The 72,089-nt window shown below is 36.8% G+C and overlaps 1 protein-coding gene, 1 long non-coding RNA gene and 1 other non-coding gene across 3 annotated transcripts; 2 read left to right on the top strand and 1 right to left on the bottom strand.

Moving 5' to 3' along the window:
* Positions 1-15,754: 15,754 nt before the first annotated feature.
* On the bottom strand, positions 15,755-18,297 carry LOC113274818 (bifunctional dTDP-4-dehydrorhamnose 3,5-epimerase/dTDP-4-dehydrorhamnose reductase). The gene is made up of 2 exons (XM_026524215.1): positions 17,762-18,297; positions 15,755-16,360 (listed from the first exon to the last, which is right to left on the bottom strand). Exons 1-2 carry the CDS (start codon positions 18,203-18,205, stop codon positions 15,908-15,910), a joined length of 897 nt encoding a protein of 298 aa, XP_026380000.1. The 5' UTR covers positions 18,206-18,297; the 3' UTR covers positions 15,755-15,907.
* A 745-nt stretch (positions 18,298-19,042) lies between these two features.
* On the top strand, positions 19,043-20,403 carry LOC113274819. Its single transcript, XR_003323275.1, has 2 exons — positions 19,043-19,430; positions 19,637-20,403. It is a non-coding gene; the product is annotated as an uncharacterized LOC113274819 (long non-coding RNA).
* Positions 20,404-56,483: 36,080 nt separating this feature from the next.
* On the top strand, positions 56,484-56,556 carry TRNAK-CUU. The gene has a single exon. It is a non-coding gene; the product is annotated as a tRNA-Lys (tRNA).
* Positions 56,557-72,089: the final 15,533 nt, after the last annotated feature.

Below are 72,089 nucleotides of genomic sequence, written 5' to 3'. Positions count from 1 at the left end.
AGACTCCTGATCACAACCGTGCAGTCCGAGTATTGAGACAGCAGAGGGCAGCGGGATGGAGTCTTGATGAAGAGGTTCCTGAGGTGATTGCTTACGTACAACGCAGTGCTTTATGGCCTATCATCAATTATAGACATAAGGAATATGATAGTGTGTCGGCCTCTGCCTTTACTGAGAGATTCTGTCAAGAAACTTACACATTTCAATTACCTTTTGGAGAGATGGCAATCACTCTTTATGAGGCTAGTAAGATTACAGGCCTTAAAGAAAGGGTTAGAAGTGTGGATGCTGATTTTTATGACATGAGTTGGGATGAACTCTACAATTTGTACCCGGAATGCCTTGGTTGGGGTTCACACAAAACTGAGTTGGAGTTTTGTCGATCAGTTAAAGATGTCGATACCGTTTGCATACTAGGTGGCAGAAATAAGAAGATCAAGTTGACTAACTTGAAAAAGGAGTTTGAGAACACAAAGGAAAGAGTAACACAAGGTTTGTTGATAATGGATCCCGTCAAAGTGAAGCAAACCGGAACTGCCTACTTGCTTTATACTCTTGGTAGAGACATCTTTCCCGACACTACCGGAAACAAGGTAAATGCTAATTATCTCCAATTGGTAAAGAATATTGAAACTTGTAATAAGTTTTCTTGGGGAACGGCTACGCTCGCTTACCTACTAGACCAACTTGGCACCGCGTCTAGGTTGACAAGTACAAACATCAGAGGGAACTTCACTTTTCTCCATGTAACTTTTGGGAGTTCAGAGTATGGTTCAGCTTATAACCATAAAATCTTTTAAGCCGAACTTTTTACTTACTTGGTTCGGTTTATAATACTTTCCCCCTATAATCCGAACAGTTCTCTGAGTTTGCAAACTTTATTCTTACTTTGATGTTTCCAAGTAAAACTTATTTCTGTCAATTCAATTCCTTTGATTTTTTAATGTGGTTCTTTGGATGTAGGTGTGGATATATGACCATTTCCCAATTTTGAAATTGGCCAACGTATTTGAGAAAGATGTCGATTATATTGATACAGAGCCAACTGCAGGACGGTACGCGTACGAGGACTCCAAGAAAAGGAACAAAAAGAAGTTGGTGGCAAGTTTGAGAGAGACGTTAGACCGTCTTAGTGTTAATGATGTCACTTTTCAACCATATGAGAAGAAAGATGAAGAAGATGAAGTTGTTGAAGATGAGGATATGCCGGTAGGTATGTATCATGGGCTATTGTGGTATCCGGTAATTATGTTATATACGATCCTAGGCGAGTACTCTGTCAATTAGGATGCGTCCAAAAGGTTCCTTTGTTTGATGAGAAATTCAGGTTGTTACCAAAGAGTGGTAAGGGAACTAAAAGCACCACTTCATCTTGGGAACCAAAGTATGATCCTGATCCCACCGTTGAGTTTTGGAATAATTTAGACAATCACACATTAGATGCGTCCAAGTTAACACCTTTACTTGATGATCCATGTGAATAGGATCCGGGCTATATGGATTGGTATAACCAAATTTCTCATCCCTTCATTATCAATAAGAAAAGGCAAAAGATAGCTGATAAGGGGAAGGCGAAGCCAATCAAGATCACCAACAAGTCTACTTCCGAAGATGTAGTCAAGGCTTTCAAGATTATGGTAAGAATGACTTCACTTTATACTATTTTCATATATTAGTTATGGTAAAAATGTCTTCAACCTCACGGTTATAATTTGTTGACAAATGAAAAAATAGGTTGTCGCGGATAGGGAGATGTTGAGCCTTAAAAATCATTATTGGTGTAATTTTAGTTATAAGTCGAGCCTTAAAAATCATTATTGGTGTAATACAGTATATAGTTCGGCTTAAATCTCACCAATATGGTGAGCCGAATCTGTAAAAAATTTCCAAATTTAAAAAAAAAATGTCCGTTACTTATATAGGTTCGGCTTATGTTCTAAAATTTATATAAGCCGAACTTTTACTTTTTTTTTCACGAAAATCTAGGAACGACTATTTTTTTAGAAAAATATAACCGTTATAAAACTATATTCTATAATACCTACATGTTTTTTCATATTCTCAACCACATATGCTCAAAAAATGGCACCCCCAACTCCTAAGTTTACTCTAGAAGAAGATTTATCTTTTTGCACTAATTATGTAGCATACTATCCAAAGAAGGATGAAGAAAGACAAGTAAATGGTCTGATGATGAGTATATACTACTTGGTTAGAACTCATGAAGCCTTCAGCACGGAAACAGGTAATCCTCACAACCGGGATAATGCGTCCTTGTTTTGCCGAATTAAAAGTATTAAGAAAAAAGTCACAGACTTCATAGCTTTAGTTCAGATTGTGAGTCGATATCGACTCAAAGGTGAAACAAACTCTGAGATTGAAGTTCGAGCTCTAGAGGAATGTCGACGATGGAAGGGAAAGAATTTAAAATACAAAGATCACTACCACATTCTTAGAAGGTTTCTCATTACCCGTTTAGGATATTAGAAATTAATTGCAAGCCTACTATGTAGCAGGGATGTAGTCCACAATTTCTATGAATTTGAAAAGTCTATTTGGAATGATATAATAATTCTTGTGTTCATGAATCATGCAAGGTTCGGCTTTCTTTAAAAATATACTACAAGCCGAACCTAGCAAAGTAATTCTGCTTTTTTAAAGTTTTTAGGTTCGGATTGCAGTGAAATAATATTATAAGCCGAACCTGACAAAAACTCTGGTATTTTTTTGTTGATAGGCCTCATATACTTACCGAACTTATCTCTTTTGGGTCCTCTCATCCTACCAATTTCATGTACGGTCCTTTTCTCCTTTATCTTAGTTTGTGAAGGATACATCTTAGCCTTCCCCTTGACATCCTCTTTACTATCCTTTGCTTGTGACGGACAATCATTATCATTCACCTCTTTGTTACTTGTTTCCGATTTTTTGAATACTCGGACGACCTCGTTTTTTTGGAACTTTGACTTCTTCCTCCTTCATCAACTTCTCAATTTCTTTCTTTGCCTTTTCAAACATTGCATCATGGTAGTCAACGCCGGATGGATTCCTTTTATTATCCAATAGTTCCTTGTTGGCTTGTCTAGTTTGAAAATTATTCATTTTCTTACTCTTCCTACCGTTCGGGTCACTCTTCTCCGGTTCCAAAATATTTTCTTGGGTGAAAGGATACATGACCGGCATCATGTTGTCCCATAGGAATTTATTTTGAGGTCGGGACATATTCCTATACATCTCCGCCAATTTTTTCCCATTTTTCGTATCCCATATCTCTAGATCATCCTCGTCGTCTTCGGTTGGGAGAGGATCGAAGCTTAATTTTTTCCAAAAATGATCAATATCCTCAAATGGTATGATACCATTCTTGTACCGAATTAGGTCTTGGCGGCATGGAAGTCCCATAGATTTCTTCATTCTACAAACACACTCTTTCTCCAAGGTGACGCCTAATGTCTTAATCAAATCCACTTCTTTCATCAACAAGTCTATGCATAGATGGGAGACTCTATAAGTTAATTCCCGTAGCCAATTAGTACCGTAATTCTTGTGTCTAAACATAAGGTCATGCTCGAACGCGGCTTTAATTCTCACAACACCACTTTTGAAATATTCATCAATTGCATCAAAAACCGTGACAAAAGTGTCAACACAACCAAAAAGGTTCTTCTTCAACCGATAATGAGCCGACTCTACCATACTTGTGGCTTGGTTGTCGAAGTGTTTGTGCCGATTTGTGAAACAACTCACTAACCTTTCTTTATTAGGTTCCAACACATCTTTGACCAAGTAACTAATGACATCGGGGTAGGCGGTCTTCCAATGCTTAATAAGCATTTTAAAATTTTCTTCATAGACATCCTTGGTGATTGACCATATCAAAGCTTCCCATTCGCCTTGTAAAGAAGCCCACAACATCTCACTATGTTCATATGCTTTCAAGAATTCCTTCTTTTTTTTTACTCGTGTCTCCAACGGTAGTTGATAGACACATTTTTGTGTCTAAATTGTCCTCAATTTTCTGTATTGTTGGCACTCGATTTGTACTTATTATGGTGTTTTATGTGTTTGTAGGCATTTTTGGGAAATAAACATTCGTGGAAAATTCGGCTTGAAAAGTTGATTTTTGGCACCCGGAGGACACGTGTTATCCGGACTCCCAATTTTGGTTCAGGGACACCTGAATTACTAAGGGGCGCCCAGCTTCTAAGGGGAACCCAATTTGCTATTTACACTCCAGTGCTATCAACACCCCGTAAAGGATAAGGGACGCTCCATCTTCCTCACGTACAAAAGAGAATTTTTGGCGGGAAAAACCACCTTCAACTGCGTATCTCTGGATTGAATTGTTGGAGAGATTTTTTCTGGGATTTTTCGTTGCTATGGTTTGGGATACACCTGTTTAAGTCAAACAGGATTGGTAATAGTCATCGAAACATAAAAGGAGAAGATCTTTATGGGGTTGCAACAAAACAGTGAGAGAATACTTACGGAGAAAGAACTACTCGGGAGCTTCTATCTGGAGTGTGTCATTAGTTTGTTTCCCCTCCTTCTGATCGTGTTTGAATGATTCCCAGCTTACAGACGCGTAACCAAGACAAAGATGGAAATAATTCTCAAAACAGAGAAGCATGTGCACGGAAAGAGATGTTCCCGGGATTTCATGGAATTTTCTTGGGTCGGCGTGTGTTTGAATATTCCATCAATGGATATTCAGCTTGTTTGAAGGATGCAGGCGCGTGTAACTGATAAAGTTTCCTTCCCTTCAACAAACAGGGTAGTTAGAGCTTCGGATATGCATCGGATATTCTTTCTTGTATTTGGAGGATATGCTTTGATTGGGGAATATTTTGTCGGAGGATTTCATTATTTGACAGTGGAGATACAATTGACAACTCATCCAACAGCAGAGAAAATCTCCTGTAGCTGGCAGTTAACGCATACAGAGGAAGATAATGGAAATATTCACGTGAAATAATATTTTCTTAACTGTGAGATTTTTGTGAGTTATTACGAGAGATTTTGGGGAGTTGTTGAGTATAAATAAGGTGCTAGGATGTCAGAGAGGGGGAATGTAGAGTAAGGGGTGAGAACAGAGTGTAGGAATTAGAGTTGGAGAGAGTTGTTGTTGCTTCCATGAGAGAAGAACACGAAGAACAATAGACTGCAAAAAGCAGTCGTTTTCTAGTGTCGAAAAAACCGTTACGTTTTCTTCCAGATAAGACTGTTGTTTTGCGACAGTTTTGAGCTATAGTTTTCTTGTAACAGCTACTTTGTAACAAATCATTTGTAACAGTAGGTTTTGTAACAATTATAACTGTTACAAACACACTGCTTTATATCTTTTCTTCAATAAAACACCTTTTTGAGCTATGGAAAATTTTTTTGAGCGTGTTTTGAGTATGAGGAGCTAGACCCCATCGCTGGGACGACGGAGGAAGCAACTTTTCATGATTGTGGTAAATGAATTAATTATTTTATTGACTTTTTACATAGATTTAATTGCTTTATGATTTCTATTAATTATTTGTTATTTTGTTAGATGCCGCATGCTTAGTTCTAAATAATTTAGATGCGTCATGCTTTTAACTTACAAATAATATATTACGAAATCTATTTTTGGCAAAGAACTAGAGTCACAACTTGTTTTGTTTGAGCTATATTGTCTAGAGTTAATGACTGAACCATAACAATATGAAAAGTAGTGGAATCCCTCGTCTCAGCATCTCTTCATCTTGTGACAAATTGTGTATATATATTTTTCCTTATTTTCTTTATTAGGTCTAAAAACAAATTCTCAACAAATCTGAGTGAACGAATCATCTTACTACAACATCATTGAAGAAAAAAAACCATCAATTTTTGGCGCCGCCGACGTGGATTTTTTTATAAATTTGTTTTTAGGTTTTCTTTTTATTATTTTTGTTCTTTTTTATGCGTTTTGGTATTTCTTATTTTCTTTCAGGTTTGGAGATAAGCTAAAGAAAAAGGAAAAGTTTTGAAAAGAAAAGCGAAGCTAAAGAAGGAAACAAAGAAGGGATCCAAAAGAAGTAAAGAAGAAGATTTTGTATATAGTTAATTTATTTTTATTTTATTTTTAGAAACTGTATATAGAATTTTGTTTTTGTAATTCTTATTTTTATTTTTGGACTTTTAAATTTTTGGACATTTTTATTTTTTGGAGATTATTTTTTTTAAAACCCTACAGAAGGGTAGTTTTAAATAAACTGCACAGAGAAGGACAGTGATTACGATATCACCTCGGCCCCTCAGGTTCGTACACAACACTGGAGTTGTGGCCCGAGTCGACTTCAACGGTTCATCCCCCGTCTGGAACGGTAGGTAAGAATTTTAAACACCCGCGAATCTCCTGTCAGCGAGTTTACTGGATGATTTTGTATGCATATATGTTGAGGAATCGAATGCGGCTGTTTTAATTTCCTAGTAAAGGGAAAGGCCTGGCCATACAAGATAAGGGTTCGGATTTCATCACTGTTCTCTTCTTGCCCGCCTTAGGAAAACGAAACCAAACGCGAATCTAAGCCTAAAATTTTGACTAGAACGAGACCGATAGGGTACTTAATAGGAAAGTCATTCGAGAAATATTGGTTACTCTTTTAAGCATACTTCGAAGTTCATGATGGTTTATGTGAGTTGAATGCGTGACTGCGCCGCCTTGTAATAGCGGTGAGGCCTTGGGTATCAAAGTCCCACTGAGCTTCCTTCGCCCCTATTCAACTTGCTTTGACTCGGATTGATTCCAGAGGGGTTTGCTTAAATTGTAACGAATTCCCTTTCAAAGGATTAGAAGCTGGTCTAGAAACAATCTAAGTGGAGCCATCATGCTTTTTGTTTGCTAGATAAAATAGGCTTGTTGTGGTCGAGTCAGCCTTCTTTGTGCTTGTTTAGAATTCCCCTGCAGTTAGGATGTCGAACTGGTATTATAATAGCCAATACAATGAGTATCCGACTGAGCAACTTGGACATTATCCTTTTTATGACCATAGTGTGAATAGTGATTGGGAACGCGAAACTTTTGAAGGTTACGGGTAATACCATGGTGAGCCCAATTACTATCCACATGCGCACCGGTCATACGAGCAATAAGACTATAGAACTAGTTCCTCGTCTTTGGAGGATGCAATGAAACTATTGAAAAGTAGTCCTTTTTATGATCCTTCTGATAATTCCTCTTTACTAGAGTCAACACGTAAGTTAACAGAAATGAATAACTTAGTTTTTGACGAAAGAGAACTTTCTATAGAGGAATCCCTCAAGTTGATGGCTGAGACGAACGAAAGACTTGCTCGAAATAATCTTACTTTCCAATATAGTGTTTCCAATAATACCCTTAAAAATGAGGATAGTTATTTGCATAATCAAGATGACGAGGTTAGAATTGGTAACACTACTTGTTTTGATGAGGTTCGATCATTTTCATGTTATTATAATGATGATTATGATGAGGATAGTATCGATGAAGAACATGAAATATGTAGGCATAGTGATCAGGAATTTGTTACACCGATTGAGCTTTATAATGATAGTACTGTTTCTAGTACAAATCCAAATAATTTTACTAATTATTCACTTATTCAAAAGGACGAGGATTTGACTAGAGATACCCCCGTTTTAGATGATGTGGTATTTCCTGTCTACGAAGCCGATGATAGTTTTGAGGAACGAGTTTATTCGGAGAATATTGTTTTAGAGTCTAGAAATTTAGAAACATTAGACTTAGAAAAAGAAAATGAACTCGTAGAAATGAGTGAGGATGAACCCGACTTAGAAGAATCAATTGACCATTTTCAGGAATTCGATGACCTAGAAATTAGGGAAGTTGTGATTAGTCTTTCTAGAGACACAGAAAACTCTAAGTTTGGGGGTGATTATCAGTCTCCGTGTGCTTTAACTCTTAGAAAGTTCCCTCGTGTAGGACATGACATTTGTGCCTCAACCATCTTACAAGATTATCTTCGTACACTTTTTCCTGAACCTAATGATGTCCAGAGAGAAGCTCAGTTGTTAGAAACCCATCCTCTGGTTGATGTGGTTAACCCAGGATATGATACCAAGATTGACTTTGTTTTCCCACCAAATACTTTTCTTCCAAATGTGGGAACATTTGATTTTAAGATGTGTCGGTTATTAAGTTTTGAGACTAAACCTAATTACTTTAGGAGAATATGGTTGACACATTTGCTTAAGGAAGACCAACTCTTTCGTTGTGGTCAGTTTTGTGAGTCAAGTCTAATTGACTTTAAGGATCCGCAGTTGTTCAGGTTATTGTTATATGCTTCTAAGTTCTTGCTTGAGTATTTCCAGACTCTACAACCTGATCTTAAGAATCCTTCTATTGAGGAAGTCCTGCCTATGAAAACATTTTATTTAGACCCTTTTATAGAGCCTGAACCTGAGCCACAACTAGAGATAGTTGTCTTAAACAAAAAGTTAAATAAGGGTATGTTCGGTATCTTCTTGGTCTGTTGCAGTTTCCTCTTCTTGTGGTTAGCACTTTTTGATCCAAATGACCCACAATTATTTCGGCTACTTCTATATGATTCTATGAGGTGACTAATTCCTTCCGATGTCTGGCTGAAGACTTTAAACTTAGCACTTCTTGGGAGGTAACCCAATCTCATGCAACATGGTAATATCTTTCCTTAACTCTTTTGCTTCAAATGGTAAAAGTTCCTCCTTGTTCATATGCTTTTAAATTTATCTTTAGAACATTGAGGACAATGTTAGATTTAAGTTTGGGGGTATGGGAGAAACTTTTTAGTTGCACTTTTGAAACTTCTAGCGTCACATGGTACCCGGTTAGCTAAGTTTACATACTGTTTCTCACCGAAAAGATAGAAATTGGAATGCTAGGGATAACAACCTTTTGAGACATTAGAGAAAAAGACATTGAGATCTTTGAAATTCAGGAGAGAACTTGTTTCTTTTAGAGGGTAACCGTGATGGACCTAACCATCCATGATGGAAAGGCAAGTAGGTCAGGAAATGCCAGAAAGACAAAGCAACCTCACAAAGTAATCATAGTTACTGGATTACGACTCTCTCTCAGTAGAAACTTATCATCATCAACAGACAGAGCGACATCAAAATCTATGAAGAAAGTTGAAGAGGTTTAAGGTTTAGAAGCAACAATAGAAAAGAATAATTCAAAAATCAAAGTTGAAGACTTAGTTACAACAAGTTATAAGAGAAAATGATATAAGTTGTTAGAATCCATGATACCAAGACATCACAAGTTGCGAAGATCCAAGTTTTGAAAGTCCTTCTCTCATGGCCATGTAAAAAAAAATGAAAAAAAAATGAAAAATGAAAAAAATCATCGTTACGTTTTGTTCAATAAGGCCAAAGGGAAGTAGAAATTTATAAGTCAAGAAAGAAATCGAAGAGAAGAGTTAATTGTCAAGGTTCTATGAGGTTCGATAGTTTATCATCAACAGTTGAAGACCGAAGAAGACGTTGTTTCTACCGAGCACTATGAGAGAGTCGAAGAAAGATACATTTGGTTGCTTTGTTAGTCCGCTTTCAATCTGGCACAAGATCTTTCTAGCACTGGTTTAACTCATCACACGTAATTAGTCCAGCTGTGTAGCAGATGTACCTCTCATCTTTATCTCTCTCCTAATCTTATCCAGCTGTAAAGCAGCGGACGCATCTTACAATGTTTATATAACTGTGTAGCAGATATCTCTTTATCTAGCAGTGTTGCGGATGTGTCTCCCCTTTTCTTCAATCAGCTTTAGAGCTGACACTTTTAATTTCTATGGCATTCTAGTTACTTGGCAATAGGTTGAGAATACGTATGTCCGCATAGATCTTTGGATACTTGTGACCAATTAGAAGTCTTGGTTTTGTGGGTACACCTCTGGTAAACCCTCCCAAGATTAACTCGGTTTTATTTTTTTTTAGTTTTGCTCGAGGACTAGCAAATAATAAGTTTGGGGGTATTTGATAGACACATTTTTGTGTCTAAGTTGTCCTCAATTTTCTGTATTGTTGGCACTCGATTTGTACTTATTATGGTGTTTTATGTGTTTGTAGGCATTTTTGGGAAATAAACATTCGTGGAAAATTCGGCTTGAAAAGTTGATTTTTGGCACCCGGAGGACACGTGTTATCCGGACTCCCAATTTTGGTTAAGGGACACCTGAATTACTAAGGGGCGGCCAACTTCTAAGGGGCACCCAATTTGCTATTTACACTCCAGTGCTATCAACACCCGCAGAGGATAAGGGATGCTCCATCTTCCTCACGTACAAAAGAGAATTTTTGGCGGGAAAAACCACCTTCAACTGCGTATCTCTGGATTGAATTGTTTAAGAGATTTTTTCTGGGATTTTTCGTTGCTATGGTTTGGAATACACCTGTTTAAGTCAAACAGGATAGGTAATAGTCATCGAAACATAAAAGGAGAAGATCTTTATGGGGTTGCAACAAAACAGGGAGAGAATACTTACGGAGAAAGAACTACTCGGGAGCTTCTATCTGGAGTGTGTCATTAGTTTGTTTCCCCTCCTTCTGATCGTGTTTGAATGATTCACAGCTTACAGACGCGTAACCAAGACAAAGATGGAAATAATTCTCAAAACAGAGAAGCATGTGCACGGAAAGAGATGTTCCCGGGATTTCATGGAATTTTATTGGGCCGGCATGTGTTTGAATATTGCAGCAATGGATATTCAGCTTGTTTGAAGGATGCAGGCGCGTGTAACTGATAAATTTTCCTTCCCTTCAACAAACATGGTAGTTAGAGCTTCGGATATGCATCGGATATTCTTTCTTGTATTTAGAGGATACGCTTTGATTGGGGAATATTTTGTCGGAGGATTTCATTATTTGACAGTGGAGATACAATTGACAACTCATCCAACAGCAGAGAAAATCTCCCGCAGCTGGCAGTTAACGCATGCAGAGGAAGATAATGGAAATATTCACGTGAAATAATATTTTCTTAACTGTGAGATTTTTGTGAGTTATTACGAGAGATTTTGGGGAGTTGTTGAGTATAAATAAGGTGCTAGGATGTCAGAGAAGGGGAATGAAGAGTAAGGGGTGAGAACAGAGTGTATGAATTAGAGTTGGAGAGAGTTGATGTTGCTGCCATGAGAGAAGAACACGAAGAACAATAGACTGCAAAAAGCAGTCGTTTTCTAGTGTCGAAAAAACCGTTACGTTTTCTTCCAGATAAGACTGTTGTTTTGCGACAGTTTTGAGTTATAGTTTTCTTGTAATAGCTACTTTGTAGCAACTCGTTTGTAACAGTAGGTAACAATTATAACTGTTACAAACACACTGCTTTATATCTTTTCTTCAATAAAACACCTTTTTGAGCTATGGAAAATTATTTTGAGCGTGTTTTGAGTATGAGGAGCTAGACCCATCGCTGAGACGACGGAGGAAGCAACTTTTCATGATTGTGGTAAATGAATTAATTCTTTTATTGACTTTTTGCATAGATTTAATTGCTTTATGATTTCTATTAATTATTTGTTATTTTGTTAGATGCCGCATGCTTAGTTCTAAATACTTTAGATGCGTCATGCTTTTAACTTACAAATAATATATTACGAAATCTATTTTTGGCAAAGAACTAGAGTCACAACTTCTTTTGTTTGAGCTATATTGTCTAGAGTTAATGACTGAACCATAACAATATGAAAAGTAGTGGAATCCCGCGTCTCAGCATCTCTTCATCTTGTGACAAATTGTGTGTATATATTTTTACTTATTTTCTTTGTTAAGTCTTAAAACAAATTCTCAACAAATCTGAGTGAACGATCATCTTACTACAGCATCATTGAAAAAAAAAAACATCACTAGTTTAGCAATATTCTCTAATTCTTTCAACTTAAGTGGTTGAATTATTGGTTGGCATTTTTTCTTCACATTGCACCATATGTGAAACGTACAAAGAAAATTGAATGCATCCGAAAATACCTTCTTAATAGCATACATCAACGATGAATCTTGATCGGAAACGAACACGTTAGGAAGAGCACCCTCCCGGAAGATTAACTTCAATTGTTCTAACCCCCAAACATAACTCTCTTTCTTCTCGTTTTTCATGAAACAAAAAGCCACGGTGAACGGTGCCTTTCTCGAAGTATGCCCCACAATGTTCATCAACGAAATCTCATATTTATTAGTCTTGTACGTGCAACCCAATATAATAACTTGTGGGAAGCATAGAGCCAATTGGGCGCATTCCGGGTGGGCAAGGAAAAGGTGTGTGACTTGACCGAAGTCATCCAACTTCTTTTGGAAAGCGTAGTTATTCTTCACCCCTAACCACATTACTTGTTGCATCACCATCCTACCTCGCAAATTGAGTCTTCTAATATTTTTTCTTGCATTTGTAGATAGTTTGCATAGTCGACTTGTTATTCTTGTTGTACGCCTTCAATTTTCTAAGAATCTTAGAAGGTGGCAAACGTGCTCGTGTCATTTTATCCACTTCTAGCATCTCGTCGGGTTTGAGTCGCGCTACTTTCGCATGTCCATGAAGGTCTTTGGGACGTGGGTGGTTATGACGACAATCCATATCTTTATTTATTATCCAATATTGATCTTCTTTCTTCATGGTCTTATTCTTGAGGTTGAAAACGATCTTGAAAGGGCAATTTCTTTTCTTCGTCTTCGTCCTATTCTTTCTCCCGATCTTCCCAACATATACGGTACCCTTTTTAACCTTGCTAGCGCAGGCTCCACTATGCTCACAAATCATTTCAAACCGATCCCATCGGCTTTGTTGTCCTTTAACTAGTACACAATTTACCTTCATCGCATGTTCCTCAAACCAATCAAGAACTTCGGGTTTAGTTTTCCATGTCTACGTTCATTCCAAAACAAATAATTTGTAAGAAAAACTTTGGAATATTCCGACAACATGGATTTGGCTCAAAAAGTTCTTAAATACCAAATCATTTTGAAAGTGATCCTTGGTATCCTCGTGAATCATGTCTACTGGATCAGGTTGATTTTCCATGGGTCCAACCACGATCTACAAAGAATATCACAAGGTTAAATACTAGAAAAGAATTATAATAGCAAGGTTCGGCTCATTCGACAATCATATTATGTGTCGAATCATGAACATTTACAGGTTTCGACTTATACGATATTCTAAATATGTGCCGAACCACGCTCAATATTTTAACCCAAAAATTAACAAATTTATGTTCAGCTCATACGATAATGAAATTATGTGCCGAACCTTAAACATTTAGAGGTTTCAGCTTATACGCTATTATCAATATAAGACGAACCATTAATTTTCTTATTCCGGGCTATGCAGGATGTTGTTCGGCTTACTATGAAACTTTCATATAAGCCGAACTAGTGTGTAACAAAAGGATGAGAATTGAAAATTATAGGTTCGGCGCATGCTGTAAACAGATTCAGTGAGCCGAACCGTTCATCATTTGGTTGATTCGGCTCATAGATGTCAGCCGAACCATGAAGCAAAAATCCAAACTTTTGATAATTTGTAGCTACAGAAGTGAGATTGAGCATAAGATAGAAGTGTACTTGTGTATTAGAAGCATTGGGTTCCTCATATATGTGCTCATCATCTGGATTTGGCTCATAAAAATCATCATCTTGAGTTTGTGTTTGAGCTTGAGTTTGTGTAAAATCATTCTCATAATCTAAGAAATCAGCCATTTGGAAATCATTGTTGTAGTTGATATGTATTTTCCTAGGTTTTTTATATGAATTATGACCCTCCTCATCCTCCATTGAATCAAGAATAAAATTTGGGGTAATTTGCGTTACCTCCCCTGTAAAGATTGGTAATTTGCATTACCTCCCCTACAAAATTTAAATTAGCAAAACCTCCTCTCGTCAATAATTCTGTTTATTCCAAGTTAGCTGACTCGACACTAACTTATACGTGGTTTTTATTTTTTTTGGAGTAATTTGCGTTACCTCCCCTGTAAAGATTGGTAATTTGCATTACCTCCCCTACAAAAAATCACGTGTAAGTTTGTGCTGAGTCAGCTAACTTGGAATAGACAGAATTATTGAGGAGAGGAGGTTTTGCTAATTTTATTTTTGTAGGGGAGGTAATGCAAATTATCAATCTTTACAGGGGAGGTAACGCAAATTACCTCATAAAATTTTCTCACTTTCTCCTTCTCTTTCTCTCCTTCTTAACCAAAATTTTGATTTTTTTTCCCACAAATTTTTTCATCTAAACAACCTTTATAATTCTGAAAACATCTTAATCACTAACCAAAATATTTAATCACTAATCCAGATTACTAACACTAATACGTAAAGGGTAGATTTGCCATTTAAAAAAATTTGGGTTAAGGGGATATCTGATTTTGCTATTTCACAACCCTTTTTGTCTTTATTGAGTATGCCTTGAAAGATTTTGGTATGCCCAAAATCAACGTCCAAGAAGAAAAACCCCCAAGCTGCAAACCTTAGTTGGAGGAGATGCCGAAGGAAGCCCTGATGCTGTTGCTGCTTCCATTTGTTTGCTGATTTGCTCTGAAAGAGAAGACGACATGTTCCGAATTCCTTGGTGCGAATGATCACAACCCATAGTTGCTCCAGCAGATACAAATCCAAGCAGAACAAATAAAAAACAAACAATACAACCAGGTCCAAAAGAAAACCGAAAAGATAACTAAAACCTAATTAGCAAATCACAATAACGAGATCAAGAGAAAGTAGAGGGATTGGTAATGATTGATCTGATCAGATCCGCTCCTTTCAAGCAGTTGAATTGGTAATGATTGATCTGCCGATCTAAAGAGTCGTTGAGAGGAAAAAGTTTGGAGAGAGGAAAGAGTTTCCGATTAACCTTTTGATTTGAGTTGTGTACTTTTCTATCAGTCCAAGACTTTCCCTTAACTCTTTCTTAATCAAATCAATACATCCAAATTTTTTTACTAATTTCCATAGCTTACCACATGAATCAGACATGAGCGAAGTACCCAAACGCTAATACAATTTGCATTACACGCAAGACCATTTTCTCGATCCATACTATTTCATACGCAAAATTCGAAATATTCTTAGTTAAACAGATCCTAATCTTCACATGAAGATCGAAAATTCCCAGTTCAGCAGATCCTAATCTCCACAGCTCAATTACTTAAATCCTATACCAATTCCATACTAATCACACTATGTTGGATCACAAATACTATCACAATTAGTCAAAGTGATCCAGACCAGACCAAGCCCCGACGTTTATATCAGTACATGGTTCTTAAAGTAGCAAATATATGTTCAAGGCAGTCTTGTATGCTCAAAACATGGGGGGGATATCTGCATGACAATGTTCTGAAGCAAGGAGTATGTCTAAGAGAATGTACCCAGAACATTAGTATGTAGTTGAAAACCCAGAAGTAAAAGATGGAGAAGGAAATACCTTTGAGTGTAAATATGGCTTAAGGCAGCTCTTCAAGAAGTCTTGAACACCCCTTAACACTAGATTGGGTAGCTTTTGAATGAATCAATCAATCTTGAGCAGAATGGGAAAGCCTTAACCCCAAATCGCAATGAGTTAATCTGATCAATATTTGTTGATCAAAAGATTCGAATCAAAACCCTCAAAAGCGAAGAGATATATAGAATGTGAAAAACTTGCACAAACTTGTTTAAACCTGGGCCAAACCACATTGGGCTTAGTTTTCTCCTACCCATTATGGGAAAACTGTAACTTTCACTTTCACCGCCTCTGGTGAAATTTCGTTTTATGACTCTGAGAGAACTTGAGAGACTAGCACAATAATCTAATCAACCAATTTATTACTCATTTGAGTTGCAATAAAAATTACATCAAATTCAAATAACATACTTGTTCATAACCCAATCGCATGAACCAAAGAAAACAAAATAAGATAAGATAAATCCAGAGAACAAAAACGTACTAGTTTCAAGCTACTGGGGTCTTCTGATTTGGCTTGAACACGTAGTGCAGAAGTGATTCCTTAATGGACATGAGTTCTGGGAATTCCGTCTTCAGTTTGGAGGCATCTAGCTCGTTGTTACTCCTTGGGGCAACAATCACCTTAGCTTGCTCTTCCAGGTTGAAGTTCTTCCATGTGTAGCTAGGGTCAATGTAATCCTTGTACATCTGCAAGATCTCGTTGTGGCTTACCACTCCTGGGTTGGTGAAGTTCCAGATACCGGTAAGGTTCCTCTTTGCCATCTCAATGGATATTGGGAGAAGCTCATCCAAAATTGTCATCGAGTTTGGAATATCAACTACTTTGTCGTAACGAGAAATCTTCGTGATGAAGTTGCGGGGGTTGTTTAGATCAGATGAGATGGGCATCCTCACACGCAGGGTGCAAACATTCTCGTAGTTCTTGAGCAGTTCCTCTACCTGAAAAGATTCAGATGAAAAATGGATCAGAGAAAGACTTGAGATACATCCAATTTCATGCAACAAAGAATGCACAGAATTTCCACTTATGCACACTTTGATATAAACATATGAAAAACTCCAATTGTTCAAATAACAGTAACTGGAAAGGAAGCACGGCCAAGTTTCAAAAATAGTAGAGCTCAACTACAAACAGAGAGGCAAAAATGTTTTAACTGATCGCTTTGAAGTAAACTATACAGTGACACAATGTTTCCTGCTACCTAAGCTTAGTAAAAGCAACAAGTCCAGATATTTGGACAATGAAAAACTATACTGTGACACAGTGTTTCCTGCAACCTAAACTTAGTATTCGCAACAAGTCCAGATATATCCACTTTGGAGTCCATAACTTCCTCAGCTATTCATATATTACAGATCATTTGCACCATAAACGCAACCAGAGAAAGATCTGAACAGCATTAACCAATTGAGCCCTTTAATAAGTCAACATGAAAGCACATGATTCAACTACCATATAACAAAAAGCATCATTCAAAAATAGCATTCTTAGTGTTTTCCTTACTCCTCCCAAACAAATCGAAGAATCTTATAGTTTACTAATTCCAATAAACTACCCAACTAATGATACAACTTGCATTACACGTCGAGACATTTTATCCATCATGTCGTGCGTGTAAGACTTTTTGTTAACTCTTTCTTAATCAAATCAATACATCTAATTCTTTACTAATTTCAATAGCTTACCACATGAATCGTACATGAATAAATTACCCCAAACACTAATACAATTTGCACATGACACGCAAGACCATTTTCTCGATTCATACTATTTCCTACGCAAAGCTCAAAATATTTGCAATATCTCACCAAATGAATCATACATGAATAAACAACACAAAACACTAGTACAATTTGCATACGACACGCAAGACCATTTTCTCGATTCATACTATTTCTTACCCAAAACTCGAAGTATTTGCAATAGCTCACTAAATAAATCATACATGAATAAACAATACAAACACTAATACAATTTGCATTACACACAAGACCGATTTCTCGATCCATACTATTTCCTATGTGAAACTCGAAATATTCTTAGTTCAACAGATCCTAATTTTCACATGAAGCTCAACTACTTGAACCTACACCAATTGCATACTAATCACACTGTCGGATCACAAATACTATCACAATTAGTCAAAATTAACAGATCTACAGTGAGAAATTAGCAAAGAAGAAAAAATGAATCAAACAAACAAAAATAGAAATCTCAAATCACAATTAATGAACTTAAAATCAAACACCCCAGAATTAGCAAACAACCCAAATTGACAAAAAAAACTTTTAAAAATAAAACAAACAAAAGTAAAAGGTATGAAATCATTGACTACTCACCATAGCTTTAGTCTTGGAATAGAAAGATCCAATAAAATTAGGAGTATCTTCCTCTTTAAATCCAACCCCCGATCCAAGAGTATGCTTGTCATCATACTCAAAAATACAACCAGTAGCATAATTAATCAAAACCAACCCTTTGTCTCTGCAAAGATCAGCTAATGTCAATGTACCAACAACATTAGTTCTGATAGTCTCAACTTTATGTGATTCACACCAATCAACATTAGGTCTACCAGTAACACCAGCAGCATTGAAAACATGAGTTGGTTTCACATTCTCCAAATCAGATGCTAATGAATTCCTATCTTCAAGTCTTCCTGAACCATAAACATACTCAATTCCTTGTGATTCACAGATTTTCCCAAGTAATCCACCTATCCATCCTGTTTTACCATAGATCAAAAACTTGTATTTCTGATCACCTGATGCTGGAAAACCCATTGTGAATTTATGATTCAGGGTTCAGAAATGAAATGAAGAATGAGATTGAGAGATTGTTTGAGATTGGATCTGTGGTGGTGGGTTTTGGACAGTGATTTTTATAGTGGAGTAAACGACCGACTTGTATGGCTGATTGTTGCTGTTCTATGTGTGAGGAGGAAATGCTAACGTGTCTCTCGGGAGTATTTGGGAAAGTGATACGCAGCCCGATTAGATACTAGACAGGTCACATCTTTGTAGGTCCGTAAGGTAGGATGATTTTATTTTATTTTTTTTTGTGAAGTAATTGAGACCCAATTTTGTAGGACGTGCCATGTGGTGATGTTGATGTCTCCACAATCGTAGGATTGCACGCACATATAGCGCACCTCTCCTTCCAAATACCGCTGACCGTGATCCACAGTTTCATAGAATATAAAAATTGTTTTGATCGGTGTAATAATTTTTGCACAAAAATCGGTGGAAATTTCTAAGATTGTTAAAGGCGGATACTAGTATTAGCGGGCTGGTACCGTTTCATCATGTTGGTATCGCCTTTAGCAACCGTGGAAATTTCGTGGCATATCACATATCTCGCTATTGATTTTGGAATTGGTGCTCGGTAATTTACAGTTGTTTGCCTAAACAGGCAAGGCTAGATAGTGTTGATGGTCGCCAACTTTGGAGTATATGTCGCCGTTAACGGAAGTTGATGAATTTTGGTGGATAATGGTTGGTGTGCAGGGTGTTAAGCGAAAATTGATTGGTAAAAATATATGCAAGCGAAATGCTAGTTTCATGGTATGTTATTACTTATTTTTCATATTCTCTTGCACATTCCGAATCTAGTGTCTACAAACTACAATCATGTGGAATCTTTCAGATTTTTCTCTGAAGAATTCGTTGTTGATATTAGCTTTCCATTTACTCAGCTTTCGTTTTTCATTATAATAAATATGAAATTTTCTTCAAAAATATATCTGAAATAGAGTTTTTTATCAAGTCTTTGTCTGGAATTGATATGGATTCTAATAAATTCGTAGATACTATTTTTTTACATAATGAATTTAGTTTCCTCCAAAATCTCATCAAGAAAGTTTTGACTTTAACAACACTCATCGTGCATTTAAGGAAGCACGAGGAGAGTCGGGTCTTTCTTTTATATCGAGCATTCTTTGTGAAATGGAAATGGCCATTAACCATCTTAAGGGGTGCATTCTTTGTGAGTTGCTATAAGGCATGTCAGGTATGATCCTCCAATGCAAAATACTTGGGTAACATAAAACATAAATATGATTAAAGAAATGAATTTGATGCACTAATTTATGGGACTTGCATTTAGGCATGTTGGAAAGTGAATGGTTGATTTTCTAGCTGTGCGGGCTCTAGGTGGGCCTTCTTTGGATCCCGTTTTTGGTCGTAATTTTTTAAGGAGTTTTGTGCATGTAGCAGGAAGGACTGTCGGTGGTGGAGCCTCCCTTTTAAAGCACCTTATAGTCAAATACGTGGAAGCAAAAGAAAAATTTTGAAGCATACGTGGAAGCACCAAAATATTGATCTGGAAAAGTGACATCGCTTGTGCTCGATCAATATTACTAGTAGAATATTCATGAATGTTTCTTTTTCACTCAACCCAGGGTTGCAAGGTTATCAGCTTCCACCATAAGCGCGATCGGAAGCTAGCAAAGTTCTCAGCCAATAGCGTGGCCGAAAAAAAAAAGTGTCTCTTGTGTATTTAATACTTATGTGTATACTTTTAAGATTCAAAGGTAAGCGTCGCAAAGCAATCATCGTCCAAAACAATGACAGGAATTGGTATGAAATTTGGTATAAAATGCAAAGGCATAAGTGTGTATCCTAATGGTACCCTTTCAGGTTTAAAAAAGAAAGAGATTCCTAATTCTAAAGCTCCTAGCAATGTCTCGGCTGATAAGCTCTTGGAGTTTGGTTCTTCATGGGGCTTGGAGTTTTCATCTCAAAAGGTTAATCGTAAAAAAATATTTAACGATCTTGTAAAAAATCACGATGATTTAATTATAAAAGATGTTGAGGAGTATGTTAATTGACAATGGTCACCCATTGTTGTCTGCAAGTTGCTCCTGATTTGTTAGATATCACAAGTTGTTAGTTTTCACAAATTGTGTCTTCTTTTGTTGGTACTCTTTGTATTCTTAGAAACTTCTTTGATTTAGTTGTTTTTTGTTGTTCTGGGCTTTTCACTCTTTGTCAGTTATATCTGCCCGCACACGATTTGTGTGCTTTTTTAATCTATTCTCTTAGATTGATCAAAAAAATAAAATATGTGTATGCTTTTGGGAATGATTTGCCTAAAGCATGCCCAAGTGAATATTTAAATGTTCACTTGGGCTTGGCATGACATTCATTTTAGCTGCCCATACGGTTGGTACACAAGATTTTAGCTCCAAGATTTTTATTATTCTACTTGGTTAATAACTTGAAATGACTGTACCTAATTTTTTTTCGATATACAGAGATCGAAACATATTGCGAAATATTGAGATCGTTCGTACAGTACTTGTTCAATGGTCGTAATTTTTATTTTGTTTTTCCTTCAATAGCAGTTTTCCTCTAAAATGTACTTGCTATTTTGACCAAACCACATAGTAATATCTTGTGCAAATACAAAATCCAAATCAAACATAGAAATTTTCGTAAATCTGTATAGTATTAACATTTGGGTAAAAAGTGTTTGCCGATTTGAACAGGCTTGTTGCTTAATTGTGAGTGTTTTTTTCCAAACATGTGCTATGAGTAGATACATTTTCATAAGTTGGAACATGCGGGAGCCAATTCTTTTATATGATTTGAATCAATTCGGAGAATCCAGCGCGGAACCAGTTATCATAGGTGGTTTTATTAATAATTAACTCAATTTCGTCCAACGTTTTAGCGTAAAAGCACATTTTCTGATAATATTTTAATGGTTGGTTTCTGACATTTTAAACTATCAAGCACTCGTGTTTCGAATAAGGTGTTTATCTAAAGACTTAAAGGCGTATACAAATAAAAATAAAGCTTCCACGTCGAATGGTGAGGAAACCCTCAATTCTAATTGGTCGAAATAGACTTTTTTTTAGTTTTGTGAAACGAGTCTTTTGGCGAGGACATTTGGAACATATAATTGGTTTTAAAAGAATAGGAAAAATATTAAACAATGGAAACCAAATTTAATTTGGAATTCATGAAGTGACAATATTTAGATGAGGACGCAACGTATGATTGGTTTAAAACTTACACACTTAAAAAGAAAACCTAACTTACCGTGTTTAGAATTTCTTAAAAGTCCAAATTCAATTTGGAAATCGTGTAATTACTATATTAAGTATATTTTCCAAATTAATATATAATAGGAAAAGAATCGATATATTTTCTGCGAAAATAAACGGAAAAAATATGTAAAATTTGCACATATCTCCACCTATTTAATGTACTTGCCCCGCCACACCGAATCAAAAATATATCTCCACGCGGCTAGGCGGGGTGGACTCCGCTCACACCAAGTTAAAAGGAAAAAAATAAATGAAATCTGCACATATTTTCCACATATTTAATGTATTCCCTGCCACACCAAATCAAAAATACAACTGCATGGGGCCGGCAAAGCCCCGCGCTCACCAAATGAAAAATGCATCGCCACAGGGTGGGTGAAGTCTCGCGCACACCAAGTTAAAAGGAAAAAAATAAATAAAATCTGCACAAAACTTTCCACTTATTTAATGTATTTCCCCACCACAACAAATCAAAAATACATCTACATGGGGCGAGGCGGGACAGGGCCCCGCGCACGCCAAATTAAAAATGCATCGCTAAGAGGCGAACCAAGCCCCTTGCTTAGGGCTGAACATGGTGTCGGTTAACCGTTGGAAACCGACCGAACCAGGCCAATAAGCAAGAAACCGAACCAGACCATTTAGATTTGGATTGGTTTGGTAAAAAAAGTTGAAAAACCGACATTACTGGTTTGGTTTTGGTTTGACCTGAAAACCGAACCAAAAACCATTGAAAAACCGATAAATATAGACCGTTGATTAATATCAGATAGATTCAATCCACACCCTTCGTATTTCTTAAGTTATAACCCAAGTATACATTTATTTCGTCGACCTAATTTTCACTTCACATCTCTAATCTCTTCGCCTCCTTCTTCAGTTCATAGAACAGAAACTAAAGTTAGGAGAAATCGAAAATCAAATCATGAATCTCTAAACTCTAGTAGAATCTAATCATCCCCTCATTCTTCTTCTTCTCCTCCTCCTTCTTTTCAGGAGAAATCTGTTCATATGAGTTTGTAACCTGTCAGTGTTAGCTAGGGTTTACTAGTAGAAGGTATCATCTTCATTCTTCAGACGAAATAAACAAGTGAACATCTAATTTCTTTTAATAGGTATCATGTTTATGTAACTTGGGTTACTTGATTTACATGATTTATATTTAATCTAGGGTTTACTAAAATGATTTGATTTTGCTTGTTTTGTTTTTTTGTAGGATTAAGTTGATTTCTTTGATTCAACTATGGAGGAATCAGGATCAACACCAGTAAGCTATTTTTCCTCAAGAATTAGAAAAATAGGATTCTAAAATTTGCAGTCTTCTTTTACTAATTCGTTCAAGTGATTGGTACCAGTGTGTCAATTCGTTCTTTTACCAATTTTTTACTAAAATCCAGCTCTTTTTTGCGCACCCAACTTCAATATTATAACACTTGATAATGATGATGTTGATTTAGCAGTGAACTGATATTCACAATATTTAGTTAAACATATTGATTTATTAAGTATTATGACCTGATTTACATAGGCTTGTTCATAGTTGTGAGTGTCAAACAATGACAGAGTAGTATTTGGTTAAATGCACTTTACTTATCTTTTTAATAAGTAGTATTTGAATGCACTTTGATATGCTTTTTTTTACATGTTATCTGATTTGAATTTCTGCCTTGTTTATATTCAGGCTTCCGTTAACTCAAATGCATTGTTGCCACCACTACATCCTCCTCCAAGATCTTCTAACGCCTCTACAGAAGTTAGTTCAGTTGGAAAAGTACCAACTACTGGTGAAGCTCCATCTGCACCAGATGCCAATGTTTCCGATGCTGGTAACATCATTGTCACTGCACCAGATTCTAAGAAGCGGAAGAAAACTTCATGGGTATGGGATCACGTTGATATGGACCCTCCTCCTTCGATAATGGTAACTTGCAAGAAATGTAAACAGAGAATGAAAGCTGACTCTTCTACACATGGGACCGGCTCCTTGAATAACCATTTAAGAAAGTGTCTGAATCTTATTCCTAAGGATTCTGGTCAGTCGACTCTTTCTTTTGAACCTGCTAGGATGGGAGAAGATGAAAAGTTAGTTGCTGTAACTTTTTGTCAGGATTCGTGTAGAAAAGCATTGATTATATTCATCATAGTGGATGAGCAACCTTTTAGAATAGTTGAGGGGGAAGGTTTCCGAGAATTTTGCAGGGTACTTGAGAGTAGATTTAAGATACCATCTCGTATCACTGTACGGAGAGATGAGTACGAGAAAGTGAGATTGAAGAATTATTTCAAGGTTAATAAAGTCAGAGTTTGCCTCACCACTGACACATGGAGCTCACTTCAGAAGTTGGGATATATGGTTATTACAGCATATTGGATAGATGCTAACTGGAAGTTGCACAAGAAGATCATTAGTTTCATCCAAATTGTAGGTCATAGCGGTGAGACTATTGGTAGGATGATAGGAACATGCTTGTTAGATTGGGAGATCCAAAATGTGTTTACTATAACTTTAGATAACGTTTTTTCCAACGATGTAGCTATAACATATCTGCAAAACCAAGTGCTCAGAAAGAATTCAGATTTAGTGAAGGGTTTCTTACAAGTGAGATGCGCTGCTCACGTCCTTGCCCTTGTTGTAAAGCATGGAATGAAGGAGTATGACATCTCAATTAAGAGAATAAGGGCAGTAGTGAAGTATTGTATGAGTTCTCCTGCAAGATTAAAAAAATTTATGGACTGTGTAGATTGAATGCAAGAAGGGTTTGGTCCTAGATGTAGACACCCGTTGGAATTCGACATTTATTATGTTAGACTCAGCTGAGAAGTATCAGCCAGCTTTTGAGAGGCTAGAGTATGAGGACAAGGCATTCAAGAAGAAGTTCTGTTTTGTTGAAAGTCAAATTCCTTTAGTTTCTTCTACTTCTAGTACTTCCACCGTTGATAACCAACCTGACTGGGATGTGGATGAAAACCAAGATGCAGACTTAAGTTCTGATGAAGAAGTTATTGCTACTGCAAAGAGAGGAAAGAAACGCAAGAGAACAAGTTCTGATAAGGCCCCATCAGCACCTCCTTTGCACGCGCCATACCCATCAGATTGGTGGTATGCTAGATCCTTCGCGAAGTTTGTGAAGGTATTTTTTGATTTTACTGTCAAGTTCTCCGCTTCTACTCATGTTACTGCACACGAATTCTTGTTTCATGTGAGTGTTATTCATCGAACTTTAAACACATGGGCAAATCACAAAGATACATTTCTTTCTAGCATGGGTCTTAAAATGCAAAGTAAATATAACGAGTATTGGGGACGTTATGAAAAGATGAACAATCTTATGTTTATTGTTGTATTATTGAATCCACAAGATAAATAATTAGGATTGAAGTTTCTTCTTGGCCAGTTAGGAATTGGTGGTGGTTATTTGAGAACAGAACTAATGGATCTTGTAATGAGGGACTTTAAGGCACTTTTTGAAGAATACTGGGATGTCCAAATGAGTGCTGGAAACTCAACAGTTGTAACAGATAGTAGTGGTGGTAATACTGTTGGCGCTGAACCAGATGATGAAGGAGATTGTGCTGCAGCCGCCCTTATGGCAGAGAGAGCAAGAGAAGAAGAGGAAAGTTTTGATGATGAAGGAAAAAATGAGCTGGAGACTTATTTGAGAGAGAAACGAGAACCGCGGAAAGATAAAGTTTTTTTTGATATCTTAGGTTGGTGGAAGACGAACTCGACTAGGTATCCTACTTTGGCACTAATCGCAAGAGATATATTGGCTATACCCATCTCTTCAGTGGCATCCGAATATGCCTTTAGCACTGGGAGGCGTATTCTCGATCCATATCGAAGTTCTTTACTTCCCACAACAGTTGAGGCATTGATTTGTGCTCAAAATTGGTTGAAGACGCCGATTGATCTTGATATTTCTTCCTTGGGACCAGAAGAGGAAGTTAGTTCAGGTATTATTTCATTTGTTAATTTGTTTGTAGAATTTTTGAACACTCACTGTATACTACTGATCGTGCATTTTTTCATTGCAGAATTTTTGGAATCTCTCTCTAAATCCATGTTCGTAAACATAACAGATGATGATGTTGAGGACTAAGGAGTACCAAGGTAATTCATCTCACCAATTGGATTAGTTTAAGTTGGTAAATATTTTTGGAAGCATGTTTAGAATGACTGGTTCAGCTATTACTTTAAGATGCCAGTACCAAAAGTGAATGTTAAAACACAAGCACGACAAAATCCAGATCCCGATTAACCAAAATTTACTTTAAGATGCTTAATGTACGTGTTAGCCATCTAGTTTCAGGAAATCAGAAGGATAGATTGTCCTCCTGATAGTTGGATTAATCATGTTCAGTTAGCAAAGAATGATAGATTCCGAAGTTCGAAACCAAAATCAAATATAATCCCAGAAGGTTTAATTTAGTGGATACATTGTCCTCCTGATGGTGTATTTACATGTCACGTCTTTTCACTTTTAGCATTTTCATGTATTGCTTGCCATCATGATTAGTGGAAATATACGTGAATTAGATTCTAACTACCAGTTGCTTGCCATTTTCATATACATGCAGTCAACAACCCTGGAAAGTCTGAAGCTATCAGTTGATTTTGTGGATGCATAGCTGGAAAGTGTCGATGTTGTTTAGATGTTATGGAGACTGTGGATGTTTAGGTAGTTAGGTGGCACTTGCTTAGTTTATTTTTTTTATATGAGTTTTGGTGAAACTGAAAGAAGATGTAATCTACTAATCTTTATCTTTTGAATTGTGTTTAAGAATGTTATGAATTTGGATTGTGTATGGAATATTGGAATGTGAATGTCTGTACTCTGTAGACTGTAGGTAGGTTTGAAAATGTTTGAACTATGTTTTTTTTTTCTTGGATTTGAACTGTCAGTTTCCTGAAACTGACATAGCAGCCGGTTAACCGATATCCGCTGGAATAAACCGAAACCGGGTAGAACCATTAAGAAACCGAACCAATGGTTAATGGATTGGTTTGGTTCATATTTTAAGAAACCGATAGTATTGGTTTCGGTTTTGGTTTGGCTAGAAACCGAACCAAAACCGACCATGAACAGCCCTACCCTTGCTCAACAAATTAAAAGAAAACGCACGGGCACAAATCTAATATACTGAAACAATTGTTACGAAAATGGAAATATGACGAGGCTTGTTGTTTAATTGTAAATATTGGTACATGATGATTATGCCAATGTGAGATTCTCAACAGACAAAACTACCATACACAGGTCGTTAAATCAATTTGCGTGAGTTTGTGCATTTTCTTTGACCATGAAGTAGTAAAGAAAGCTTTGGTCTCCCATTTTCATAACATGTCTAGGAAAGACTCGAACACAACTCCATTGAATCTCAATATTTCAGTTTCTAATTATTAGTGATTTTCTTCTGTTGTGGTTAAAAACTGAATCAAACTCTCTTCCTAGAGCTTCTGGTCCCACCAAAGAATATTTTGACCAATAGAAATCTCCGGTTGTTTCAAACCGCCAATATTTCGTCCGGAAATACCACCAAACTTTATTTTACTATTTACGAGTTTTACTCCAGTCCAGGCCGGTCAAAAGACAAAGAAACAAAAAGATTTGCAAAACCCTAAATCTTTAATTCTGCCGCATCTCTGCTCTCTCTCTTTCCTTTTTCTCTCTTTCAGTCTTCAAATCGCGTTTGCTTATTTTGTCTGCACCTTCTTTTGCTGAATAAAGCTCTATGGTAAATTTCACTTGATATGTAGTTTTTGGTTCTTGAACCATTTTTTTCATTGTTGATTATCTTTTTCATTGCTGGTTATCAATTATTGATTTTTGATGTATCTCGCTGCGTTTTGAATTTGCTGGGAGGGTTAGTCTCCGTGTACCAAATAACAACAATAGGTAGATTCTGTTAATCCGTGTGTTTTTGAAGATACAAAACCCTAATCTTCTTTTTCACTGCTCTAATTATCATTCACGTTTTTCCCTGTTTCTTTTCTACCTCTCCATTTTCTCTAATCGTACCTTCTGCTTCTTTTAGGTCTTTGATTTATGATCCATGATTTATCTTAATTTTGGCACTTGGAGATTTAATCCGTAGTATCGGAGAGAGATAGAAGATGAGAGGCTTTTAGTTTGGAATTTACCAACCCTAAGGTCAGTTAAGTTCTCTTTTTTTCACAATTAGCTTTATGATTTTTCATGTTGTTCTCTTGATTGTTTATTTTCATGATTCTGTAATATCCTAGTTAGCAATTCGCGATTCGGCAAACATACGGAACGACAAACGTACGAGTATTATACGTGTGAGTTATTTAAAGAAAAAATAAATAATTAGTATTTATAAAATCATAGACTAATTTTTATCCATACGTGTGAGTTATTTAAAGAAAAAATAAACTTAATATGATGATATTAATAATATATACAACATTCCTCATCAAAGATGACGTGGTATAGTGGTTTAGATCTCTCTCACCTTCACCTTCAAATTTCTTCTGTCATTTTTGTTTCATAAAAATTACAACAACGTCTAATATTGGGCCGTGTATGTTTGGGAGGCAGTAAAGCCCAAAAAATAGGACCTTTGAAAATATAAAAGCTAAAAAATTTCTGGTGAATTAAGCGGACGTATCATTCGGGATACGTAAAGTTCGTGAACAATTCACGAATAATCCGAAAATGCCACAAAATACGCGTCTTGGGTTCGGAGTTGCAAACGTACGCGAATAAAACGGTAAAATTCGCTATACGGGGAAATTCGCGAACTTACTAACTAGGTTGTGTATTCTAAAATGAGTATCTATACAGTCACCTTTAGAAACCACTTAAGGACTAATCGAAATCATCAATTTTATATACTTGCAGCAGTCTTTTGGGGTGGTTAAATTGCAGTGTTGGCATCAATTTCTTGCTGAGTTAAGCAGTTGAAGTTTTCAAACTTTCTTTCAGTTATATAGAGAAGTTAAAATTAACAAAGGAACCATTTGTGCGTATTTTTAGTTTTAGTTCTGGTATGAATGGAAACGGTTGAGTTAAACAAATGAAATTGTAGTTGTGTTCATTATGCAATTAAATTAAACAAAGTTGTGGTTGTGCGTATTTCTAATCAGTGGGTATTTTGAGAACAAGAATTTGTTGTACAATGGGTGGAATGCTCATTCTAGAATGGTCTGATAGTACGCTAAATGTATTAAATGTGATTTCAGGTGATTATGGTTTTTTCATTGGATCGAGAACATGAATCCGTCGTTCTTACTGTTTCCATACTAAACCTAGGTGTGGTTAATGCGAGCAACATGATACCTACATATATTGGTTATAAGTAAAGCTGAAAACACACCACCACATTAAGAGGTAAGTATTCCTTCTTTGAACGGAACCCATACACATTTTGGATAGACGATATTCCATCAGTACCTTCTTTATGTTGTTCTCCACTATCATCAACGGTGCAACTACACCGATCAGTAAATAGTTTTCGATCTTTACGAAAAACCATAAGTTTTGTCACTTCATCCCAAAAGAATTAGAAACAAATTCATCTGAATAATGAATTTCATGGTTCATTTAACCCAAAACAAGGTTTTATATTCAAATTGATTAGGCAAGTAGAAATCGACTATAGGGGTCTGCTTACGCAATCGAGATCATGATCAACTGCATGGGTGTAAGATAAATGAGTATATGTATTTTTTCGTTATAATTGCGTTAGGATTTACTTTTAAGTACAGTAAACGGGTGTTATTTATCGATGTGAATGGTCAAGTAATTGTTTTCATCACAGTATACTATTTAGGTTTCATAAGAGTGTTTTGTCATGAACGATAGACAAGGGACTAATTTGATACTAAATTATTCGATTGATTGGTTCTCAGTTACTTCTTATGACAATGCAGTAGGTAGAGTTGTTCAAAGAAAATTATGGTCATCGTTATTGTTTGGTTCTCCAAGTATTTGAAGATGGAAAATTTACGGATTCCCAGGTATGATTATTCTTAATGTTCAATGTACTATCTACACACCAAAAAAGAAATTTGGAACATATGTATTATTTCTTGGTTGTCTTTATAGGGAAGCAGAGTATCATTCAAGCACGTACTGATTGGCATGATAATAATTTTGGTGGATATTGGTTTCTCCGAAATTTGGTTGATATAGAATAAATTTAGTTTTCTCCAAAATCACACATAAGGTAGTTTTTCCTTTGACATTGCTAGTGATGTCATGTATAATATATATTGCAGGAAGGGCGAGAGACCGGCCATGTTTTTATAGCCAAATGTCATGAAAAATATACATAAAATTGGTTAAAAAGATCAAAATCAACAATTCCTGGACGAAATGGACAGTTAGATTTTGATACTGTTTAAATGGACAAAAGTGTAAAAATAAACAGGATGTAACCAATTTCATCGTGCTCATTTTCAAATATTTTTTTCTTATTTTTAATTTATACGGTATGTATCCAGTTTCGTCCTTGCTATTTTTTAAATTTAAGTTAGGATGAAATCAGTTTCATCCTTACTATTTTTTTTGACCATTTCACTCAAACTATTTTTTACTCGTCCATTTGAATCGTGATTTAAACATATTTGGACAAATGACCCATTTTCCGAAAAATATAATGGTCAGGCAACTCTAAGGTACAATAATTGTCTGTAAATAGTTATGTGCATGTAAGGTGTGAGAGATTTCGATGCAAATACGTGGTTAAAAGGTGGGGCCCTGTTTGGATCCGTTTTGGTGCACATGGTAGCCTGGCCTGTGTCGGTTGTGCAGATTCCTTCTAATATAACCAGTAAAATATGTGCAAAGAAATGTATTCCACTGAGTGAAAATTATTGTGAGACCCATTTTTTCACTTTTCCCCACTCTCAAACCCACCAACGGAGAAATTCATGCGCGCACCCATTTTTCATACAAAAATTCTCACAGGCCCATTTTTTCGAAAAAATGTATTTTTATCGGTGATGTTATTTTTTCTTCATGGCCGAACTATTCTTTTCTTCCGTGAGAAACGAAGATGTTGGTTTTCTTTTGACCGAGTAGCTGAGGTTTTTCCAGGTTTCATCGATTTGAACACTTGATTCTTATCCATCTTACTCTTTTTCATTTTTCATTTTGTTCGACTTGATTTTGCGTTTTAGGTTTTAGATGTCAATTATCAATTGGAGAAGTTTTAATGAAGAAGCAACAAAGAATTAATTATACATTCTTCTAAGAATATAATGATTTCTCAATCATTTAATACCCATGGGTTGCTGTTAACTTGGCCATTTTCGTTTGGATTTTTTTTAGTTCGAGAAAGCCCTAATTTGATGCTTGAGCTAAAACTCGTATTATAGTTTTAGCACTAAATGTCTGATTCAAATAGTTTAAGAACCAGCAACAAAGTGTACCCTCTTTCTAACAAAGGTGTGATTTTTCTTCTTTCTTCAATAATCAAAACCCATAATTTTGAATCATTTCTTTTTTTTACGATATCCCGCAATTTTAATTTTAGTGCATCCCTACGCAAGTTGCAGTTTTAGCTTCTCTATCTGATGGAGTGTACTTGAAGAATTTGGAGTTTCAATAGATCATACTGATAAAACTACAGAGAATGTCCGTACTAAATTGAAACTATTTTTGATTTTCCTTCCGTTTGCTGAGATTTGAACTTAAAGAGTTAATTGGTGCGAAAAAAAAGTGGGATTTTTTAAAAACTTGAATCATAATCTATGTTTTTATAAGGTAATTTAGTGTGTTGAACTATGAATTTGTGAGAAAGGTATTGGCTGGGTCTTGAAAATTGGGATAATAATATGTGAAACCATTGTATTTTTTTGAAGGTTCTGAAGTGGGGTGGTCCAGCGAGAATCTCATATCACGCATAAGATGATCACACTAACATGCCTTGGGAAAACTAGGCGTTATGATAATCAATCCGAAAGCCACAAGGCAACATTAATTGATGAAGTAAGCGTAATGAGCTCACTTTGGTATAGTTTGAGACGCATGAATATTAATTTTCAGAGATTCTAATGGGAAGTATTTATTGTCATGGTAATGCTCATCCCTGTTAGGTCTTGTTCAGTGCGAACAAGTTGAACTCTGATAACAATAAGTTAAGATGGATAGGCAAGATATGATACTATATTGACTAATTTAGTTTGTTGACGGGATGGTCCAGCTTATGTCATCTTATGTCTATGGGTGATTCAAGAGGAGGAATTGCTGATATTGGTGAAGAATCAATGGAGAGGAAGAACAAGAAATTGGTGATGTTCAAGGATTCTCGAAATAGGTCTTGTGGTGGATCTGAAATGGAAGAATTTGTGCTGCTGTTAATATGAGAAGGGGATCTGAGGTGGTGATGCAGTGTGCAACTGGTGTTGGTTGGATGGATTGTGTGCAGTATTGCGAAAATGGAGGTGTGAATAGTGATGCATAACAGGTTATGCATCTACAAAATTTCTTGCATAACTTGTTATGCATTCTCGGAATTGGTTGCATAACACGTTCTTGCATAACTTGCATAATAGTGATGCAGTTTTTTTTTCTTTTCTTTTTGCATAATCTGTTATGCAGTCCAGAAAACGGTTGCATAACACGTTATGCAGCTAACGGTTGCATAACATGTTATGCAGTCATAAAAATGGATGCATAACCTGTTATCCATCCGAAAATATAACTGCATGATGCATTATGCATCGAGAAAATTGTTGCACAATCTTTTATGCATCGAGAAAATAGATGCATAACCTGATATGCATCCTTAAATATTGGATGCATACTGCATTATGCATCAATTTTTTTATGGACGCACTAAAATCAACCAAAACAATGGTTACATAAGTTGTTATAGATGCATAACTTTGATATCCAAATGCATAATTTGTTATGCAGTGGAGAAAATGGTTGCATAATTCGTTATGCGTCTGCAGAATGTGTTATGCATCTTTTTTGGTGGCTGCATAATAGTTATGTATCAAGTTTTCGAAAATTTTGCCTAAAATGATGATCACCTCCGATTTTTTCGTGAAAAACTAAAATTTGATATTCTTGTTTGTACTCGTTGCGCAACTTTCTTAAAAAGATTTCCAACGATATAAAATTTGTAAAATTCCAAGGCACGGATTTTTAGATATGCTATATCCAAGTTGCGTTGCCAATTATACCCCTCATGCATAACCCGTCATGCGGATGCATAATCCGTCATGCGGACATTTTTAATAATTTCATATAATTATGGGTGTCACGGAAATAATTATGAGTGTCACAGTACCTAAAATTAATTGTGGGCCTCACAATGAGAATATTATTTTTTTTGGGCCTGCGCCTAAGTTTCCCTTCCACTAAAGTCACGCTAGCTGACACAAGTAGCATGAATGGTTTTTTTACTACACAAGGTCGCAAAACCACCAACTTCGATCATAACTGTGATTGCAAGCTCAATTTCTCGATAGAGAGTAATACTTTTGTTAGAAAAACGTATTATGACATATCTATCTTACAAAAACAAATGTGTCTTACTTAATCTGACGTATGTGAATTAGTTTTTTTTTCCGATCGACGGCTGCCAATGCTAGCAAACGACATGAAATTGCAAAAGATAAATCGCGGCTCACACTGCACTCATTTTGTACGCCCTCATCTAAGGCTGGGAGTGTCTCACGTTCACAGCCTGTTTCACTCTGTCGCCAAATCCCTTGATGAAAGGTGAAAACAAAAAGTACAGAATAACTAATCCTTACCGTTTCAAATTCTTGCAATCAATGGAATTCAATGGTTTTTCAAGCCCATAAATTCACATATGGACGTTTCTTTTTCATAAGCTCACCTAAGCATAAACTCACAGGCATCTGGAAATCGGTCGAACAGATCGAAGAAGAACAAGTATGACTCACTCGGGTTATTCTTCTATTTATGAAAATTTCATAGACAGATTGTATGTGAATCTCAGAAAGCAGGTATATTCTTGAAAGGATTCCTAATTAGTTCAAGTCAGTTGATGATTTCTCTCCCAATATTTGGTTTTCATTTTCGCTATCAAAAAGCCCTAGATTTCCGGTTTGCAATTTCTCATGTTTATCAGTAGCTATTGATTCTACATCATCCCACGAAGTTTAGGTATGTTGTATCGGTTTCCTCTCAATTAACATCGTTGTATTTTGAATTTTAACATAGTATCATTTGTATTGGGCTACTTTCACCGGCTCCTTTTGTTTTTTTTTCGTCTACTTAACTTTAGTATCTATCCTTATATCTTTTATGTGTGTTCTCAGTATTTTTAAATCCTATTTTTGTTCATCATATTCGTGTAACGACACAGTCTTTCAATTTTAACTATAGCTGTAATACTCCACCAGACACATTTGAAGAAATCGGTGTTTTGCTTACATACAGTTGACTAATAATATAACCAAAATGCACATCTAAGGACAGAACCAATCAAACAATAATTTGTTTAGCTAAAGAGCTTAATGTTTCGGAATAATCTACCAATATCCATTCGGTGTTCTGTAAAGATGCAAAGACCACATCATTTTCATTAAAAAATATACCAAATTGCTAGCTAAATTTGTCGGTCTTACTCTTTTTTTTTTTTTAAGGTAATGCCATCCTTCCCCTATATTGCACTCAGTCATGCTCGAGTGATGTTTATAATTGGTTTTGTGAATCTCACATTACACATGTGAATTTTTAGTTTTGTGGGAAGTGATAAATGTAACCATTCTTAAAAAAAATAAATGTAATATTCGTTAGTCTCGGCCTTGATCTTATTTTGTTTTATCATCATGAGAACTAATTTCGAAAATTCCTAAACTCAAAATCTATAGTTTCGGTTGAACTGATTACTTTTTCTTTCTCTCTTTGCTAGGATATAATGTCCAAAAGCTGGTGGTGTGCACAATTAAGATAGTAAAGTTCTAATTTGCAACCTTGGATCTAATTCATCTGCAACTTTGGACCTACTTCATTAGAATTGCATATCTAATGGGGTTCTATTTTATTGTTTATTGAAAGTCTGAAAGGTAGTGAACGATAGCAGTGTTTGAAGGAGATGGTCAAATTTCACACCTACATGAATGATCACATTTGTACGATAAATTTCAATACCAACAGCTGCAAAATGTTGAAGAAATAGGTAGAGAAAAAACATCGAGAAAAAACAACACCTATACGCAAGCATCGGTTTTACTTACCGGGTTTTTATTTTTCCCGAAGCTTTTTCATATTCATCTATTGCGACTGGAATTTTAAGATGTAGGAAATGATTTTGGGCACTTAGATTTTTAATTTCGAATTTGATCTAGCTATTTTGCAATATCCTTAGAGAAATTATGCAAGGGACCGGACGGAAAACTGATTATAGCAGTTGAAGAATCTTACAAAATCACTCTTGAAGCCATGCCACCAGTGGATATCAATTTCTGCATATCAAGTAAGGATAAATATACGACTATTGAATTTTGAACTGTATCTAAGATATATATCTGCTCGAATCCCATTTAACCGGTTAGCACTGCACTTTGTCTTCCCATCCATATGGATATGGAACACGACGGAATATTGGAAACGCATGTGGTTATTATGATCTCATCGTCATGTGTGAAATAATAATTAGGTAAGTAATCCAAACTACTATTTCTTTGCACTCCAATTTTAATGCTAAAATTTATCAACTGTTATTCATGTCCCCATGTATATTTCTGTTCATGGGAGTACATTTAACCATCCTGTGTCACTACAGCCTAGATGAGTCGTTATTTCTCTTCTGAGCAAGAGTTTTGTAGGTTAAGAAACAGCTTACTTATATTTTACCACCCATTGCCACCATCATTTTTAGGCTTTGTTAGTGACTACCTCACACAAGTGATTCTTTGTTTCTCCATTTTCAAAAATTTCTTTGGGGATTCTACAACATTGAAAATTTTCTATCTCACATCTAATTCAATTTTTCTTTTTATCTTTTTCTGGCATGCTCCCTCCCTTTGTGTGTTGTAGGTCCTGGAAACTTTTTTCGTTCCACTCCACCAAGTTGTCCCGATTCCTTACATTTTCCTTTAGGTATTGCCTCTCAGCTGTTTGTAGCCTTATTTTGATCTCCATTTATTAAGCTCTCTCCAATTTTTAGGGAAATCTTAATTTTTATATGGATACATGATTTGGGTTACAAGAAATCGTTGGATATTTTTTTGTGCTTCTTGAAGTTTTCTGTTCGTGAGATAATAATTGCATATTTGTAACAAACATTTGTAGTGTCAGCAACTAGGACCCTTTGTTTGCTTAAGCAATTAACTGACTGGATTCACTGGAACTATCTTAATTTTCGATTCAATAGTTGCAATATCTAGAATATCAATTGATCATGTAAGTGGATACGTCGCTTGGACAAGTCTTTTTTTGCTAAACTTTGTAACTCAAAGTCGCATGTTGTTTCCATTGTATCGATTCGAGATTGACAAGGGTTCTTAACCCAAGTGACTGTTTGTACACTGATTATTCATCTTATTTTTGTAGGAGATTTGCTAATATATCACCTTATTGCGGAATTTCAGGAATCATTAGTTAATTGCGGAAACTTATCAACGGCTTCCACTACTTACTTGAAACACTTCAAACAGAAAATAAGTTGCAGGACGCCGTGTTGTAATCCATAAATGACGAGAAATTCTCTTTATGGCATGGACTTGAATAGCCTAGAGATCTTCATTTTGAACTTAACATATATATTTGGAATTTGTGAAGTTCTATTTTTGGAAAGTCCGATAGTTCCTTCTTATTTTTGGATGTGGTAATCTTATACTTATCGAATCCAGTTAAAAATTCCAATTAGTAGGGAATAAGGAGCCACATAGGTCTCAACCGAACTCCTCAATTATTTGCAGAGAAATTCCAGTAGGGTAACTTGCTACAAGATGATAGATTCATAGTCAGGACCACATGTATATATTCTTGGTAATTTACTTAGTGCCAGGCAAAGTCAGAACAAGCCGACCCATTATTAAGGATGACTAATGACTACCATCATTTTGAATTGGATGTATTTGTTTTGGGATTGCTTTCGAAATGATACTTCCAAATGATACTACATGGAATGCATTGAAAGAAGAAGAAATTGATGTGGATCATTTTAATGGACTTATCAAATATTGCTTTGGAGAAGCAAAAAAAAGACTTAATACTTGATAGGGGTATAGCATAAATGGGCTTGGAAGTCTAATTTTGTAAAAAAAAAGGAAGAAGAAAAAGCTTGAAAACCGGCTTGGCTTGCACATAATGCTTTAAGTTGGCTTCGCCCCTATGCAGTAGCAATGAATTAGCGATTAATTAGTAAAAACAACAACCTAAAGCCCGGGCCTTTACGGCACGGGTCATTTTCTAGTCAATCAAAAAAGAAAAAGGCGTATTATAACACGGCTAAATGGAAGTTGATGTGTTCGCAAAATTATGGTGGACATAGGTGGTGCATGTATATGGTGTTCAGCGAAAGTTGCTTGACGCAAATATATTCAAGTTGAATGTTTTTTTCTTTCTAAATCATGAAATTATATTATTAAAAATATTTTACAATTACAAAAGAAGGCCAAGACAGACCAAGGCCAAATAAACAAAAAAAAGAGCTAAGCCCAGAAAGCATAAGCCCAAACAGACTCTAAGAACAAAACTAACACTTTAAAATCTGAAGTACATATCTGCTTCATTTTCCAAATTTCCTAGAAAAGCTGACTTCTCCTCATAATAGACAATTACTCCCATGCTCAGTAAAACCCCTTCCGCAGAAAATTGACTTCTTATAGGAATGTCTAAAAGTGATTGCAGGTATTGAGTTTCTTATTCTTTCCCATCTACTCAGCACAATCCATGGTATTTTGTTATTTGAGAAAGCCATTAATACAACATTAGAATCTAGGCTAAAACATACCTCCATAAACCGTTGAGTAACAACCCATTCACCAACAACAATTAATGCCATTACTTCAGCTAAATAATTAGTAGTTATTCCAATCTCACCCGAAGCAGCACCAACACAGTCCCCACAATAGTTTCTTGCCACAAATCCAAGCCCAGGCATCCCTGGATTCCCTTTGGACGCACCGTCACAGTATATCAAGATTTGATTCAAGTAGAATGTTAATTTTAGGTTATTGATGGATATTGCGACTCATCTTTCACATTCCGAAAGATGGCTTACAGATTCCGAACTTAGTATCTACAATAACAAAAATCATTGATCGGTCCTAACGTTGGAACGAGCTATTCAATGAGAAACCTTTGTTTTTTAATAAAATAAATTTGGGATCTTCTCCAGTGCCACTTCATCAACCAATGTTTTGCTCGCAGTAGTAAATGATTGGCGAAACTTCAACAAGGGTACATTAAACATTGTAATTAATCAAACAAAGGTACCTAATTACATATTGTAGATGAAACTCCCTCTTTGTTTAGCCGACATCAACAAAAATGTATTTGATACTAGTGAGCTCGTACAGTCGTTACCCAATATTTACAGAAATCCAATAACTTTTCGGCTCTTTTTCATGACATAAAAGAAATTCATTCTCCTCCAAAATCCCATCAAGGAAGTTTCGACTTTGACAGTAGTAGACTAGTCATGTATATCCAAGGAAGTGCGTGGAAAGACGATTATCTTTTTATAGCCACATATCATGAAATGTGTTGGTTAAACTTCAACATAGAAGTCACTAACAAGCTGGTTAGGACAAGATTAGGAAATTGATGTAATCCTAAGAGAATTAGAAGTCATCTAGTTCTAAGAAAAGGAAAGACATGTAATAAGGTAATAGGACTAGGAAAAGGAATTCATAGTTATATATATATATGTTCACCAAAGTTGTGGTTGATCATATGAGCCAGATTAGAGCTTGTGTTTAGTTTTGAGAGATTTTCTAAACATCAATAAAGAGATTTGTCTTTATATAAGCTAAGTTTCATCTTGCAGTTGCCATTAATTGGTATCAGAGCTTGTTTCTGAGCCATGGAAAACAAAACCACCATTGTGGGTGCAAAACAGTTCACGCCACCATCAATACAAGTTCCAATCCTCAACGCCACAAACTACACAGTATGGGCCATGAGAATGAAGGTACTGATGAAAATCTACAAAGTTTGGGAAACAATTGATCCTGGTACATTGGACCCAGACAAAAACAATGTTGCCATTGGATTACTCTTTCAAGCAATACCAGAATGTCTTGTTCTACAAGTTGGTGAACAGGAAACTTCAAAGAAAATTTGGGATGCAATAAAGGCACGTAATCTCGGAGCTGATCGAGTTAAAGAAGCCCGTCTGCAAACCTTAATGTCTGAATCTGAAAGAATGAAGATGAAAGACACTGATACTATAGATAGCTTTGCAGGAAAGCTATCAGAGATAGCCTCAAAAGATGCGTCACTTGGACAATCCATTGATGAAGATAAACTGGTAAAGAAGTTTATCAATAGTTTACCAAGATCCAAGTATATTCATATCATAGCTTCTCTCGAACAAGTCTTAGATTTAAAGAAGACTAGCTATGAAGATATAATTAGAAGATTGAAAGCATATGAAGAGAGAATCCTTGATGAAGAAAACAATGGAGAAACTCAAGGAAAACTCTTGTACACAAACTCTTACCAACAAAACTCTGCGACAAGAGGAAGAGGTCGTGGAAGAGGTGGCAGAGTAAACAGAGGCCGAGGAAGGGGAGGAAGGTTTAACTCACAAGATAGAACAACAAGTCAGAATGATCAAAACCAAGGGAAAGAAAAGAAGGATAGATCAAACATTATTTGTTACAGATGTGATAAACCAGGACACTTCTTCTCTGTATGCCCTGAAAGAATACAAAAGATGGAAGAAGCAAACAAGAAAGAAACAAGGGAAGCAGATACAACTCTTTTCATGCACGAAGTTGTATTCTTAAACGAAGGGAAACTAATACCAAAGAACTACGAATCAAAGGATGGAGAAGAAGGAATCTGGTATTTAGATAATGGAGCCAGCAATCACATGACTGGTAAGAGACACTACTTTTCTGAACTCAATGAGAAAATCAAAGGAAAAGTGAAGTTTGGGGATGGATCTTCTGTAGAAATTGAAGGGAAAGGATCAATTCTATTTCAGAGCAAGACTGGAGAACAGAAGCTTGTCACAAACATCTACTTCATCCCAAACTTACAAAGCAACATTCTAAGTTTAGGACAAGCTACAGAAGTTGAATGTGATGTTAGAATGCGACAAGATTATCTAACAGTTCATGACCCAAGTGGAAGACTTTTAGTTAGAGTCTCACGCTCACAGAATAGACTCTACAAGATAAGTCTCATGATTGGAAGGCCATTGTGTCTGAATATGAGACTGGAAGATCAGACATGCAAGTGGCACGAAAGGTTAGGACACATAAGCTTTAGAACTTTAAAGGCAATGTCTCAGAACAAGATGGTTCGAGGGCTACCACAACAAAACGGAGTGGTGGAGAGGATAAACAGGACTCTAATGGAGATGACAAGAAGTTCTTTAAAGGCTATGCATGTGCCTAATTATCTACGGGGAGAAGCTGTACGACACTCCACATACCTAATAAACAGGATACCTACGAAAGCTCTGAAAGACATGACTCCATATGAAAGTTTGCGAAAGAAAAAACCAAACATAGATCATTTAAGAGTGTTTGGTTGCAAAGCATACGCAAAAGTTGATTCTGCAACTCTTAAGAAACTGGATGATCGATCTCAGACTCTTGTAAATCTAGGAATTGAGCCTGGATCCAAATCTTACAGATTATTCAATCCAACAACGAAAAGAGTGATAGTGAGTCGAGATGTGGTATTCGATGAAAAAGCAAACTGGAACTGGAAAGAAACTAATGATGGACCAAGTAGGGATCCAAGAATGTTTCACATGAGATGGGGTCAAGTAATTAATGAAGGCAAAGGACCCATAATCATCAATACCAATGGGATTCAGATCAAACAAGAAGCTTATGCAAGGAGAATTCTGAAAGAAGCAGGAATTGAAACTTGTAATCCAACTAAGATACCAATGGAGTTTGGACTTAAAGTTTCAAAGGCACAAGAAGAAGTTGAGATTGATCCAACGAGTTATAGAAGAAATGTTGGATGCCTTAGATACTTGTTACACACAAGACCAGACTTGGCTTTCTCTGTGGGAGTAGCAAGCCGTTATATGCAGAGTCCACGCAAGTCTCATGGTGATGTAATAAAGCAGATATTGAGATATCTAAGAGGAACAATCAGCTGTGGATTGAAGTATGGTCGAGGAGGATCAAAAGGAATTGTTGGGTATAGTGACAGTAGTCATAATATTGACCAAGATGATGAAAAAGGTACAATTGGTCATATATTTTATCTAGGAGAAGCACCTATTACATGGTGTTCACAGAAGCAAGACATTGTAGCCCTCTCATCCTGTGAAGCTGAGTTCATGGCCGCAACAGAAGCAGCTAAACAATCAATATGGCTTCAAGATCTTTTGGGTGAAATCAAAGGAAGAGAACCTGAAAAAGTTCTCATCAAGATTGATAATAAGTATGCAATTGCACTCACTAAAAATCCAGTGTTTCATGGGAAGACGAAACACATTCACAAAAGGTATCATTTCATACGAGAATGTATCGAGAAGGAGATCATCAACGTTGAACACATACCAGGAACTGAGCAGAAAGCAGATATATTGACAAAGGCATTAGCTCAGATCAAGTTTGAAGAAATGAGACAATTGATTGGAGTACAAGATATGTCACGGGTAAGGTTGAAGCTTAACGGGGAGAATGTTGGTTAAACTTCAACATAGAAGTCACTAACAAGCTGGTTAGGACAAGATTAGGAAATTGATGTAATCCTAAGGGAGTTAGAAGTCATCTAGTTCTAAGAAAAGGAAAGACATGTAATAAGGTAATAGGATTAGGAAAAGGAATTCATAGTTCTATATATATATGTTCACGAAAGTTGTGGTTGATCATATGAGCAAGATTAGAGCTTGTGTTTAGTTTTGAGAGATTTTCTAAACATCAATAAAGAGAGTTGTCTTTATATAAGCTAAGTTTCATCTTGCAGTTGCCATTAAAATGGAGATGGCCGCTAACCATCTTAAGAGCATCCCTAATAGAGGGTGAAGATTTTTTTTTTTATGCCACATAGGATTTTAGACCCTCATTTAAGAGCATATCCAATAAGGGGTGCAACTTTTGTGATTTATTATTATGCGACACGTCAGGTGTGAGATTCCAACGCAAAATGTTTTGGTAACGGAAAACCCACTCATGGTTGAAGACATTAATTTGGTGCAGTAATTTTATCCGATCTGTATTCAGGAACGGTGGAGAGTAAATGGTTAATTTTCTGACTGTGCCGGGATCCTTTTTGAATACGTTATTGGTCGTGAACTTCAAGGAGCTTTGTGCATGTAGCAGGCAGGACAGTCGGTGGACTGTGAAAACACTTGCACTAAAATACGTGGAAGAAAACAAATGTTTCTACCAAAATATTGATTCGTAAAGGTGACATCGATTGGGCTCGAAGAATAAGAAGCATGAGTGGTGTTGTTTTAAGCACACAAAGTCACAAAATAGCATGGCCTCGATAAATCACGTTTTGAATTTTCTTGTGGATTTTAATTTTATATCAGAAACTGGGCTATACGCCCAGAAACTCCTAAAATTTAGTTGTGGGGATTAGTAAAACAAACATATACCCCTATTTATTTAGCTTTTTGATTTTTTTTTGGCAAAAGTTTCTTGACGAACACATATTCAAGCTAAATGTCAATTCATGGCGATTGATAGATATTACAACCTTTTTTTTCATATCTTCAAACATACCGGTTAGTGTACATAATTCGAATTTAGTATTTACAACCAGAATCATTCAATTCTTTCGATTCGACATCACAATGTTATTTTGTCACTTAAAATTAGATAAGCTTTTCTTTTGTGCTATCAACCGAAATATTTGGTCGTATAAACGTTGTGATAAGCCATGTACGAAAGATCCATGCAAATTTAACTGATATAAACAAGAATGAACCTGAAACAGTTATCCGAACTCAATCTTTCCCCGATGTTGATAGAAATTCAACTCATGCGGTAGCTCATTTTGATAATATAGAAGAAGTTCGGTTTCCTCCAAAATCCCACTAAGAAGTTCTGACTTTGATAGTACTAGCCATGTATATCTACGGAAGTTCGAAAAGAGGCGGTAGTATTTTAAACCCAAATATCATGAAAATGAAGTGGTCGCTCACCATTTTAGGGGATACATTGTTTTTGAATTGTTACATGGACTCAGGTGTGATTGTTACTGTGAACACATAAATCACGATGGCATCCATGTGTCCACAAACAATGTTCGCATTATAAATGAAAGACGTTATACACAATATGACGGTTATAAATAACATAAACACAATGACTCATCGACTCAGAGTCTTCGGACTCGTCATTGTCTAGTCGAGATAATGTTAAATCATTCAACCTACAAAGTTACGAAGCATGAAAAAGCTAGATACCAGTAATAAAACATAAATATGATACTGAAATGTAAATAACACAGAGATTTATGTGGTTCAGCACTAAGGCCTACGTCCACGGGGTGTTGAGTTTCACTATGTGTTGAAGGGTTACGAATGTAGTCGGATGACTTTAAGTGAAATACGATGACAGAGGAAATGGAAATCATACTTACTCTTCCTATTTCTCTCTCCTAGTTCTCTCTTAACTATTACAAATTGGTCGACCCCTTCTCTCTTGGTGGATAAGGGTATTTATAGGGAGAATACGTGGGGTCCCTTGTCAGAGACCGTTGAAAACTTATCTTCTTGTTCTCTGTGTCAGTCCCGCTGGTGTCTTCGTTCCGAACCGATGCCCCCAGTGACTGTTGTCGATACCGCTGGATCGATGCTCTCTCTTCCACAGATAACTTGACACTTATCCTATGGTTAGGGCATTTAATGTGGGTGGTTGGGTCGTCTGCATGCGAAAGTTAGTTGTCTGCATCGCCTATCACACCCACGTCATTCCATTTAATCCCCATCGTCGATCTTGGGTTCTCCTCGAGATCGGGTAAAGAAATATTTAGGGAATTCTTCCCTACTTCTCAGATGTTCGTTACTTCAGTGCCCCTTGATGTAGTGATCCACATGTTTTCCACGTGTAGATCTTTGGACACGTGTCGAGAGATGGATTATGTGTATACAATTTTCCCATTTTCTTTTAATGTGGGGGTTAGTCAAAGTTAGAAGATAACTGTCGTCATAATCTTCCCATCTCTCTTCAATAACTTCCCCTAGATTTAATGGAACGTTCCCCCACGCCTTTGCAATAACTTCTTATTGATTCATGGGTCGGTTTCATTACTCTTGGTGCTATAAAGGGGGGAAGATAATGTTAATTTTGACATAAATTCACATTCTTCCTCTTTCTTCTACCAGTCTTTAACTCTTTATTCTCCCTGACTCTTCATCATCTTCTTATGTTCTTTCATTTTGTTCTCTTGCTCTTTACTGTTGCCGCTACTAGAGACAGAACATCCTAGGATCTTCCAAAGTTTTGTTGTTTGTTGTTGTTTTATTTTCTCGATTACTCGCCTCTGTAAGCTTGAAGTGTAGGTACAGGTTTTTATCCTTTTCTTTTAATTGTGTTTGCGTTGCTTTTCTGCTGCTGTGTTCTTGGTTTTGTGATGAAGAACAAATATACGAAAGTATATATACTTGCCCCTGTTCTTCATCACTAAACCTACGAACTCCTCGCTCTTCGAACTTATTCTTATGTTCGTAAACAATCTAGGGTTCTCCACTGGATATTTTCTTTTAGGGTTTTCAGATGATGTTCATGATGAGCTCATAAAAACCACAAAGTTCACTTTTTGATCCTTATCGTTTCTTTCGTTTTAACCTTCGTGTTGTTTCCGTGCCCCTTTGTAGACATGACAAATCGTCACCGGGCTCCATCCCAGACTCCACCATCGATCCCTCATAGGAATTCTCCTAGGATCCCAGATATATCTCCGCCCGTAGGAGGTCTAGCTAGGTCTTCGCATCCAGATCTTCGTGCCCAGAGGACCTCTTCTTCCCCAAGTTCCAGAGCTTCCTCTGTTAAGAAGGGGGATCAAGCGAGGGGCCCTCAGGAGTCTAGGTATTCTGTTAGTCGTCCCGCGGCTACTCAACGGGCTGGGCCAACAGCAGCGCCACCTTCTTCTCAACATCCTGCCGAGCCGCCACTGAATATCCAACCTCTTCGCTCAGTTGCTCCTAATACGATGCCTCCCCCCCTCCGGTCGTTCCGATGAGAGGAAAGACTATTAAAGGTGTTGTTTCAAAGATTGGATCATCAAAGAACCCGTCAATTAAGAGAAAAGCTTCAGACTTAAGTCCCTCGAAGGGGTCTTCTCCAGATCAAGACGAAGATTCTGAGGCCCTTCCCTTAATACGGAGTATCTCCGTTGCCAGAAAGAAGGTAACTTCCAAGCACATAGATCTCGAGGCCTTTAAAGTGAAGCATGAGCTTGAACATTTTGATGTTATATTTTATGCTCCTGATGATGATCTTACTTTTGAGATGGTATCGAGTTATAAGTACGATGAGTATCATCTTCTTACTACGGTGGGGGGCTTCGAAGCTGGGTTGATGTTGCCTTTGTATAAATCTGGCGATTCTTTCTACTACGACGCCTTGGATAATCATGAAGGGTTCCACTTCTTCTACACACTGTCTTTCCGTGGTGTAGATGACTGGGAATTATCTTCGTGCACTCAAGGAGTGCTATCTCCGAAGTAAGGGGCAAACAACGATGACTTGCTACATTCCTAACCCAACCGAGCAGGAATGATATACTCATGAGAACTTTAATAGCTTCTTCGGAGATTATGTTAATGGGAGGAACCGAAAGCCTTGGAGTGTTGGTCTTCGTACAATTATGACACCTAGTTGTAGTGTTCGTCTTTTAAGCGAAGTGTGTGGTACCAAGCTGAAATACGTTCCTGGTACCGAAAGGTCAGACCAGTGAAAACTTTTTCCTAATCGTGAGAGGATCCAACGTGATCATGATTATGAGTGGCATGCTACCGTTATTGAGGTTATCGGTCCTTGGGCTTACGGTTGGATACCTGGTCCACGTGACTGGCATCTCGTTGTTGGTAGTAAACCTCGTAAAGCTCCCCCCTCTTTCTATGGAGATTTTTGTCCTTGGCGATGAAACTTTGAGGGCATGAACTTTGAATATGCCTGCGATGTTGCTGATTTGGATGAGGAGGAGAGTTCTAATGTTGCTCTTCCTTCGAAGAGTTCCGCTGCTGTCAAGGTATGGTTTATTGTTAGGCTGTGTATTTGCCCCTTTTCTGTTGAATTTGACATTTTAGTCAAAGTGAGGAGAAAAACTCATCGGACTAACTTCATATCGAATTATAGGCGACGAAGAAGAAAAAGCTTGGACCCGTTCAATCCTCCACCGCTGTTGCTGAAGAGTCAAGTGAATGAAGAATTCATTGAGGAAGATCTATCCGATGGTGAAGAGCGTACTGACACTCCCCCTCATGAGCATGAAGAGCACAATTATGTTGGTGAAGGTTCTGCTGAAAAATAAGTTGCTCCTGGCGACGGCGCCAAAGAACAAGAGGTTTTCGCTGGGGGAGGTGTGGAGCAAGAAGTTGCCCCTGGTGGAGGCCTTGGTCCCCCCCCCCCCCCTTATTAGTCAAGGAGATGATGGAGAAGGTCCTCAATCTTCGATGCATGTGTCCACCCAAGAGTTCTCTTTTTGGAAGGATTTACTCTTCGGGTGGGCCGGTTGACATGGGCGCTGCCATGGGTATGGCAGAGGATTTATCTCTTCTTTCTCCCAATGATGATTGGGATGTCCTTGGTGACGGGGTTGGTAGTGAACCCGTTGGTGCGGGTGACAAGACCGTTGAGGAGGAAGACAGTTCTGAGGGCGAGGATGCATAAGCTCTTGATGACAAGGAGAGGAATGCTCGTAAGACTTCTGAAGCTATGCAGAATCCTGATATAGGAAAATGAGTTGTTATCGACGGTACTATCGTTGAATCATCCTCAGAGGAATTTCCTCAGTTGGTGACGCTTGAAGGTGATGATGCCATCCTTGATTGGATGATGAAGAGAAAGTTGATATTCGTGCCCCACCCCGCGTCGTTGGTTCCTGACGAGAAGAAGTCCGATGCCTTTACCCGTCAGATGATGTAGATGACTTCTGAAGCGAAAGTTGCAGAAGTGTGGGACAAGGATTTAAGAGGTTCTTCTTCGAATTTTCTGGTCAATCCTCCTTCTGCGGTTGCTGAGATGATGGCCATCGTTGATGGCTATCAATACAGTTTTCCTCAGAAGCGTGTACTCGAGGTATGTTCTCTAGATTTCTGATAGATCATTGCTTATGTCTCGTGAGCATAAGATTTGACTTCTACTTTTTTCTCATTCTTTGCTTAATCAGATGATGAGGAGTGAGTATTCCAAGCATACCATGTACCAGTTTTTCAGGGCAAATGCCCTTAAGCTTGAGGCCAAACTTCGTCATCGAGAAGAGGAGTTGAGCACCGCTGAGTCTCTCATTTCTGCTAAAGATAAAGAGATTCAGGATTTGAAGGATAGATTGAAAGAGAAAGAGCAACTTGGCGCTAAGGAAGAGCAGCTTCGACTGGACTTGGCCCTCGCTCGCAGCGAGTTGGAGGAAGCTCGTAAGGGCTCTTCGTCTATTAAAGTTTTGTTTTTCTCCACTACCTTCTCTTCGTCTTATTCCTTAGTCTTCTTAGTGTTTTGTCTGAGTCCCACCATATCTCCAGCGGGTGACAATCGAGAGTTGATATGGCTTCGGAAGGAGAGGGTTCGACAAGCCTCTCGTATCAAGGAGTTAGTGGAGAAGATCAAGAGCGAAGCCACTAAGTGGAATGCTCGGACCGACGAGCATAACAAGATGTTAGCAGGATTACGGGTTAAGAGAACCCAATTTATTGATATGCAGAATAGTCTTATCACCCTTCTTGGGAATCTTCGTGAGGCAACTGAACATGCCTCTATCTTGACGACCAGGGTAGAGCAGTTAGAAAGGGAGCTACATCAAGCTCGCTCTTCACATGGTCCTGAGGTTACTAGTTATATACAACAGCTCGTTTGAGAGATAGACGATGCTATGGCTGAATCCCATGCCCTTAGCAATACGTTGACTGCTTCTCGAGCGGACGTTTCTCGTATGGTCGAGTCTGAGAGGAATCTCGAGATGAATATGTATAGGCTTAATAAAGGGATAGAAAAAATGAATGATGAAGTTAATCACCTTCGTCACAAGGATTCTATGAAGCATGTAGAGTTAGATGAGAGTCAATATGCTCTCTCAAATCTTCAGTTGCATTATAAGAAAATATCCGATGAGTTTGATTTTCTCGATGAAGGCCGCGATGCTGTTGTTTATGATTTAGAGACAGCTTCGGCCAGAGTCGGAGGTATATGTTTATTTTTTGGTGTGTAAACTTGTATTTATAATTCCTTATATGCTGCGTTCTTTCCTTGTGTAGAGCCCGATGGACAGCTTGTCGCTGCAAATGCAAAGCTTGAAAAGGCTCAATCTTCCCTAGTGCAGCAGGAGAGCCAGACATCGTATTACAAAGGTTTAGCTGGATCTCGTGATGAAGCGGCAAAGGAAGCAGCTAAGGAAGTGGCCCGATTGACTTCTTCATTGTCTTAATCTGAGCTTCGGTCTACTGTTATTGGTCGCAAGGCTCGCTGCCAGTTGGCTGAGGAAATCAACAAAGTTTTGGCACGGGTCGAGCAAGGCCTCCTAAGGGATTATAATATTGTCAAGAACTATCCTCGTCGCTCCATGCCCGAACCTTTGACTTTCTCCTCTGGTCCTTCTTCGGGTGGGAGTATTCCTTCATCTCAGAAGAAGAATCCCGCTGACCACGCTGAGTCATCTAAGGGAAAATTGATTTCTTTTTTCGTTATAGAAAGTTGATCTTTGTTGATTACTTGGCTTCATGCCATTTTTTGGATATATTATTGTTTTCTTGTGGTTTCCTCGATCTTGTAATCAACTTTTATGGAATAGATCATCGCTTTTTTGGTATATTTACATATTCCCTCCTTCCTTCGTGGTCATCTTCAGACATGTCCCTCGCTAGCTAATCCTGGGCCATAGGATTCCCAGACGGTGTGGGTCGAGGCAGCGTCCCGGATATGTGGTGTGTTATTGAAATATTTTACAAGAACTCATTCCGCTGAACCGCTTCCTTAAAATTGGTTGGGTATCTCTTTCTGCTGGATGCCTCCCCCATGGTCTTACACTTATAAACACTTATAGGGGGGTCCTGAGAGATTGTAAGTGAATACTTTCCCCAATAGATAGACTTTGCAAAAAGTTAGATTGTTTTTATTGCAAAAAGCTAGAATGTTTTGATTGATAGATAGAAGACTGCTACTCCTCGTCCAGATATAGAAACATGTCGAGCGGATACGCTGTTTTCTTCTTCTGGTACTCTTCACACAGGTGCAGAGCTGCGTTGCATTATGGATAGTATGTCTTGAGATACTTAGCATTCCAAGGGTGTCTGAGGACTTCTACTTTGAGGTTACGCAGGTAGTATGACCCGTTTCCTGCGATATCATGTATAGCAAATGGTCCTCCCCACGTTGGTGCTAGTTTACCCCACTTCTTCTCTCGCTGGTATTGGGGTATAGTTTTCAGCACATACTTCCCTTCTACAAAATTCCTAAGCTTAATCTTTTTATTGTATTCCCTTGCTAATCTTTGCTGGTAGTTTTCCATCCTTTGTAACGCTACTTCCCTTCTTTCCTCCAAGTCATCTAACCTTTATAACATCATGTCAGTGGTGAGATTCTTTTCCCATGCCTCGGTCTTCGTGGTTGTCATAAGTATTTTCGTTGGTATGACCGCTTCGGCCCCGTAGGTAAGGAGGAAAGGAGATTCACCGGTGGCGGACCGACGTGTGGTTCGGTAGGCCCATAAGACATTGTGTAGTTGTTCACACCAGCGTTTCTTGTGTTCGTCCAATTGTTTCTTGAGGATGAGGGCGATATTCTTGTTTGTAGCTTCGGCCTGACCGTTTCTCTGGGGATAGATTGGTGTTGAATTGTTCTTGTTGATTTTGAAGGTATCGAAGAGCATGTCTATGTTCTTCCCTTGCAATTGCTTGCCATTGTCGGAGATAATTTCCGTCGGGATACCAAACCTGCAAATGATATTTTGGAAGGTGAACACATCTGAGTCGCGGATTCTATCCAGAGCCTTGGCCTCCACCCACTTGCTGAAGTAGTCCGTGGATACGATTAAGAATCGTCTTTTCCCTGACCTTTCGATCAGGGGTCAAACGATGTCTATTCCCCATTTGAAGAAAGTCCACGGACTGTCTATAGAATTCAACTTTGTTGCGGGAGCATGGATCTTTTTGGCAAACTGTTGACATTATTCACATCTTCTAGCCATCCTGGAAGCATCTCTTATCATGTGTAGCCAGTAATACCCCTGCATTTTCGCCTTGTCCGATAACGATCTCATTCCACTATGATTTCCCGCATCTCCGTAATGGATCTCTTTTAGAATAAGGTTCCCTTCTTGTCTTGACACGCATCGTAGTAATGGCCCGAGGAAATATTTTTTATATAGGACCCCGTCACGGAGGTCATATCTTCCTGCCTTGGATTGTATCTTCTTGGCTTGTTTCAGATCTGTAGATAGAGTACCTTCTTTAAGGTAAAGATGAATCTCAGATCTCCGATCTTTTTCCTTAGTAAAATCCTCATCCTCGTTTGCTTTTGTTATGATATTCCATGAAATCGTCTGTGATGTCCTCCCTTACATCATCCTCAGCAATATCCCCTCCTACGTCGTCTTCACGATGTGTAGCGAAGGATTGCTGAGGAATGATGGAAGGTTCGTATACCCTGAATACTTTGATTGTTTTCACGATCTCATTTTTCAACATAGATGATATGTATGCCAAGGCATCGACGTGTCTGAGTTCCTTTCTGCATAGATGCCGAAATTTGATGTTCGGTATCTGGGATGCCAGTGTCTGGACTAACGCCATAACTCTGAAAGGGTTTCATCGTAGACATTGTATTCTAGCCCGATTTGCAGTATGACCAGCTGTGATTCACTTGTCAAGCGTACCTCGGTTAAGCCAATTTCTATTATTAAACGAAGAGCATGTACCACAGCCTCGTATTCAACGATGTTATTGGTGTGCCCCTTGAATTCTAGTCTCAGCGCATGCACGATCCTTTCTACGGTGGGGGTGGTGATTACGATGCCTATGCCAGCACCTTCCTGATTTCTGGATCCGTCAACGAATACTTCCCATTGTCTTTGATTTGTAGGTTCTAGAATATTGACTGGGTCTTTTCCATCTTCGGTTTCTGGCGTTCCTTAGACTTCCTCGTCATTACCCAGAGGTAGGTCTGCTAGGAAATCTGCCAAGACTTGAGATTTCTTGGAATGTTGAACCTCATGGATTATGTTGAATTGATCAAGATGTGTGTTCCATTTTTCTATCCTTCCAACTTTCCCAGTGCTCTTGAGAACAGCTTCTAATGGTGCTTTGCAGGGGACACAAACATAATGGGTCAAGAATAAGTTCTCAACTTTTGGGTTTCCCATACTAATGCCAAAATGAGCTGCTCGATCTTCGTGTAATTCCGCTCCGCCGGGTTAAGGGTCTTGCTGACATAGTAAATTGGCTGCTCAATCTTCGTATTAGTTTTAACTAACACTGCGCTGACCACATCTTCTGTTGCAGCTATATAAAGGGACAATAATTCGCCGGGATCCGGCTTCTGGAGAATGAGGATTGCCGCTAGATACTCCTTAATTTTTTGGAAAGCTTCTTCACATTCAGGGGTCCACTCGAATTTGCATCCCTTCTTGAGGATGTTGAAGAAAGGTTTGCATTTATATGACGATCTTGAGATGAACCTCCCTAGCGCTGCTAGGGATCCATTGAGTTTTTGGACTTCTTTCAAGTTCTTCGGGGATGGCATTTCCACGATGGCTTGGATTTTGGCCGGATCGACTTCGATGCCCCTTTTTGTTACTAAGTATCCAAGGAATTTCCCTGAAGTAACAACGAACGTACACTTCTCCAGGTTTACTTTCATGTTGTGTTTCCTCATAGCCTCTAAGATGTCTCTCAAGTCTTGGTGATGATCCCCTGCATTTCTCTGTCCAAAGGGAATCCTTGTATAACAATAGAGGCCGTGAGGGGTGTATAATTTTGTGTGTTGTTGATCTTCTTCTGTTAGGAAAACCTGGTTGTATCCTGAGTAACCGTCCATGAAGGACAGTTCTTCATATCCTTCCACAGCTTCGACCAGTTGGTCGATGCTAGGGAGCGGATAACTTTCCTTAGGGCAGGCCTTGTTGAGGTTGGTGAAGTCGATGCAAATTCTCACCCATCCGTTCTTCTTCGGCACGATGACCATGTTTGAAATCCATGTGGGGTATTTCACTTCCTTGATGAATCCTGCTTCTAGCAGCTTGCGGAGCTCTTTCTCAATAGGTTAATGATACTCCGGGGCTATCTTGCACACCTTCTGCCTGAAAGGAGCTGTTCCTGGTTTTATACGGAGCTCATGTTGAATTATCTTTGGATATATTCTTGGCATATCTCCTAATTTCCATGCGAAGACATCCGTGTATTCTACGAATAGTTTGATTAGGGCTAGCTCCCTTTCCTTGTCCATTAAAGTACCTATCTTGATCATCTTCGGATCTCCCTCTGTCCCTATGTTGATTTCCTTAGCGGGTTCCAAAGACGTAAATGTAGGCTTCGGTTCCCCTAGGAGAGGGACATTCTTTAATTGCTATTTGGTAGGCTCCTCAACCGCCTTGGCCGCTGAGGTACTTGCCTCAGCGCATTGAACGTCTCCCCCCTTCGTCGGGATTTTTCCTGAAACCTCTTCGAAGTAAAGATTAATTGCTTTTTCCTTAGCAACTTCTTTGTTCCGACTTCTACGGGTTTTCCATTGCTCATCTAGCTCGTTATTGAGATGGTTTTGCATAGCTTGGCATTCCCGGGCAGTAACCTGGTCACCCTTGATCTCCATTACCCCTTCGGGTGATGAGAATCTAAGACATTGGTGATCAGTTGATGCTATCCCTTTGAGCTTGTTCACCCATATTCTTCCGATGATAGCATTGTAGGGGAAAGGAGTGTATACTACGCTGAAACGGGTATCTATCTTCATCGGTCCCGCATTTATTTGCAGAACAATATCCCCCAATGGTTTCGTGGGAGCCCCATTGAATCCATAAATGGTGTGGTACGAAGATATCAGTTGTTCATCGTTTAGCTCCATTCGTTTGAACGTATCATAGAACAAGACATTGACTGAACTTCCTCCGTCAATGAGAATTTTCTTGATGTTGCACCCTGCTACGGGCAGTGTGAGGACCAAGGGATCATTGTGATCTTCCATGTCTTCCTCCACATCGTCTGCCTCGAAAGTTATTGGTGCATCCATCCATTGCTCATGATCGTCTATTTATACTCCATCGATTTTATACAGCTCGCAGTAGTCTTCGAACTTCTTTCTCAACCTTTTCCCAATCTGCGCTGTTAATGACGGTCCCGTGGCTTCCGAGCATGAAATGGTGTTCAGTGTTTGATTGCCTTCAGGCAATTGAACTTGCTTGCTTCGTCTACCAATCAAATGAATAAGCTTAAAGGATGGAGCCGTACACGAATCCCAATACACTTCATGTACGGCCCCATCCTTTAAGCTTTAGTATTCATCCATTCCATGTATGATCCGCACATCCTCAAACCAAACAATGTCTGGGTTGGTTTCCATGGAGGTAATGAACTGCTTACCAAGGTTTCCATGGAGGCAATGGACTGATTATGTTTTGGTCTTTCCATAAACAAGAACCATTTTTAATTTAGAGCAAATAAAGCAAAAGAAATGAATTAAAAGTGAAATAATATCTTCAGTAAAAATTACTAAACATATATATATTTCATTTTATTTTGATAATAGATACGGTTTTCTTTTGTGTAACAACCAAAATAATGGTAATTTTGGTTAGTTTCAACTAAGACATGTCGAAATTTTATTAGTTGGGAGAGAGACGTGAAAATTTGGGGACAGAAGATCCACGCCCCTCGATGAATAGCTCGTTTCAATATTGGGACCAACCGAATGATTTTTGTTTTTGTAGATACTAAATTCGGAATCTGTAAACCATCTCTCGAAATGTGAAAGATGAGTCATAATATCCATCAATTACCATGAAATCAATATTTAGCTAGCATATATTTGCGTCAAGCAATTTTCGCTGAATACCATATATACATGCACCACCTATGTCCACCATAATTCTGCGAACACATCAACGTTCATTTAGTCAATGTCATAATACGTTTTTCCAACAAAAGTAGTACTCTCCATCGCGAAGTTGAGCTTGCGATCACAGTTATGGTTGAGCTGGTGGTTTTGCGACCTTTTGTGTAGTAAAAAGACAATTCATGCTACTCGTAGCTTGCGATCACAGCTATGGTTGAGCACTTGAGCTGGTGGTTTTGCGACCTTTTGTGTAGTAAAAAAACAATTCATGCTACTTGTGTAGGCTATTGTGACTTCGGCAGAATACATTTCTTTCAACATATTTAACTAGTCATTTTGGAAGGAACCCGCACAACCGACACAGGCCGGACTACCATGTGCACAAAAACGGATCCAAACAGGGCCTCACCTTTTAACCAAATATTTGCATTGAAATCTCTCCCACCCTACATGGGCATTGTAGGATCAGAATCTCGCAGCAATAATGCCTCAGCGAAATTATTAACAACACAACACAACAGTGTCACAGAATAAACGACGTCAGCTTAATCATGAGAAAAATGTGATGGTCCTGCGAAAATTAGGGAGTTTGCGAGATTAACATTTGTAAAGTTGCGAGAATGTCACAAGTCATATCCGAAAATAAAGGACAGATTAGCTGTCATCCACTATGTAATTCCCTATAAATAGCCGTTCAGTTGTAAAGGAAAGGAGAGAGATCTTTTCTGAGTGAGAAGCAAGTAAATAGGAGAGAGAAAATCTAGAACAATGGTTATTCTTGATTCCTTTATCTTTTCTTCTAAGATTGTTCAAAGATTCATCAATAAAATTAAGATTGTTAATCCAAAAATAAGTTGAATATTAATTAAATCTTGTGAGGGATATAGTGTAGGATTTCCTCCAACTACAACCATAACCGCATAACTATTTACAGACAATTATTGTCCCTATAGCTAAGAGTTGCCTAACACTTTCGTTTTCATGACATTTGGCTATAAAAACACAGACGGTCTCTCGCACTTCCAGCAATATATATTATACATGACATGACTAGCGCTGTCGAAGGCAAAACTACTTTTTGTGATTTTGGAGGAAACTAGATTTGTTCTATATCAGCTAAAAAAGGTATAAAATGATTGGCATCTCCACTCGCACCTCGTAAACACCCAGAAGTAGTGTTTCAGGTACACTTTTATCAATGTCAGTTAACTTAGACTGGATAACTTGTTTTTGTCGGATTATAATGTTTAATCAATGTTGAAAATCCACAACTCATTTAGGAGCAAAAGAAAAATTGGCTGATGAAGTCGTGATAAGAAAGTGTACCGAGGATTGTTTCAATGAGTTGCTTGGAATGAAAAATACAAAAATTCCACTTCATTGTTGGTGTTAGATCCTGAATTTATAAATCATCATATATATGAAAAAAAAATTATGTTGTAACATCCATCAACGGCCACGAAACTAACATTTAGCTTGAATATATTTTTATCAATCAGTTTTCGCCCAACACCATGCACGCACCTTATGTGCCCTCCAATCATGGGATGACACGTGTTTTACTTAATTAAGAATAACAGATCCTTAATATTTCCTCCGGATCTCCCGTTGTGAAGGACATGTTCTATTTTGCTAACAATTACTAGTATTCCGATAGTTTTACTAATTTATTTCCGCTGGTTATGATTTGGCTCGTAATTTTTTTGATATGCTTTTTGTTTAATCTTGCAACTAGATTTACATATTCTTTAACATGAATTTTTATTCAGAAAATCATAAATTCTTAATTCTATTAAAATATCATCTCTTTGTAAATGGTAATCACGGAAGACTGTATCTTAAACATCACTAATCACTGCATCAATAATAACACATTAAGGGAGATCTGTTTTATCCAACAGTTGTCCAGTAAAGGATTTTCTTTGCTTGATCCAATTATCCAAGTACTAAAATCTATAGTATCATGAACAAATTATATTATATATACTCATTAACGAGAAGTACCTTCTGATCCTGATCCATGACGATCAAAAAAATAAAAGAGCGATGAAATTTTAAGAGAACACGATCAGTGAACAAATTGGATAAAGAGGGTATATTTTATTCTTTTGCATCAATTACGACGTGAAATACACTAAAAATAATTACAATCCGTTACTCTTAACGTGGTAAGATACGTGTCATCCAGTCATTGAATGGCACAGAGGGTACAGGAAAAAGTGGGCACAGACGATCTGCTCCCATTTTGGTTAGTTTCGACTAAGACACATATCGAAATCTTATTAGTTGGGACGGAGAGACAAGAAAATTTTAGGACAAAAAATCCGTGCCCTCGAGGAAAACTTTTGTTTTTAAAAAATAAATAAATATGAAATCTTCTCCAATTGCAGTACATCAACCAATATTTTTACGAAAATGATATATGGCACGCATTTTTCTTGCACCCAATGCACGAATTCACACTCGTCAAAATAGGTATATCTCAAAGGAAAATGCCATGTGTGCATGCCACCTCAGGTTGGGTGCATTGGGTGCACGAAAACTGGGTGTCATATATCAAGGTTGATATTTTTACTAGTAGTAGTAAATGATTGGCAAAATTTAGATAAGGGTAGATAAAACATTGTAATAAATCAAACAAAAGTACCTAACTAGATATTGTAGATTACACTCCATCTTTGTTTGGCAGACATCAACAAAAATGTACCGTCTAGCTCAGTTGGTAAAGCGCAAGGCTCTTAACCTTGTGGTCGTGGGTTCGAGCCCCACGATGGGCTTGATTATTGTTAACAACCACCAGACAGTGCAATGGTTCTGTACTTTTGACGTTATTAGTTTGGGATGGGTTCGAACCTCTCTGCCAACCTATTTTTGCGAATCAGAGCCAGCAGAGTTGGTCAAATGCTTTACAATGCAAGAGGCAGATCATGGGTTCAATTCAAGTCTCGCCCCTCACATATATTTTTTCCATTTCCATTTTTGAATCAAAAAAAAAAAAAATCAACAAAAATGTACCTCATACTAATAAACTCGTATTGTCTTTAACGAATATTTACATAAATCCAATCACTTTTCTCTTGTTTTTCATAACATAGAAGGAATTCAGTTTTCTCCAAAATCTCATCAGGGAAGTTTGACTTTGAAAGTACTAGACTACTAGTCATGTATATCCAAGGAAGTGTATGGAAAGACGATTATCTTTTTATAGCCACATATCATGAAATGGAGATGGCCGCTAACCATCTTAAGGGGGTGCAATTTTTGTGATTTGTCATACATCACGTCAGGTGTGAGATTCCGACGCAAAACATTTTGGTAACAGAAAACACACTCATGGTTGAAGATATTATTATTATTTTTTTGAAACAGAACTTCTGTTAATAGAACATTAAGTACATAACTTCATGTTAACCGCATCATCCCTTATGGCATCTTCAATTTCATCAGGGATATTATGCAAAATATCAAAAGAAGCTCTTAGAGTTCTAGCTCTGTTTGCTATTTTATGAGCTACATTGTTACCTGACCTAGGTACATAAGTTAAAGATACTCCTACAGTAATAGATAGCAGATGCTTTATTTCATTTACAATGCCCCGGTTCATCCAATGTACATTAGGGCCAGCATCTTGATAGTTGTAACTACATTTTGATAGTCTGATTCTAGTAGTATGTGCACAGATTGAAAACTCTTGGCCCAAAGTAGTGCCTCCTTAATGGCCAAGCATTCTGTATGTTCAGGGTCTAGTCCTCCATTGCAACTGTTGCCCCTGATGCCTATGGATTTGCCTGCAGAATCACGATCAATTAGACCAATTCCAAAAAAAATTGTTACATTATCAAAGGAAACATCAATGTTAATCTTAAGTTGGTTGTTTCCGGGCGGTTTCCAGTTGTTATGTTTTGGACTGACAAGTTTATGATGATGTTGTTCATGTTGGAACAATTGCCGAATTATGCCTGCACAACAAATAAAATCAAACACGAAACAAACAACGTTATGGCTGAGTCGCGGACTAGGTCGCTATCTTTAAGACGTTTCGTGGCTCTTCCCAAGATTGTGCAAGCAGTTCTTCAATGGCGCGTCGTCCCCAGGATAAAACAACCGAGATCAATCTCTTAGACAATTGCTCTTGCACGGTGAGAGGATGTGAAACTTCTACACTTCATTATTTCTAAGAAACTCATTTAGAAAAACAAGAGATGTTCACACACTTATTTTTCTTTCTCTAAAAAATATTTTCTTTTGTAAACTCAAGTCATAAAAGAAAAGCTCTCTCACAACAAAAAAGGATTTCAACAACTCTCCAAGTTCTTTTTAACACCAAAACATAAAAGAAAAACTCTCTCACATGTTTTCTCCAACCAAAATTCTGATTTATAGTCAAGAGTTTCAAAATAATTTAAATGTTCTTGAAAATGTCATTATTGTGGAGTTAACACCATTAAAAACCACAAATATAACGGTTAGAATTTAATGATAACAAAATTAATTTTTCTTTTATGAGAAACTTAATTGCTATTGAAAACATTATTTATTGGGAATTCAATTTATGTTTTAAATATATATTCCCAACAATCCCCCACTTATATTTTTAAAACATTGAGCAAGAACGTACGGAGTTGTGCATAAGCAAAGGTGTTTCGCGACTTGAACCTTTACGTAGTGTTAATAGGCTCTCTTAAAACCTGACCATAGAGTGAACATGAGTCTTGAACACTATGAGATATAAAGATTACTTAACACACACGACTATACTAGTGTAAATTCTAAAGCCAGCACATTACGACCATGTTCTTGTATCCCAGTTTAATGAATGATCTAGAGAACTGCCCATATTCTCATAGAAAGCGACCACACTTTCACATTCACATAGGTGAGTTTATCAAGAGTACTCCTGAAAGTACCCCACCATAAATAGAGATATAAACACCATTAAGAGTTTAAAAGTTAAAAAATTAAAAAGTAAAATCAACCTTACTCGCTTCAAGATATCATGTCGTGGGATGACTTCTTCAAAAACATGATTCTCGCATCTCGATATCACATATGACTTCGTCTAGTCCCTTTGAACCTATTTTTAGGTTGGGTATCCATCATAGATGACTCAATCTCAATGGGCATCAACCTTATCCCTAAGATGTATTCACATCTTCTTATCAATCCTTTCGTCAAAGGACTAATGGAAACTCGTTTCAGACACTATATAATCCATATTCTCATAAAATCAACTCTTAATGTTGTCGTTACATTCTCAGTTCATGCAATAGCCGCGGTACTATCACATTGGATTAATATGTATGTTCCTCTATTTATTAGAGGATCGAATCGCTCCATCCCTTAAAGGATTCAACTGAAAGGATGTCCAATCAGCTTCGCAATATCCTTAAAGGATTGCGGTAACCATTTAGATAGTGTATTTATAGGCGTAAGATATGTTTTGAAACACCTCATAATCTTCTCAATATTTCACCAATTTTCCATACTAGGATTGGTAAATCTGAATTAAAAAACCCCACTATGGAAGCAATATATTACATCCCCACTACAAAAAATACTTATATATATATATAGTCAAAGACGTAGCAAAGAAGCATACTGAGCTACCATACTCATGTCTAGTGAAATCACACACAATCTCAAAATCATTACCACTAAACCAAATGAGTGAAAACTTGTTTACAGGTAGACTATATATATTTCTGTCTCTTTTGAAAATTCTATTTTCATTGAAATGAAAATTGATCCAAAGAAAGAAAAAAAAATGTTTCAAAAACATACACCATCTTCACTCAAGTATTTCATGTCAAATAGCAAACTAAGCATGTTATCAGTTTCATTTTCATCCTATAAGTTAGAATAAAAAAAAAAATATCAACAAATCACTTATGCATACAAAACAAAGAGTATTGTGCATTTCACTTCCATCAATTCTGAAAACATTCGAATGAATCAAGTAAACAATTTTTATTTTATAAATTGTTTTAATGTTGCTTTTCAGAATATATATGATAACTTATCTAACTTATATGATTTCTTTTATTGTAGAAACTACACAGTTTTCCATGCTTGGTTTACATAGATTTTCATCCTTAACTTACACAAAAGTATATATTTCCACTTATGACTACAACAAATCATACATTGTAGAACCAACATCAGCAAAACAAGCATGTAAGTTATTTAGCGACATGAATGCAAGAGTCAACAATTTTCTGTTTGCTTGTCTAAAAATAATAGGCTCAGAAAAACATTTTGCCAAAGATTTAATAGTTTGAAAAACAAAGTTACTCTCTATAAGAAGTTATTTTCCAGCAACAAAATATTCATGACTAAAATTTAGTCTCACTATATATGCTTTTCTAGGTTCATTCTTAGTGAATTACTTGTCACCTTCATTTTTCTAGTTCCTCTAATTTAAATCAAAGCTGTTAAAACATAGTGTATGGAACCCCCACTATTTTTGACTCAAACAAGAATTTTAAAACAATATCCAAGGATCCCAAAAATTGTGAAAAACTAATAAACCAATGACCTAAACCCAAAACGTTTTCCACAATATAGACAAAAATTCAAACAATTTTCTTGAAAGCAACATTGTCTAGTATTCACTACTCAAAAAACATATTTGACATCAAGACAAGTTACTCGAAGCATCTTTATAAAATTCTCAAATACTTTATTTCATCCAATACCATTGCAAGTTGCGTAAGATTTGAAATGTACATGCTTTTATGAGTTAGGTAAGATTATTACATACATGTTACTCAAAAATTCACCAAGTTCATAAGAAAATATAACATGCTCATATTCATCAATGACTCATTGATTTCTTATAAAACATGACAAAATCTCATATTTCAGATATTCAAAAATTCAATTTATGTTATGATAAAATTGTAATATTATATTCAAACATTTTATCCATAACTTATCATTTGTAGCAGCGCAATGATCAAATTCAACAAATTTCTTATCTCACTCTTGTTTATAACAAGATATGAACACCTTGTTATTAACAAGTTGAACATCTTGGAAACTAGATATATCTTTAACAAGATTGTTCTACCAAAAGTAAACTTTTAGGCCATACCAATACCGAAAGTCCTAGTGATGTGAGTATATCTCAACGCCACTTTCTTTCAAAATGATTAGGTTCAACTTTTGAACCATAACCTATCAAAACAAATATGGTGTAAAACACCAATATATATCAACCTCTCACCTTATCCATAGTTCACATTAACTAAGCTTGAAAAGCGTTGTTAATAACATTTGATATCCTTGCAATGCCATGCAAGAATAGCAAATAATCTCATAATCAATATTATGTTCATTTCTTGGTGAGAGTTGATATTCACATTTGTTTTGACTAGGTTTCTAATTATTTCGGTTTTTGGGTTCGTATAAAATTCCATCTCATAAGTTCAAAACTTATATGAGTCACATGTTTATTGTCATACACAATAATTCTCAATATCTTGTTTCCCTAAAATTTATTCTAAGATTGAACAATCAACTTATTCAATTTAGAATGTCATTATTTGATCACTGCAATAACTACAAGTAGTTCATCAACCATACCTCAATTTCTTTTAAAGATCAATTGGTTATAAACCATTGTCCATTCTTAGCGCACAAACAAAAAAAATCAGAAACCCTATTGCTCCTCACATCGATTAATCTCCCGCAATTTTTATTTCATTGGAAAATAAAAACTTGCTCAAGTAAGTGAATTTTCACCTGTCACAATCACGTACGTGTGAGCATTTGAAACCAAAAAATAAGAAGGTATACACTTACATAATTACTTGAAAATCGACTAATATAATACTCCAAGTTTCTCTTAATTGTCAAACAAATATTCAAAGTTATATAGTTATAACATCATATATTTATAACTCTCTATCCAGCAATTTATCAAACATATGTGTTGCACTAGTTTGATTGCTAACAATAATCTTTCTTTTCATTACCAAAACAAGCGTACGAAGTACTAGAACCAAAACACGATCTTTAAAGTAATTTCTTACATCTCTAATCTCTAATCTCATATATCATGTTTCATATTTTGGACAAACATACACAACGATTTTGAAATCACCAAATCTCTCAAGATAAATATCCAAATTGAAAATTTCAAAATAGTTTTTAAATATAAGTTCCTGATATACAAGTTTCGTGTAATACACGAATTCAAATTTTCTACACAAAAATTAGGAAAAGCGGATTTAATAAGGATTAATTTTCTTCCCGTCAGAATTTTTTCAGATACATTATGTAGTTTTCTAAAATAAAAAATACTTTCCAGACTCCAAAAATTTTGAAATTGGACATGGATGATTCTCATGATGTCTAATACACACGGTTAAAATTTCAAGACCCAATTAAATTTCGTGTAGGAGATAAAAATAAGACTCATCAGGATGTTAAAAACATTCATTTAACATCAACAATATCTGTCCATGTCAACTGTTCACAAAGAAAAAATATTTAACCATGTTATTCCTAGTCCATCAATATTAAACATAAAATTAACTTTAGGTATCAGGTTACCTAAAATCTCAAGCATCATGTTCAATCGTTAAAGAAAAAATATTCCAGTTATAATTCTATCAAACAAAATAAAACAATGATACTTATCGCGTTTGAGTAATTGTTTTCTTTTGGTATCCATGGCAGAATAAAACGTCTTAAAATTTATTGGAACAATTTCCAAATTATGTATGCACAACAAATAAAATCAAACACGAAACAAACAACGTTATGGCTGAGTCGCGGACTAGGACGCTATCTTTAAGACGTTTCGCGGCTCTGCCCAAGATTGTGCAAGCAGTTCTTCAATGGCGCGTCGTCCCCAGGATAAAACATCCGAGATCAATATCTTACACAATCGCTCTTGCACGGTGAGAGGATGTGAAACTTCTACACTTCATTGTTGCTCAGAAACTCATTTAGAAAAATAAGAGATGTTCACACACTTATTTTTCTTTCTCTAAAAAATCTTTTCTTTTGTAAACTCAAGTCATAAAAGAAAAGTTACCTCACAATAAAAAAGGATTTCAACAACCCTCCAAGTTCTTTTTAACACCAAAACATAAAAGAGAAACTCTCTCATATGTTTTTTCCAACCAAAATTCTGATTTATAGTCAAGAGTTTCAAAATAATTAAATGTTCTTGAAAATGTTATTATGGTGGAGTTAACACCATTAAAAACCAAACATATGTAACGGTTAGAATTTAATGATAACAAAATTAATTTTTCTTTTATGAGAAACTTAATTGCTATTGAAAACATTATTTATTGAGAATTCAATTTATGTTTTAAATATATATTCCCAACAGTTCATTGTTGCATTGCCTTATTGCGCATCTAATATTACTTATTCTGATCCACTTGTTGGGGTTTTAACTTCGAAAAAGCTTATCACATCGATTCTTCCAAATCTGCCAGGGTTGAAGACATTAATTTGGTGTAGTAATTTTATCCGGTCTGTATTGAGGAACGGTCGGAAGTGAATGGTTAATTTTCTGGCTATGTTGGGTCCTGTTTGGATCCGTTATTGGTCGTGAAATTCAAGGAGCTTTGTGCATGTAGCATGCAGGACAGTCGCTGAACTGTTAAAACACTTACAGTAAAATACGTGGAAGAAAACAAATGTAAATATTAATCTGTAAAGGTAACATCGACTGGGCTCAAAGAATAAGAAGTATGAGTGGCGTTGTTTTACTGCACACAAAGTCGCAAAATAACATGGCCTAGATAAATCACCATTTCAATTTTCTAAATGGTGTCTCTTATGGATTTTAATTTTATATCAGAAAGTGGGCTACGCGCCAGAAACTCCTAAAATTTAGTTGTGGAGATTTATAAAAACATATACCCCTATTTATTTAGCTTTTTGAATTTTTTTTGGCAAAAGTTTCTTGGCGTAAACATATTCAAGCTAAATGTCAATTTCATGGCGATTGATATATATTACAACCTATTTTTCATATCTCCAAACATACTAGTTAGTGTACATACTCCGAATTTAGTATTTACAACCAGAATCATTCAATGCTTTCGATTCGACATCACAATGTTATTTTGTCACTTAAAATTAAATAAACTTTTCTTTTGTGCTATCAACCAAAATCTTTGGCCGTATGAACATTGTAATAAGTCATGTACGACATATCCATGCAAAATTAACTGATATTAACGAAAATGAACCTGAAACAGTTATCTGAACTCGATCTTTCCCTGTGTTGATAGAGATTCGAAGCATGTGGTAGCTCATTTCGATAATATAGAAGAAGTTCAGTTTCCTCCAAAATCCCACTTAGTTAGTCCTGACTTTGATAGTACTACACATGTATATCTAAGGAAGTTCGAGGAGAGACAATAGTCTTTTATAGCCAAATATCATGAAAACGAAATGGTCGTTCACAATCTCAGGGGATGCGTTCTTTAAATTGCTACAAGGACTCACTCAGGTGTGCGATTGTTAGATTTTATTCCGAAAAACAAAAAGGTCTGATTGTGAGATTTCAATGCAAATATTTTTGTAATAGAAAAAACACACGGTTAAAGAAATGGCATAGTATTTGTTATCCGATCTGTGTTCAGGCACGTTGGGAAGTGAATTGATTAATTTTCTGGCTGAGATGGCACTAATGAGGCCCTCTTGATCTGCTTTTTTCCCTTCTTTTGTTGGAACGTTGCAAGGAGTTTTGTGTACGTAGCAGGCAGGCGGGCCTGTCCGCGGCGGAGGTAAATACCGTGGAAAGAAATGTATTCTACGAAAAGGAAAATAGTTAGCTCGAACAGTTTAGGTACACTTATTTCAAGTTTTTAACCAAGTAATGGTAAAAATCTTAGAGCTAAAATCTTGAGCATGAACAGTATGGGCAGCTAAGATGGATGTTATGTCATCTCCAAGTGCACATTTAAAAGTGAGGAAAGATAACAAATTAAATGGGACATTTCGTCTGATTCATAGCTAATGGCTTGGTCAATATGAGGCTTCTTAGAGAATCGATTCAAGATTTAATATTCCAACAACGACTAAGTCTGGTTTTGCTTAGCCAAATAACTTTCCCTTCCTGTCGCATTATGGTAGAAGCTGCTGGTTTTGCGGCCTTGTGTAGTGTGTAGTAGAAGAACCATTCATGCTACTAAAGCTTGTCAACATATACTAAGATCCAAAAACATTGCAAAGTATTGAGATCTTTCGTCAGGACAAAGAATTATGTGCCTGTTCGATGGTCATATTTATTATTTTTATTTTCTTTTAATAGCAGTTTTCCTCCAAAATTTACTTATTATTTTTAACAAACAACATGATAACATCTTGTGCAAATACAAAATGGAAATCGAACACACAATTTTTCACAAACCAATATAGTATCAACATTTGGCTAAGGAGGAAGTTTTTTCTAAATATGTGCTCTTAATATATTCCTGACGTGCAACATGCTAGAGCCAATTTTTGCATATAAATAAAACCAGATTGCAGAAACAAACATGGACCTAGTTCCCATAGGTAAATTTATTGATAACTAATTCAATTTCCTCCTGCATCTCAGCGCAAAAGCACATTTGCTCCTAATTATTTGAACAACTGGTTTCTAAAAATCCGAAACATCAAGAATTTATGTTGGAAAAAGACATTATATACAAAAACAAGTGTCATGAAAATGGAAAATTTGGCCTGGCTTGTTGTTTAATTGTGAATATTGGTAAACACTTACGTGTATGTGAGATCCTCAACAGATAAAACTGCCATATCACTTTTTCGTGCATGGTCACTGCGTTTAAATTTCATAATTTTATACATTCGTAGAATGAGGTAACCTTACCAAGAGGAAGGAGCACATGCGATATAGACCTCGATTAAATGTGAATTTTTCATTTGTGGAGATATCTTATCTTTATTTATTCTTTTACCTATGGGAAGTGTCATTTTTTCTTCTGATATAAAACTTTTTCCGATTTATTCATTAATGGCAAATCAAATTACATGGATATCGAGTATATTAAGAATCAAACGAAAACTAAATAAGTATACTCATATTTGTACAAGATTAAAAAATTACGACATGGAAAAAAGAAGAAACCTCGAGACCTAATATAAGAATGATGCAACCGATTAAATCGGAGAGCAGTAGGTTTTCTTGACATGTATTGACTATTTGATTGGTTATCTTCTTGAGAAAGTGATGCTCCAATAGAAGCGAAATAATCTGCCCAAAATCTTGACCGAAGAATTGTAAACACTGATATCCGATGTCGTACTTGAAGATTCACATAATCAAAAACCAAAAGCTATTGAAATAAATGAGGATCACCATTAAGGTGAAGGCAAGAAATATGGGAAGTGTTGGTGACCAGAATTGTGATTGATCATAGTTTTCAATTCAATCTATTTTTTTTTTTTTTTTTTTTTTTTTTTTTTTTTTTTTTTTTTTTTTTTTGAGGGAAAAGGGCTTAGATCTATTTCAACTTTAATATGACATCCCACTGAGTTACTTATTCTCTAAATTAAAAATATGACGGAACCATTCCGGATTAGAGCCCCAGAGGAACCTAAGCCTTAACCTCATTAATTAGGGTGTTTAAATCTCTACTCCTAAGTTTTGCCATTACTTTCTGTTCTTTTCTTTTTCTTTTCAAAGGATCCAGCAGATAACAAATAAAGGAACTTGCCAGATTTTGATTCCCAAATTCTTAAGTTTTGGCTCATGCCAGCCCCAAGCGAATTATTGTACCTTGTATGAACATTTTTTTTTTGTTGCAAAAACTGAAATTGAGGTATCTCTACGCCAGTTCATCCAGTTAGAAATCAAAACTTGTTGCGGTTTTGATTTCAACATCTAAAACTTGTTGAAATATCAACAAGAACCTAAGAGCAATTAACAGCTAAAACTTGTTGCCACAGTTAACAGCCAAATATCAACAAGAACCAAAGAGTCATGAACAACGGCATTTTAGTGATCCGTACCCCTAAAAAACATCCTTTTGAACTTGTAACTAAGAAAAAAAATACATTTCATGATCTAACTTTATGACAAATCTATATTGATTTTTCTTCTCCAGTAACTCTAAGGATATGTGCCATCTCTATTTCATCTCCAGCACCATTGGTCGGAATTTGGAACCTTTTTATAAATTGGAGATTCGTGTACTCCATTTTATTGATCATACCAAAACTCGTACCTTACATCATTTTTTTGCGGTTTGAAATTAAGACAAACAATTATATACTAATTACAAATTTAAGTTTTATTATTTACTTGGGTTACAATCTCAACAATTTAAGGATCTTGATTATACCTTTTATTTATATTTCCTTAAATTTACAAAAAAATTACTGGAAAGTACAAATTATTGATTTCCAATATCTGCCGGGCTTGTATATGTAGAAGTTGTCGTTTTAAGGTTTTCTGGCCTCAATTCTTCGTTTTCCCTCTCCCTTTTTTTTTCTTTTTTTTGTGTGACTTTCTTTCGTCTTGCAAACATTTGTCTCATCATTTTTGCTCTCCCTTTTTCTCTAGTAAATTATTTCTTCCACCAGAAAAATTGAAGCAATCCTTATGTTTTTCCTACTTATGAGTGGATACTGTTAAGTTATGAATCAATTCAATTTTCTCCGGCATCTCAGCGCCAAAATATATTTGCTTGTAATAATTGAATCTAAAATATCAATGCTATAATGGAAAACTGTTTATATGCATAGAGGAGTTGCATGAAAATGGAATTTGGGATTACTTATATGGTGTTTCATATTCTTTTCATGAATAAGGCTTTATTGTGGTGACTACTTTTCCTTATGCCAAGATCTCTTTTTGTTATTGGTTTATTTAGCTTGGTCCATCCTATTAGGTGGAGTTTTTTACCGTTGAATCATGGCCCCAGAAAAAATTCCTAACAATTCGATCTATCTGATTGTGAACATGAGTAGGGAATAATTGTGTTGTCATAAGGTGGTTTGAGGTAGGAATTAAGGAAGTTTTAATGAGTACTAACTTTCCTAATTGATTAAGATTTCAAGGTCGTTGATGATTATAACATCTTTTTCTCATATAACATAGATTTATAATTTCCGAATCTAGCACTAGCACCCACAATCAAATAGAATTTTTGGATCTTATATTCCAGAAAACTCACTGAAACAATCTAATCCTTTCGTACACTTTTACATCACCACTTCATCAACCAATTTTTTTTTTGGCTCCTAACTAATTATTTTTGGACTATCTGTTGGAAACTTGCAACAATAAACAACTCGTTAGATGTAAAAGACTGGACGATAAATAACTCTATCACAAACAAGTTGACGAAGGCAGAATCACAGGTTCAACAAGTTGTCCTTAACACATTAGTTCGCGGGTATACTCGAGATGAGTAATACTAAACCTCTCACAGCGAAGATGTGCCAGGATAAGGCTGCCCGATATAGTTCGTGTTAGCACAACGCAGGCTACCCAAACTTGAACTTAGCAACAGGGATGGAAGTAAAACGTATGGTGAAACCCCAGAGTGAAAGAAGAATTTTCGGTGTGTTTGAAAACAGAATTTCAAGATGTATTTAAAGGAGAAGATACTTGCAAATCAAGTTAGGTTATTGTTTTCTTTAAAACAAGTAAAACATGTAAAAGGAATTTATCCATAAATAAAACACTTCAAAATATTTTTGGAATTAATTTCCTAAAGAAAACTCGCCAAAAGTAAATTTGAGTATAAGAGGAACTTGGTGCATGGTATACACGCATATGCATGGGTCCAAACATGTATATCCATAAGAATATGGTTATATAGTGGAGCACCTCTTTAGTTTTCCACAATGTGGGACTAAAGGTTCCATTTCATTCACTCAAAAATGAGTGAGTATCCTTAGACCCTTAGTTGTTGTTGTTTTTTTTTTTTTTTTTTAAGCATTGACCCTTAGGTCATTATATCAAACCACACCAAGACCAAAATCATTTTTATTAAATACTCATTTTTCTCCAACACCATCTACATTGATTAAACCATTCTAATTTAACTGGCATTGATTAAGTAGTCAGACACTTGGTTGGCAGTAGTACAATGAAGTAGATTATGATCAGCTGATTTTCAATATTAATGGTTGCAGAAATAGCAATTTGTATTTTTCAGACCACCCCAAATGAATAATTGTACCTTGAACGGAACATGTTTTTTTTTTTTTACAAATGTTGAAATTAAGATATCTCTACACTACCTCATCCTGTTAGAAACCTAAACTTTTTTACGCTATTAATAACTAAATATCAACAAAAACCTAAGGTTGACTCTTACAGGGGAGACAGATATACACTTGTACAGTGTCGCCATGTAGTATTAAATGTTGAGTCGTTACTCTAAAGTATTGGCCTAGTATGACATGGATGGAAGTGTCGCACAATGATTGCACGTTACAGTGTTGCAGGCCAAGTCAGTACTCCTGCGTAATGGCGAAATGTGAAGCCATAATAGCGTAATGCAAGTCATAATAGCGGTATACGGTATAGACTGTCAAGCACTAAGATAGTGGCACCCTGCAGGGCCAGTAAAGCGCCAAGGTGGCCCTACACTGTAAATACATTTGGCTAAGTAATGAAGCTTATTAGCCGACATAATGAAGCTTCATTGAAGGAGAGGCGAGACGAGGCCAAAGTTGACAGATGCAACATGCGATGTTGACATTTATGCATATCCGTGAAATTAAGTTGGCCCAAACTCAAGGATGATGCAAGAGTGAAGAATAGTCTAGGAGTTGGTCTACGACATTAGTTCAAGGCTGGCCATAGCTTGAATAATGCAAACAAGCTAGTAATGCAAGAGTGGCATTGATATTGTCAAGCTAATTGGCGAAGTGAAGCACATATGACGCATGAGTAACTAGAGTGAGCTTAAGGAGCTGGCCTCGATGATTGAAGCATAAGGATTGACTGCGCATTAGCTTAGAGTGATAAGAATGCAGGGCCAGGAGGGATGAGCATTGGAGTGAGGCAGAATTCAGTAAAGCACAACAGTGGTGCAATACGGCTCAAGTGACGGTTACAAGTTGGTTACGAGCTTCACAAGCATGCCAATGATGCGAGACAAAGTAGAACGGTTATAAAGTGAGTTTATAACCATGTGGAAGTATTCATAACCACCAAGAACGGATGTGGCATCATTTGGCTTGACAACACAAAAGGTGGCAGTTGAAAACCAAGCTGGCGGTTATGAAAACTACCTGATGGGAAACATGGTTGTTCCATGTGTGTGCAAGTGTTGTGCACGGTTTTGGATAGTGAGCTTGCTTTATAAATAATCCTAAGGAGTGGGAAAATCAGTAGGCTATATAGGAGAGAATTAGTCTCATGTTTGAGAGAGTTAGGCATTCACCAAGAGGGTGAATGTCCTGTTTTGGTCCATGTGATGGACGAGTTTTGTAATATTCCTTTAGTGCAATAAAATGAGTTTGTTGCAGTATCCTTTGTGTTCATTGTGTTGCTGATTTGTGTGAGAATTGGTAAAGTACATGGCAGAACCTCTTATGCTTATGGGGGCATGAAGAGTTAGAGAGAAAGAAGAAAAGACTTCTGTTGTGCAATGCCTTATGAGTGAAGGCAGATGCGTACTTTGATGCAAGTATGCAAGGCTGAATGATTTTGAGTGAAGTTGATTCACTGAACCACATTCATTGCCGGTTATGTCCCATGAAAATTTTAGGCGATTAAATGGGCATGTGACACCAGGTATCAGAGCTATGTTAGGGGACACAATTGTTGATTTTTCTTTCATTTACTCAAGTTAATGTCATTTGTTTGTCAAATTCAGTGAGGAATTGTTTAGGTTTCGATAGTATGGAGACTAGAAGAAGTTGGTCTTGTGTGGGAAGATCAATTGGAATAAACTTTGAAGCTTGAAGTAGCAACATGCTAGTAAATTTCAAGGCAAATGTGCCTGAATTCTATCCCAAAGTGTTAGACGAACGTGCAAGAGTTATTGAAAACCGGGTTTTTAAGTGATGGCATGACAAAACTAAGGAGTATGCTTACTTTTATGGTGCAAGTCAGGTGTTAAAGTCCATGTTTCTCACAAGTATACAATGATGATGCATTAGGAATGCATAATTTCGTAGTGTTATCAATAGCAAGTACATTACAAGAAGTAATGGGAATTTTGCGAAAATTACTGAATGAAAAGATGATGATGGCCTTTGCAATGGCAAAGTAGATGGAAAATATGTCTATGCGATAGATGAAAGGTGTTTTTATCGTAGCCAGTTGATGGAAGATTATAGTTATCTCTCTCGAATGCATGTACCTTGGTGGTAATGCAAAGCCTGGTTGCGAACCAGCAATGTTTGTGGCAATGTGATGCCATAAAATAAGAATTGGATGGCCAATTCTTATCTAGCATAAAGCTTATGGAAAGGCTGGAGACAGAAGCGCAAGTTAGGGGAAAACCGATACACCACGGTCTTGAGTTTGCAAAGAGTTCTTCGTTGACGCTAGATGTGCACAAGGGGTGTGCTTGCACCTGGTTTTGAGAGGGATCAGTATGCTTGTACAAGGGTGTCCAAAGACCTTCATTTGATCATAACCACAAGCGGATTTTCTTGTCAATTACAAATCAGTATTGCTACAAAGCATTTTTTGGAGAAGGGGAAAGACAAGAGTAACCAGATGTACATGGGCAGTAAAATGAGTTCCAAATTTGAAGAAGAATGCGACATTCTTGCTTCATGGAACGTAGGCAGTGGCGCCTCATTTTCAAGGATTATGTCCTTGTTGAGATTGTCCAAAGTGTTTATCTGCGGAAGTTATTGAGTGATATGACTTTGCTGAGATCTATGGTGATGCTCAAAATTACCAAGTTAAGTATGTTCCAGTTGTGCAAAGGTGCACAAGTTTGTGTCAAGATTTGGGTGCTAATTGGCATAGCATGTATACAACATTAGGATACGCCAAATGCGATTTCGGGCATGGCCAGAATGCATGATGCGGATAGAGATGCAAGTTAGGCCAAATTGTGGATGTGGGAAAGATAAGGACAATGTAGTGGTGATGCATAAAGATGGCATGTGGCCATTATTGAAGAAATCTTCATGAAAGATAAAGCAACATGATGGCATCACTTTGAATGAGTATTCAACTAATTGTCAATTATAGTGTGCTTCGTTATGGGAGTGGCATACGAACGTGATAGTTGGAAGACTGCATGTGGAAAAGTGAAGTGCTACATTGGGGATAGTATGTGCGGTCTCGCTTCCTTTGTTGCTTAGAAGCGAAGATGAAGTCATTATTGCAAGGCTTGTTAGGTCTTACAAG

The sequence above is a fragment of the Papaver somniferum genome, chromosome 4 (assembly GCF_003573695.1).
Source record: "Papaver somniferum cultivar HN1 chromosome 4, ASM357369v1, whole genome shotgun sequence".
In the NCBI taxonomy this organism is placed as follows: Eukaryota; Viridiplantae; Streptophyta; class Magnoliopsida; order Ranunculales; family Papaveraceae; genus Papaver; species Papaver somniferum.
Note: the sequence above shows the minus strand (reverse complement) of the source record. Positions and strands in the feature narration are given on the sequence as shown.

Excerpts from the sequence above, each read along its gene's own strand:
- LOC113274818 (XM_026524215.1), bottom strand. The coding sequence starts at position 18,205 with ATGGGTTTTCCAGCATCAGGTGATCAGAAATACAAGTTTTTGATCTAT. Across the intron at positions 16,361-17,761 it reads ATTCCAAGACTAAAGCTATG|GTAGAGGAACTGCTCAAGAA; the intron begins GTGAGTAGTCAA and ends GAATCTTTTCAG.